Below are 72,089 nucleotides of genomic sequence, written 5' to 3'. Positions count from 1 at the left end.
TGAACTGATACATATTTTGACCCTAGAAAGAGTAACATAGCTGTTTACTGCTTTGAATTAATGTATTCTCTCGGTTTTAGCCTGTTTTCTCGGTTTAAACCTGTTTTGGGATAAAACGGGTTTTAGTGTTATCTAAACACTCGAAATTCATCATAAACTTTTAAAACTAGTCAATGCATTGGATTTTCACACATTCTGACCCTTAGAAATAGTAACAAAGCTGGTTACTGCTTAGAATCAATGATTTCTTGGTTTTAGCCTGTTTCCGGACAAAATGGGTAAAAGTAGTGTCTAAAAACTCCAAATTCAACCTGAACTCTTATAATTAGTCAAATACATTGGATTGATACATATTATGACCCTAGAAACAGTAACATAGCTGTTTACGGCTTTGAATCAATGTTTTCTCACGGTTTTACCATGTTTTCTCGGTTTAAGCCGATTTTGGGATAAAACGGGTTTTAGTGTTGTCTAAACACTCGAAATTCATCATGAACTCTTAGAACTAGTCAATGCATTGGATTTTCACACATTCTGAACCTTAGAAATAGTAACAAAGCTGGTTACTGCTTCGAATCAATGATTTCTCTGTTTTAGCCTGTTTCCGGACAAAATGGGTAAAAGTGGTGTCTAAAAACTCCAAATTCAACCTGAACTCTTATAATTAGTCAAATACATTGGATTGATACATATTATGACCCTAGAAACAGTAACATAGCTGTTTACGGCTTTGAATCAATGTTTTCTCTTGGTTTAAGCCTGTTTTGGGATAAAACGGGTTTTAGTGTTGTTTAAACACTCCAAATTCATCCCGAACTCTTACAACTAGTCAAATGCATTGGATTGTCACACATTCTGCCCCTAGAAACAGTAACAAAGCTGTTTACTGCTTAGAATAAACGTTTTCTCAGTTTTAGGCTGTTTTAGGACAAAATGGGTAAAAGTGGTGTCTAAACAGTCCAAATTCAACCCGAACTCTTATAATTAGTCAAATGCATAGGATTGTTACAGATTTTGACCCTAGAAAGAGTAACATAGCGGTTTACTGCTTCAAATCAATGTTTTCTCTCGGCTTTAGCCTGTTTTCTCGGTCTAAGCCTGTTTTGGGATAAAACGGGTTTAAGTGTTGTCTAAACACTCCAAATTCATCCCGAACTCTTACAACTAGTCAAATGCATTGGATTGTCACACATTCTGACCCTAGAAACAGTAACAAAGCTGTTTACTGCTTAGAATCAACGTTTTCTCGGTTTTAGCCTGTTTCAAGACAAAATGGGTAAAAGTGGTGTCTAAACACTCCAAATTCAACCCGAACTCTTATAATTAGTCAAATGCATTGGATTGTTACATATTTTGACCCTAGAAAGAGTAACATAGCAGTTTACTGCTTCAAATCAATGTTTTCTCTCGGTTTTAGCCAGTTTTCTTGGTCTAAGCCTGTTTTGGGATAAAACAGGTTTAAGTGTTGTCTAAACACTCCAAATTCATCCCGAACTCTTACAACTAGTCAAATGCATTGGATTGTCACACATTCTGACCCTTGAAACAGTAACAAAGCTGTTTACTGCTTAGAATCAACGTTTTCTCGGTTTAAGCCTGTTTTAGGATAAAACGGGTTTAAATGTTCTATAAACACTCCAAATTCAACCTGAACTATTATAATTAGTAAAATGCATTTGATTTTTACATATTTTGACCCTAGAAAGAGTAACATAGCGGTTTACTGCTTCAAATCAATGTTTTCTCTCGGTTTTAGCCTGTTTTCTTGGTCTAACCCTGTTTTGGGATAAAACGGGTTTAAGTGTTGTCTAAACACTCCAAATTCATTCCGAACTCTTACAACTAGTCAAATACATTGGATTTTCATACATTCTGACCCTAGAAACAGAAACAAAGCTGTTTACTGCTTAGAATCAATGTTTTCTCGGTTTTAGCCTGTTTCGGGACAAAATGGGTAAAAGTATTAGAATGTACCAAGGAGGAGAGAGGAGAGGCCGGTAAGGCCGAGCCTTGGAAGAAGAGAAGAAAGGCCGGAAAGGCCATGTAAAGGCCGGTAAGGCCATGTCCGTGTCCGTGAGCGACCATGTACCGTGTCCGGTACCATGTACCGTGTCCGTGAACGGACCCATGTCCGGTGAGCGGCCAGTTAGGCCGTGAACACATTGAAGAGAAGGCCCGTCCGTACAGGCCCGTCCGTACAGGCCCGTCCGTACAGGCCCGTCCGTACGATGAAGAGAAGGCCCGTCCGTACAATGAAGGTTAGGCCCGTCCGTACGGTCTCGGCCCTTAGGCCTGCGCTCGGTCCAGTAGATAGAGAGGCCGAGTTTGAGAGGAGGAAAGCGAGGCCCTACAAGAGAAAGAGGCTTATGGGAAGATCACATGTGCCCTTGGTTGGTGAAGGAAGGAAAGGTCACTCTCACCAACACCAAATCGAGAATGTCACTTTCATCACTCTCTTCTTCTCTCTAACGGTCATATGACCTTGTATTCTCCTATATTAAGCTTTGTATTTCACCTCATATGTAACACAATACAACAATCTAATAGAAGAGAAACCGATTTCCTCTCTACACTTGTGTTCTTGTTTCATATTAACAATGTAGAGAGTTTAGGATTAGCGGTTAGGGGCTGCCCTTAAGGCAGCCTATTCTCTTCTCAAATCCACCTAAACTCTTCTTATTTACTGCTTTACTTAGCCTAGATTACTGATTCTTAATCCTCCTTCTCCTAAGTACACAAACTCTAAGTGTTGTGATACTAGAAGAGGATAAGTCTCAAACTAGTGCTTCTCCTAGTTAGGATCCGCTTACTCTCTAGTATTTGGGTTCTATCTAGCTTGTTTATGGGGAGTTCATCACAAGTTGATGTTCTCTCCTCCCCCTTGAGAATGAGTTAGTTTGTTGTGGGTAAAGGGGGATTCATTCACCAAGTGTTTGTCTACCCTCTCTTGTGAGCTTTGTCTCATAAATCCCAACATGGTATCAGAGCAGGTTCTGTTCTTGGTGTTTTAAACTCATTCTCAAAGTCGCTTTCTTAGGAGTTAGCTTAGTTAAAGTTTTAGACTTTGCTTAGGTGTTAAATCGCTTAGCTTAGTTTCTTTAAAGCTTTAATTTTGCTTTTGTTGATTAAATCGATTCTCTAGCAGCTCATTGTTGAGTAAGCTTGGTCTCTTGTCTTGTTAGAATTTGTAGACCAAGTGTGTGGAAAGAAATCGATTTTACAAGCCCCATCCTTAAGCTTTACCGATTTGGTAATAGCTTTGTTTATTTTGGGATGTGTGGGAAGTGATGAACCATTGAGCAAATTGTGTTGTTCATGGTGAGGATTCACGGTTCTTGTGTGCTTGTATGAGCCACGAAATTCTTAGGATTTAGTTCTCTTAGGATTTAGTTAATTTTCCTCTAAAGGTTTAATTTTGCTTTTGTTAAATTTCCTTTAAAGGCTTAATTACTAAATCGCTACTTCTTCTTCTCAATGTTGAGAAAGCTTTGTTTCTGGCCCTATGGTGTGTCCAGATTCAAGCTTGAAGAAGAGAGAGATCTTAATTTTCGCATCTCATGTCCGCTTGGTCAACTAGACTAAAGCTGTTCAAAGATGCATTCTTTTAACCGTTGGACAATAGGTTGTTCCAAAGGCTTTTGTTGTTTCTTCTTTGCTTGGGACCACGAAAAACATCTTCTATATGTTATTTTCGTGGATCTAAAGCCTTAAGATCTTGGAGAACACTTTGTTTAAGTGATTCTACCATGAGTTAGGTCCAAACCGTTGGAGAAATTAATTTTCCAAACGGTCCATGTGTTTCAGCCATTAAAGCACCAAAGTCTTGTTGAATGTTGGATGCTCTTGGCTGTCAAAGCTTCTGCAAACTCAAGAAAACAGAGTATAACTCTGTCCATAAGAACTCTTGAGCAAATTCTCTATTCTACTCTCCACTCACCTTATACTTCCGCCCATATACTCTACTATACTCTATACTCTTGGTTACTAATTCTCTGGTTACTTATTCTCTAAATTCTATTTTATTTTCAGTAATATTCTATATTCTCTATTCTCTAATCTCTAACAATCTCTTGTTTAGAATCTGTTCCATTGAATTTGGTTTCAGCTTCAGCCTTGAAGATTGTGTGGAGCTCGCCTACTATCTCAAGAAGAAGAAGTGGCGAGGTTGAAGGCTACAAGATAGCCATGAGGAGAGCGCAGCACAATGCCTGGAGTTAGAACCAAGGGCCACCAAGTCTTTGTTAAGCTGGTGGAAGGTGATGAATCAGTCCAAGAGCATGTGTGTTAGTGCCAAGTTGTTGATCGGATGTGCACAATGGTCTTTAGGAAAGGTGATGCACAAGGTTTCAACTGTTGATTGGATGTGCACAAGAACGGTGATGCACAAGGCTTCAACTGAGGTGATGAGGTTTCAGCCCATCATCAAGTAAAGGTTACGGGGGAGATCAAGTGACTTCAGACCGTACCTCACAGATTCTGCTCGGCCACAAGCAAAAGTCTTTACTTAAAGCTCAGCCGAAGCGTCTCAAAGATCGACTCGGACGAAACCCTTCCACTGCGATTCGGCTTCCGCGTTATTCATTAAAGTTCGAGACCACAGAGTCATCTTGCCAGTGGAAGTGGAATCATACCAATCCGAGCAGCCGTTCGAAAGTTATGTCCGATTCAGTGGGCATGTGTCAGTCTGACAAATAAAACTGACCGGGTTTAAAACCATGGTTAGAGGAGCGGTCTCAAGGAGGAATTCCAAACCGCAACAGTGATCAACTCTCTCCCTCCTATCCATCAAAACACCATAAAGGCTGTGCTCTAAACTCTTCTCTATTTTAATTCATAAATTCATTACCTTAGCTTCATTACTAGTCTTTAGTCTTTAATATGATTCTTCTTAAATTGTCACACTTTTAGAAATTTTCTTTGATATTCCTCATAGCAAACACTTATTCTTTTCTTCTTTATCACTTGTTTAAGGGTAAAGGAGACTATGAGAGCCTCAAAGGAATTCTAAAGGAACAAGGATGGAGATCATAAGGAATGTGCTAAAGGCAAGGAGGGCTAAGGAAGTGTAGCGGTTCAAAGGCTTAAAGAGAAAGAGAGCTGGTTCTTGACAAACCAAGATCAATGCGACATCAAGGACCGTGGAGACTACACTCTTTTTACTTAACAAAGTTTTCTCCCAAGTGGTTTTCTTTGTTAAGGTTTTTAATGAGGTAGTCCTCACGTGTCCACGCTTGATCTTTGGTCCCCATGGTGCCCTGCAGATCAAACGTGCGGGGGAGTATTAGAATGTACCAAGGAGGAGAGAGGAGAGGCCGGTAAGGCCGAGCCTTGGAAGAAGAGAAGAAAGGCCGGAAAGGCCATGTAAAGGCCGGTAAGGCCATGTCCGTGTCCGTGAGCGACCATGTACCGTGTCCGGTACCATGTACCGTGTCCGTGAACGGACCCATGTCCGGTGAGCGGCCAGTTAGGCCGTGAACACATTGAAGAGAAGGCCCGTCCGTACAGGCCCGTCCGTACAGGCCCGTCCGTACAGGCCCGTCCGTACGATGAAGAGAAGGCCCGTCCGTACAATGAAGGTTAGGCCCGTCCGTACGGTCTCGGCCCTTAGGCCTGCGCTCGGTCCAGTAGATAGAGAGGCCGAGTTTGAGAGGAGGAAAGCGAGGCCCTACAAGAGAAAGAGGCTTATGGGAAGATCACATGTGCCCTTGGTTGGTGAAGGAAGGAAAGGTCACTCTCACCAACACCAAATCGAGAATGTCACTTTCATCACTCTCTTCTTCTCTCTAACGGTCATATGACCTTGTATTCTCCTATATTAAGCTTTGTATTTCACCTCATATGTAACACAATACAACAATCTAATAGAAGAGAAACCGATTTCCTCTCTACACTTGTGTTCTTGTTTCATATTAACAATGTAGAGAGTTTAGGATTAGCGGTTAGGGGCTGCCCTTAAGGCAGCCTATTCTCTTCTCAAATCCACCTAAACTCTTCTTATTTACTGCTTTACTTAGCCTAGATTACTGATTCTTAATCCTCCTTCTCCTAAGTACACAAACTCTAAGTGTTGTGATACTAGAAGAGGATAAGTCTCAAACTAGTGCTTCTCCTAGTTAGGATCCGCTTACTCTCTAGTATTTGGGTTCTATCTAGCTTGTTTATGGGGAGTTCATCACAAGTTGATGTTCTCTCCTCCCCCTTGAGAATGAGTTAGTTTGTTGTGGGTAAAGGGGGATTCATTCACCAAGTGTTTGTCTACCCTCTCTTGTGAGCTTTGTCTCATAAATCCCAACAAAAAGTGGTGTCTAAACACTCCAAATTCAACCTGAACTCTTATAATTAGTCCAATACATTGAACTGATACATATTTTGACCCTAGAAAGAGTAACATAGCTGTTTACTGCTTTGAATTAATGTATTCTCTCGGTTTTAGCCTGTTTTCTCGGTTTAAACCTGTTTTGGGATAAAACGGGTTTTAGTGTTGTCTAAACACTCGAAATTCATCATAAACTTTTAAAACTAGTCAATGCATTGGATTTTCACACATTCTGACCCTTAGAAATAGTAACAAAGCTGGTTACTGCTTAGAATCAATGATTTCTTGGTTTTAGCCTGTTTCCGGACAAAATGGGTAAAAGTAGTGTCTAAAAACTCCAAATTCAACCTGAACTCTTATAATTAGTCAAATACATTGGATTGATACATATTATGACCCTAGAAACAGTAACATAGCTGTTTACGGCTTTGAATCAATGTTTTCTCACGGTTTTACCATGTTTTCTCGGTTTAAGCCGATTTTGGGATAAAACGGGTTTTAGTGTTGTCTAAACACTCGAAATTCATCATGAACTCTTAGAACTAGTCAATGCATTGGATTTTCACACATTCTGAACCTTAGAAATAGTAACAAAGCTGGTTACTGCTTCGAATCAATGATTTCTCTGTTTTAGCCTGTTTCCGGACAAAATGGGTAAAAGTGGTGTCTAAAAACTCCAAATTCAACCTGAACTCTTATAATTAGTCAAATACATTGGATTGATACATATTATGACCCTAGAAACAGTAACATAGCTGTTTACGGATTTGAATCAATGTTTTCTCTTGGTTTTAGCCTGTTTTGGGATAAAACGGGTTTTAGTGTTGTTTAAACACTCCAAATTCATCCCGAACTCTTACAACTAGTCAAATGCATTGGATTGTCACACATTCTGACCCTAGAAACAGTAACAAAGCTGTTTACTGCTTAGAATCAACGTTTTCTTGGTTTTAGCCTGTTTTAGGACAAAATGGGTAAAAGTGGTGTCTAAACACTCCAAATTCAACCCGAACTCTTATAATTAGTCAAATGCATTGGATTGTTACAGATTTTGACCCTAGAAAGAGTAACATAGCGGATTACTGCTTCAAATCAATGTTTTCTCTCGGTTTTAGCCTGTTTTTTTGGTATAAGCCTGTTTTGGGATAAAACGGGTTTTAGTGTTGTTTAAACACTCCAAATTCATCCCGAACTCTTACAACTAGTCAAATGCATTGGATTGTCACACATTCTGACCCTTGAAACAGTAACAAAGCTGTTTACTGCTTAGAATCAACGTTTTCTTGGTTTTAGCTTGTTTTAGGACAAAATGGGTAAAAGTGGTGTCTAAACACTCCAAATTCAACCCGAAATCTTATAATTAGTCAAATGCATTGGATTGTTACAGATTTTGACCCTAGAAAGAGTAACATAGCGGTTTACTGCTTCAAATCAATGTTTTCTCTCGGTTTTAGTCTGTTTTCTTGGTCTAACCCTGTTTTGCGATAAAACGGGTTTAAGTGTTGTCTAAACACTCCAAATTCATTCCGAACTCTTACAACTAGTCAAATGCATTGGATTGTCATACATTCTGACCCTAAAAACAGAAACAAAGCTGTTTACTGCTTAGAATCAACGTTTTCTTGGTTTTAGCCTGTTTCAGGACAAAATGGGTAAAAGTGGTGTCTAAACACTCCAAATTCAACCTGAACTCTTATAATTAGTCCAATGCATTGAATTGATACATATTTTGACCCTAGAAAGAGTTACATAGCTGTTTACTGCTTTGAATTAATGTATTCTCTCGGTTTTAGCCTGTTTTCTCGGTTTAAACCTGTTTTAGGATAAAACGGGTTTTAGTGTTGTCTAAACACTCGAAATTCATCATGAACTTTTAAAACTAGTCAATGCATTAGATTTTCACACATTCTGACCCTTAGAAATAGTAACAAAGCTGGTTACTGCTTAGAATCAATGATTTCTTTGTTTTAGCCTGTTTTCGGACAAAATGGGTAAAAGTGGTGTCTAAAAACTCCAAATTCAACCTGAACTCTTATAATTAGTCAAATACATTGGATTGATACATATTATGACCCTAGAAACAGTAACATAGCTGTTTACGGCTTTGAATCAATGTTTTCTCACGGTTTTACCATGTTTTCTCGGTTTAAGCCGATTTTGGGATAAAACAGGTTTTAGTGTTGTCTAAACACTCGAAATTCATCATGAACTTTTAATACTAGTCAATGCATTGGATTTTCACACATTCTGACCCTTAGAAATAGTAACAAAGCTGGTTACTGCTTAGAATCAATGATTTCTTGGTTTTAGCCTGTTTCCGGACAAAATGGGTAAAAGTGGTGTCTAAAAACTCCAAATTCAACCTGAAATCTTATAATTAGTCAAATACATTGGATTGATACATATTATGACCCTAGAAACAGTAACATAGCTGTTTACGGCTTTGAATCAATGTTTTCTCTCGGTTTAAGCCTGTTTTGGGATAAAACGGGGTTTAGTGTTGTCTAAACACTCCAAATTCATCCCGAACTCTTACAACTAGTCAAATGCATTGGATTGTCACACATTCTGACCCTAGAAACAGTAACAAAGCTGTTTACTGCTTAGAATCAACGTTTTCTTGGTTTTAGCCTGTTTTAGGATAAAATGGGTAAAAGTGGTGTCTAAACACTCCAAATTCAACCTGAACTCTTATAATTAGTCAAATGCATTGGATTGTTACAGATTTTGACCCTAGAAAGAGTAACATAGCGGTTTACTGCTTCAAATCAATGTTTTCTCTCGGTTTTAGCCTGTTTTCTTGGTCTAAGCCTGTTTTGGGATAAAACGGGTTTAAGTGTTGTCTAAACACTCCAAATTCATCCCGAACTCTTACAACTAGTCAATGCATTGGATTGTCACACATTCTGACCCTAGAAACAGTAACAAAGCTGTTTACTGCTTAGAATCAACGTTTTCTCGGTTTTAGCCTGTTTCAGGACAAAATGGGTAAAAGTGGTGTCTAAACACTCCAAATTCAACCTGAACTCTTATAATTAGTCCAATACATTGAATTGATCCATATTTTGACCCTAGAAAGAGTAACATAGCTGTTTACTGCTTTGAATTAATGTATTCTCTCGGTTTTAGCCTGTTTTCTCGGTTTAAACCTGTTTTGGGATAAAACGGGTTTTAGTGTTGTCTAAACACTCGAAATTCATCCTGAACTTTTAAAACTAGTCAATGCATTGGATTTTCACACATTCTGACCCTTAGAAATAGTAACAAAGCTGGTTACTGCTTAGAATCAATGATTTCTTGGTTTTAGCCTGTTTCAGGACAAAATGGGTAAAAGTGGTGTCTAAAAACTCCAAATTCATCCTGAACTCTTATAATTAGTCAAATACATTGGATTGATACATATTATGACCCTAGAAACAGTAACATAGCTGTTTACGGCTTTGAATCAATACACATTCTGACCCTTAGAAAGAGTAACAAAGCTGGTTACTGCTTAGAATCAATGTTTTCTTGGTTTTAGCCTGTTTCGGGACAAAATGGGTAAAAGTGGTGTCTAAACACTCCAAATTCAACCTGAACTCTTATAATTAGTCCAATACATTGAATTGATACATATTTTGACCCTAGAAAGAGTAATATAGCAGTTCACTGCTTTGAATCAATGTTTTCTCTCGGTTTTAGCCTGTTTTCTCGGTCTAAGCCTGTTTTGGGATAAAATGGGTTTTAGTGTTGTCTAAACACTCCAAATTCATTCTGAACTCTTAGAACTAGTCAATGCATTGGATTTTCACACATTCTGACCCTTAGAAATAGTAACAAATCTGGTTACTGCTTCGAATCAATGATTTCTCGGTTTTAGCCTGTTTCCGGACAAAATGTGTAAAAGTGGTGTCTAAAAACTCCAAATTCAACCTGAACTCTTATAATTAGTCAAATACATTGGATTGATACATATTATGACCCTAGAAAGAGTAATATAGCGGTTCACTGCTTTGAATCAATGTTTTCTCTCGGTTTTAGCCTGTTTTCTCGGTCTAAGCCTGTTTTGGGATAAAACGGGTTTTAGTGTTGTCTAAACACTCCAAATTCATTCTGAACTCTTAGAACTAGTCAATGCATTGGATTTTCACACATTCTGACCCTTAGAAATAGTAACAAAGCTGGTTACTGCTTCGAATCAATGATTTCTCGGTTTTAGCCTGTTTCCGGACAAAATGGGTAAAAGTGGTGTCTAAACACTCCAAATTCAACCCGAACTCTTATAATTAGTCAAATGCATTAGATTGTTACATATTTTGACCCTAGAAAGAGTAACATAGCAGTTTACTGCTTCAAATCTATGTTTTCTCTCGGTTTTAGCCTGTTCTCTTGGTCTAAGCCTGTTTTGGGATAAAACGGGTTTAAGTGTTGTCTAAACACTCCAAATTCATCCCGAACTCTTACAACTAGTCAAATGCATTGGATTGTCACACATTCTAACCCTAGAAACAGTAACACAGCTTTTTACTGCTTAGAATCAACGTTTGCTCGGTTTTAGCCTGTTTCAGGACAAAATGGGTAAAAGTGGTGTCTAAACACTCCAAATTCAACCTGAACTCTTATAATTAGTCCAATACATTGAATTGATACATATTATGACCCTAGAAACAGTAACATAGCTGTTTACTGCTTTGAATCAATGTTTTCTCACGTTTTTTTACCCCGTTTCCTTGGTTTAAGCCTGTTTTGGGATAAAACGGGTTTTAGTGTTGTCTAAACACTCGAAATTCATCCCGAACTCTTAGAACTGGTCAATGCATTGGATTTTCACACATTCTGACCCTTAGAAAGAGTAACAAAGCTGGTTACTGCTTAGAATCAATGATTTATTGGTTTTAGCCTGTTTTGGGACAAAATGGGTAAAAGAGGTGTCTTAAAACTCCAAATTCAACCTGAACTCTTATAATTTGTCAAATACATTGGATTGATACATATTATGACCCTAGAAAGAGTAATATAGCAGTTCACTGCTTTGAATCAATGTTTTCTCTCGGTTTTAGCCTGTTTTCTCGGTCTAAGCCTGTTTTGGGATAAAATGGGTTTTAGTGTTGTCTAAACACTCCAAATTCATTCTGAACTCTTATAACTAGTCAATGCATTGGATTTTCACACATTCTGACCCTTAGAAATAGTAACAAAGCTGGTTACTGCTTCGAATCAATGATTTCTCGGTTTTAGCCTGTTTCCGGACAAAATGTGTAAAAGTGGTGTCTAAAAACTCCAAATTCAACCTGAACTCTTATAATTAGTCAAATACATTGGATTGATACATATTATGACCCTAGAAAGAGTAACATTGCTGTTTACTGCTTTGAATCAATGTTTTCTCTCGGTTTTAGCCTGTTTTTTCGGTTTAAGCCTGTTTTGGGGTAAAACGGGTTTAAGTGTTGTCTAAACACTCCAAATTCATCCCGAACTCTTACAACTAATCAAATGCATTGGATTGTCACACATTCTGACCCTAGAAGCAGTAACAAAGCTTTTTACTGCTTCGAATCAACGTTTTCTCGGTTTTAGCCTGTTTCGGGACAAAATGGGTAAAAGTGGTGTCTAAACACTCCAAATTCAACCCGAACTCTTATAATTAGTCAAATGCATTAGATTGTTACATATTTTGACCCTAGAAAGAGTAACATAGCAGTTTACTGCTTCAAATCTATGTTTTCTCTCGGTTTTAGCCTGTTCTCTTGGTCTAAGCCTGTTTTGGGATAAAACGGGTTTAAGTGTTGTCTAAACACTCCAAATTCATCCCGAACTCTTACAACTAGTCAAATGCATTGGATTGTCACACATTCTAACCCTAGAAACAGTAACACAGCTTTTTACTGCTTAGAATCAACGTTTGCTCGGTTTTAGCCTGTTTCAGGACAAAATGGGTAAAAGTGGTGTCTAAACACTCCAAATTCAACCTGAACTCTTATAATTAGTCAAATACATTGGACTGATACATATTATGACCCTAGATAGAGTAACACAGCTGTTTACTGCTTTGAATCAATGTTTTCTCTCGGTTTTAGCCTGTTTTCTTGGTTTAAGCCTGTTTTGGGATAAAACGGGTTTAAGTGTTGTCTAAACACTCCAAATTCATCCCGAACTCTTAAAACTAGTCAAATGCATTGGATTGTCACACATTCTGTCCATAGAAACAGTAACAACGCTGTTTACTGCGTAGAATCAACATTTTCGCGGTTTTAGCCAGTTTTAGGACAAAATGGGTAAAAGTGGTGTCTAAACACTCCAAATTCAACCTGAACTCTTATAATTAGTCAAATGCATTGGATTGTTACAGATTTTGACCCTAGAAAGAGTAACATAGCGGTTTACTGCTTCAAATCAATGTTTTCTCTCGGTTTTAGCCTGTTTTCTCGGTCTAAGCCTGTTTTGGGATAAAACGGGTTTAAATGTTGTCTAAACACTCCAAATTTATCCCGAACTCTTACAACTAGTCAAATGCATTGGATTGTCACACATTCTGACCCTAGAAACAGTAACAAAGCAGTTTACTGCTTCGAATCAATAATTTCTCGGTTTTAGCCTGTTTCAGGACAAAATGGGTAAAAGTGGTGTCTAAACACTCCAAATTCAACCTGAACTCTTATAATTAGTCAAATGTATTGGATTGATACATATTTTGACCCTAGAAAGAGTAACATTGCTGTTTACTGCTTTGAATCAATGTTTTCTCTCGGTTTTAGCCTGTTTTTTCGGTTTAAGCCTATTTTGGGATAAAACGGGTTTAAGTGTTGTCTAAACACTCCAAATTCATCCCGAACTCTTACAACTAGTCAAATGAATTGGATTGTCACACATTCTGACCCTAGAAACAGTAACACAGCTTTTTACTGCTTAGAATCAACGTTTGCTCGGTTTTAGCCTGTTTCAGGACAAAATGGGTAAAAGTGGTGTCTAAACACTCCAAATTCAACCCAAACTCTTATAATTAGTCAAATGCATTGGATTGTTACATATTTTGACCCTAGAAAAAGTAACATAGCGGTTTACTGCTTCAAATCAATGTTTTCTCTCCGTTTTAGCCTGTTTTCTCGGTCTAAGCCTGTTTTGGGATAAAACGGGTTTAAGTGTTGTCTAAACACTCCAAATTCATCCCAAACTCTTACAACTAGTCAAATGCATTGGATTGTCACACATTCTGACCCTAGAAACAGTAACAAAGCTGTTTACTGCTTAGAATCAATGTTTTCTTGGTTTTAGCCTGTTTCGGGACAAAATGGGTAAAAGTGGTGTCTAAACACTCCAAATTCAACCTGAACTCTTATAATTAGTCCAATACATTGAATTGATACATATTTTGACCCTAGAAAGAGTAACATAGCTGTTTACTGCTTTGAATTAATGTATTCTCTCGGTTTTAGCCTGTTTTCTCGGTTTAAACCTGTTTTGGGATAAAACGGGTTTTAGTGTTGTCTAAACACTCGAAATTCATCATAAACTTTTAAAACTAGTCAATGCATTGGATTTTCACACATTCTGACCCTTAGAAATAGTAACAAAGCTGGTTACTGCTTAGAATCAATGATTTCTTGGTTTTAGCCTGTTTCCGGACAAAATGGGTAAAAGTGGTGTCTAAAAACTCCAAATTCAACCTGAACTCTTATAATTAGTCAAATACATTGGATTGATACATATTATGACCCTAGAAACAGTAACATAGCTGTTTACGGCTTTGAATCAATGTTTTCTCACGGTTTTACCATGTTTTCTCGGTTTAAGCCGATTTTGGGATAAAACGGGTTTTAGTGTTGTCTAAACACTCGAAATTCATCATGAACTCTTAGAACTAGTCAATGCATTGGATTTTCACACATTCTGAACCTTAGAAATAGTAACAAAGCTGGTTACTGCTTCGAATCAATGATTTCTCTGTTTTAGCCTGTTTCCGGACAAAATGGGTAAAAGTGGTGTCTAAAAAATCCAAATTCAACCCGAACTCTTATAATTAGTCAAATGCATTGGATTGTGACATATTTTGACCCTAGAAAGAGTAACATGGCGGTTTACTGCTTCAAATCAATGTTTTCTCTCGGTTTTAGCCTGTTTTCTTGGTCTAAGCCTGTGTTGGGATAAAACGGGTTTAAGTATTATCTAAACACTCCAAATTCATCCCGAACACTTACAACTAGTCAAATGCATTGGATTGTCACACATTCTGACCCTAGTGAAACACATATATTTGGTATGGTGGTGATGAATGGTAAATGGAATGATGTCTTATGAATGAATGGATGGCAGGGTGTTTCAATTCCCCTTATGTTGTTGTAATATAAGAGGTGTCAATCCAATCTGAGTGTTTGTGAAAAATCAAGATGTGCATATGAGTATAAGTCAAGCCAGATGTAAAGGATGTTTGTCACTAACAATCCTATTATGAAATGTAAAGTGCAGAAAGTAAAACTACAAGAGCTAGGAGCTAAATGCAAATGGAACAGAATGATTATGAAAATTATGAAGCTAAAACAGAAATAGAAACTATGGTAATGCAAGTATTGAACTAATGCAAGGTAAGTAATGAACAGGATACTAAATGAATGCAACAGAAATGCAACTAGAATGAAACTGGACAAACACAAATCATAAACACAAGTTCTGGGTTGGAACTCGAGCAAGCACTCGATCGAGTGCACGGTCTAGCTGGACAAATACGCAAAACAGAGCAACACAAGAAAAACAGAACAATACCAAAACGAATCAAACAACGATCAAACAATAGGATTTAAGCTAAGAAATCAATAAACAAGGAAGGTCTTGAGGAGGGATTCATGGGCTGGACTAATGATTGAGGTCATCTAACTTGGTCAACAAATCTCAAACAACTTGAGCTAATCTCTAGACATATATTTCTAAGACATGTTTAATCCACTCTCATGGCAAGAAACAATCAAACTCATGCATCTCTAGACTTGTTCTGACAAAGTAAAGAATCTACACAAGCAAGCATTAAGCAATATGTCAAAAATCAAAAAAGACTTCTAATCTCTTAGCAAGCCTAATGATAGTCTCTAGATCTAGCCTTATCTATGCTCCTTAGACATTGGCGTGATGCTAAGATGCTTGAAATCAGATCCTACCCTCTCAGTTATAGGACCAGCATTAAGAACATCTAGCCTAGAAGAGATCTACAACAATCAAGCTTGACCAAATCAAACAAACCTCAAACACAACCCAGCCTAACCCATCCTCAAGATCCTAAGCAACTACTCACAAGAACACATGATGAACATCAAAGTCGTAAACCCAGAAAATGATGAAACTTGCATGATTAGATAGATAAAGCAAAGATCTACAATATTGAAGAAGGAATCAAACACGAATTCTTAATATCTTGAAAGTTATGAAACCAACAAAATCCAAGAATTCTTTGTTTTTCTCCTTCAAGGAGGTACAAGATCTAAAATATAAAAGTGAAAAAGGAATAATTCCCAAAAAGGTAAAAACTAGGTTATTGACTCTCTAAAAAGCTGGACTCTTTGGTGGCTGCAGGTACAAGCCCTTATATAGAAAAAGTAGTGGAAGCCCTAAAAACGCTAAAAGACAAAATAGCCAGGCGGCTCGACCAACTCGACCTAGTGCTCGGTCGAGTGACCGGTCGAGTTGGCTCCTCTTGTGCTCCTCCCACTCGGTCGAGTCTCTCTCAGCACACGGTCGAGTGTCTGGTCGAGTGGGCTGTCGAGTTGGACTCCGGACCTTGGTTCTTCAGCCTTAGCTCCTTTGCTTTCTCCTCATGATTGCTTCACTTCTCCTCAGCATTGCTTCCATGCTCCTTAGGCTCCAAAATCACCTTTTTATGCAAGAAAAGATGCAAATGCAATGCAACTATACTCTAATGCAAGAACAATCCTAAAACTATGCAATAATGGTCAAAAAGGATAGCAAAGGATGCAAAAGATGTGAATATATTAAGGGAAAACAGGGTGAAATATATGAACATCAACACCCCCAAACTTAGTCTTTTCTTGCCCTCAAGCAAATAATCAAGACATAAGAAGGTAGGTGAGGTTTGAAAGTGGGATCTCAGCTCCTAAAGCTTGCAAATAGACCATCTAGAATCAATGTCCAAGATACTAGTACTATGATGCAAGTGGAATGAGTTGTACTTAAAGATTTTAGACAAGCATATCACAACCTTTACTGATTTGAGCCTTAGATGTCCACATGCATTCAAATCAACTATTTCCTTTAACATTCATTAATCAAGAACATGAATCAATTCTATGCAATGCTTAAACTCATTTGGCTTGGTAGTAAAAGGTTTAGAGACAATGATGGTCTCTCTTTAGAGTGGGGCTTATCAATATCAAGGTTCTCTCATAAAAATGGATTGAGCTTTAGAAGAATGCTAAAGGTAAGAACACTTAGACACATACAAGAACAAAACTTTGTTTACCCAAAGGCACCCAAAGTGTTTATCCTATCAATCTAAACCCAATTTATCCTAGTGCTACCCTTTAACTTCTTCTCTTCTCTTTCACCCTTTTCTCTTTTGATTTTAAAGTCTTAGGAGAGGTTTCTTATAAGATCTTTCTAGTGCGATGGGGGATTCTTACTTATTTGCTATGATTCTCTTTTCTTCTTATTCTTAAGACATATAAGCATTTTGCTAGACTTTTCTTTTCTTTCTTTTCTTTTCTTTAACTAGAACCATCTTCAACAACAATTTTTTTACTTCCCATCCTTTCACTAGATTTTGATTTTACTTAAACACATTCCCCTCCTAAAGACTCTAACCTTTTCTTTCTCTTTTCCTCTTTTCTTTTCTTTCTTTTTTCAAACAACCAAATCCCAAACCCAACAATGAAATCACCTAGTCCTATCTAGTTTGGAAAATGCAAACTAGAACTACACAAGGCATTATTCTTGTCAGTTCAAACCTAACACTTTCTACCAAGCTCAATCCCAAAATAGGCCTTACACACTCAAGAATAAACATGGCTTGAAAGAAGGGTTGGTTAAGGGTATTGGAAACTGATTTAATGATTCAATCAGCTACTTGGATCAACAAGAGTGGTAAAAAGGAGAAAGATGATCCAAATATGTATATGATATCTATGAGTTTAAAGCAATGCACACATTGATATTTAACAGTCAATATTAAGTTCTTATAAATTGGAAATGGCATCAAATCACAACATGCTTCAATTTAGACCAAATGCAATGCAGGAATTCAAGGCTTGGTTCAATCTTATGCTTCTAACTACTCAACTAGCATCAAAGTACTATTAACTTGGGCATTGATCCTAGTTTAGTGAATTAAACAAGCTAACAAGGCAAAACTCATCATAGATCCCTAATGCAAATAATTAACAGTCCTACATGAAACATGCTAAACAAGATGCTATTATGCAATGCAAACTACATGAACACTCTTTTTTTATAAAGATTTTTGCAAATTTTTTAAATTTTTAGGGGTTTTCTATGCCTTAGATGCTATGCAAATACTAACATGATTATGCTAAAAATTTGAAATAAGAAAACAAAACACAACATCAAATGCTATCTCAAACCCTCCCCCAAACTTAAATCACACAGTCCTCTGTGTGAAAGAAATTTGTAAGAGGATTCAAGATCAAAAACAAAACACAATATCAAATGCAGTGGTATTTACAAGGGAAGGTGATTGTGGTACCTTAAGGATTGGAGAAGAAACTGTCCACTTCCTCTTGCATGCTGTCAAAAGTGTAGTTGGGGTCTTGTTGATGACTTGGAGGTGGAGATTGGGGCAGTTCGACGATGGGAATCGACCGGGACTCGGTCGAGTACGTGCTCGAGTGGGGGGGGGTCGAGTTGGACTGCGGATGTCAAAATTCTGACCTTGCTGCTGGTAGAACTGCTGGTAGAGTGCTGGATCCATGAAGTATTGGAGTGGGATGGGAGGGTAACCTGGATATCCTGGATAAACAGCTGGAGGTGGGAAGCTGTAAGGTGATCTGGGCTGGAACTCGGCCGAGTGCATCTGGGGTGCTCGGTCGAGTGGGTGCTCGAGTGACCCGGTCGAGTGCCTCGAAAATTGTTGTTCTCGACTACTTGAACTCCTCTTCCTCTAATTTGGCTCGTACATTGAAGCTCTAGCTGGTACCACAGGGTTTGCAACTCTTGAGAGTGCTCTAGTTGAGCTACTCCTCTTCAAAGGGCTTGAATGGCTTGGAGATGAGTTTGCACTCTTCAGCTCAGCAATCTCCTTTTTTAGGCCCTTGATGGACTTAGCCATATTGGTCACCTTCTTCTTAAGCTTATCAAACCTCTTCCCATGCCACTTGCTCCACTTTTGTAGGAGAGTCAACCTCTTGCTAGTCTCTCTCACTCCTCTACTATCCCTTGGGGTGGGCTCATAATCTTCAAAGTAAAATTGCTCCTCCCCATCAACCATTTGTACATCTCCAGCTTCATCAACTCTAGGTTGAACTATCCCATCAAACAAGAACTCATCAGCTGGCCAAAGGTCAATGTTTGCTCCTTCTTGAATGGTGGTGGCTCTTGGTTAGGTAAGATCAACTGTTTTTTTCCAACTGTTGGAAGCTCAAAGTTGAAGATGTGATTTCCTTGATGCATTTCCTTGGCTAATATGAGAGTAGAGGTGAGGTAACTTGAGTCAATACATCTTGGCAAAACCTTCTCTCCTCTAAGTGGGACCTTGGCAGCTTGTAGTATTGGAGTGATGATGCCTCCAATGGCTAAGGCTCCTCTTGACCCTTTGTTTTGCAACTTGCCTACCCAACTTCTCAAATATATCATGTGGTCAATGAGACCATTGCAAGGTCAGTCTCCACAGTGGTCCCAAGAATGATGGTTCCATTTCTTGCCTCAAGGATGATTCCATTGAGAGCCATGTCAATTATCTTGAGCTCACCCTCATTGAGATTTCCAGTCTCCTTCATAGCAAAGAATGTATTTGCTAAGGCCTTGTGAAAGTACCTTAGGAATGGGCTTCTTATCTTTGAACTCTTGGTCTTGGAGGATGAATAGGTGATGTTGTCTCCAATGGTTTCCCAAATGGCATAGAGCTCCTCTCTTGGTATCATCAAGCTCCTATTACTACCAACTTCAAAACCAAACACATTTGCTATCTTCTTCAATGAAAGCTCATAGTTCTTCCCCTTGATTGTGAAAGCAATATGACCAGCTCCAAACTCATCATCCTTCCTTGCATATGTGTGCAGCTTGACTGTGGCTAGAAACTCACAACTTTCTTCTTTATACCCCTCCATGCAAAGCCCCATGAATTTGGTTAGGTTGCTCTTCTCAAAAAGATACTCCACATCTTCATCAATGGCTAGCTTCTCCATGGTTTCCTTGTGTGGATACCTAGTTCCCAGGAACTCCATTCTCATGAAGGCTTCATAAAGTTGCCTCTTTGTCAATCCACAAGATTCTACTTCTCCATCATCCTCTAACTCTTCTTCTTCACTTTCTTCCTCACTTTCACTTTCAATCTCCTCTTGTTCAACTCCAACTGCTGGCCTCTTCCCCTTGGCCTTGTTTCTCCTCATGAATTCACTAAGAGTTGGCTCCCTTTCTTCTTCACTTTCAGTTCTCTCAGGATCTTCCTCAACTGACTGATTTCTTGAACACAGCATCTGACTCGATCGACCACTCGGACCACCACTCGGTCGAGTGCATGCTCGAGTGGGGCGTCGAGTGGTTCTTCCAGCTTCTCCTCTTGATTGTAGGCGATCATCACAACGTTCCATGGATCTTGCAGCCGCTTGTTGAGACTTCCTAGTAATCCTTGAAGGGAATAGACTCAAAGCTTAAGGTTAATAGGTTAGTGACCCAAAAACTTAAAAGAGATAAGCTTGAGCAAAAAATGAACTTTGAGAGAGATTTTAAAACTTGATTTTAGTTGTTTTGAGCAAATGAGAGAGTGTGAGAGATATAGGATCGTGTAAGGCTCTATTTAAAGAAGCTAAGGGGACAAGGAGACAAGGGTGGAGCGTCCATACCATTCAAATTTGAAATGGGAATCTTTGACCTGCTTTTTGCTGCCACTCGACCCCACACTCGACCAGCACGTGGTCGAGCTCCTTGACCAAAGTTTGAAATTTCAAAATTTTTCTTCTTTTTCTTCCCTCCACTCGATCATTCTAGAGAAATGAGAATCGAGTGGGCCTTACTTCTTTGCCAACTCGGTCGAGTACCTCTCGTGGTCTGGTCGAGTGGGCTTGCGAATCTCCTTCCCCAAGTCCATATCTCTTCATACCCATCTATACTTTCATTAAAAGGCCTGCCCAACACAAACATAAAAGAAAACACATCAAAACTACTAAGAAAATAAAGCATATTTACAAAGGATACCTTAGGGACTTCCTCCCTAGTGAGCTTGTTTAGAGTCACTAAGCTTGACTTTGGTTGCCTTCTTAGGCTTTGTTTAGATACCAAGGAGGTGATGAAATCCTCCCTGGCACTTCTTGATCACTGTGAGTCTGATCCTTGATCACCTCACCCTTAACACACAAACCATATTTCTTTTTGATTTTGAGCCTTGGTCTTGCATTCCTCAAAAAACCTCTTGTTTAGCTTGACTTGGAGATCCTTAACCATACCAGTCAACTCTTGAACTGACCTCTTAAGTTTTTCCACAGAATCTTCTTGAAGAGAGAGATTGTCCTTTGGAGTTGCCACTTCACTTAAACCTTCATGACCACCTTTGTCCTTGATAGTAAAAGGTTGATCATCAATGGTAGGAATGTTGGTTGGGTTATAGATGTTAAACTTCATAGCTATACCCTCAGAAATGTTCAAGGTCACAAGACCTTCCTTAACATCAATAACAGCTCCAACTGTAGCTAAGAATGGCTTCCCAAGGATGATAGGATCTTCAGGTTCCTTGTCCATCTCCAATACCACAAAATCTGTATGAACCCTTGCTCTTCCTATCTTGACTGGAATATTCTCCAACTTGCTAACCACATCTTTGTTTGAACCATCAGCTAGGCATATATGAAGGTTGGTGGACTTGAAGTCAGTGTGCCCAAGCTTTTGTGCTATAGAATAGGGCATCACACTGATAGATGCTCCCAAGTCACATAAGCAATGGTTGTAGTGAAGATAGCTAAGTGTGCAAGGCAGGTAGAATGGACCTGGATCTTTAAGCTTAATTGGGATGATAACTCCTCCAAGGTCTTCAAGATCCTTCTCATCTTGAGCTTGAGCCTTCTTCTTTGATAAATCAAGCAAAAAATCCTTATAGAGAGGATATGGATCATACTGTTCCAAGGCAGGTCCTCTCTCTTCTTCTTGGTAAGCAATGATGATCTCTTGTATGGCCATCACTTCTTCTTGTTTCTCAATCACAACCTCTTCCTTCAAAGCTTTCTCTTCCTCTTGTTGCAAAGCCAACATTTCTTTTTTCTCAATGATTTCCCTTAATTCCTTAAGCTTCTGTGCCTTGAAACGTCCTGGGAATAGTAGAGGCGGTTTGTAAGCAGAAGGGATGTACTTAGCAGGCTTGACAGCTTCTGACTCTTCAGCTCGATCGACCACTCGAACACTCACTCGGTCGAGTGCTTGCTTGAGCACCTGGTCGAGTGCAATACCGGATTCAGTCTGCTTTGCACAAACTTCACTCTGAGCTTCAAGAAATGACCAATCCTCCCCAACTTGAACTTCACTATCCTTAGTGACTTCTTCTTCAAAGATATGAATGGCTTTGGCAGTAAACTCCCTTGGGTTTTGAACTGCTTTTCCTGGGAGTTGGGTGGGTTTTGGAGCTGAAGTAGATGCTATATTGCTCTCCATATACTTCACTCTTGAGTTCAGACCTTCAAACTTCATATTGAGATCATTATACTGTGATGTTAACCTTTGATTCAACTCAGCAAATTGTTTAGCTTCCTCAATCTTTCCATTGGTTTGCCCAATCAACAGCTGTTGAATCATTGCTCTTAGGTCTTGTTCCTGGTCTTGGTTAGTCTGAAACCCTGGTGGGGGACACAATTGGGGCTGGAACACTTGTTGCTGCTGCTTGGGTGCATAGTTGTTCTGTTGTTGAGGCTGAGGAGGTGAATAGACTTGGTCTTGAGGTTTGGCTACATTGGTGCTCCTATAAGAGAGGTTGTTCTGCTTGAATCCTCCACCTTGGTTGTAGCCTTTGTATCCTCCTCTTTGGTTATGCATATAACACAACTCAGCAAACTCCCTATCTCCTTCTTGGACTGGAGCTTCTTCTTCACCAATGAAGTGAATGGTTTTTTATTGGCTTAGTGAAACTGACTATTTTTGTGGTGTGGTGAATGATGATTTATGAATGAATGGATGTCACGGTGTTTCAATTCCTCTTATGCAATTGTAGTATAAGAGGTGTCAATCCAATCTGAGTGTTTGTGAACAATTAAGATGTGCATATGAGACTAAGTCAAGCCAGATGTAAAGGATGTTTGTCACTAACAATCCTATAATGAAAATGCAAAGTGCAGAAAGCAAACTACAAGAACTAAGAACTAAATGCAAATGAAACAGAATGATTATAATAGCAAGAACAGAAATAGAAACTATGTTGATGAAGAACTAATGCAAGATAAGTAATGAACAAAAAGCTAAATGAATGCAACAGGAATAAAACAGGAATTAAACAGGACAATCACAAATCATAAACACAAGTTCTGGGGACGAACTCGAGCGGCACTCGACCGAGTGTAGGTCGAGTACAGGGTCGAGCTAGACTAAACGTGAAAACAGAGCAACACAATAAAAACAGAGCAATGCAAAAACGAATCAAACAACAAGCAAACAATGATATTTAGACTAAGATATTAATAAACAAAGAAGGCCTTGAGGAGGGATTCATGGGCTGAACTAATCATTAAGGTTATCTAACTTGGTCAACAAATCTCAAGCAAACTTTGAGCTAATCTCTAGACATACTATTCTAAGGCATGTTTAATCCACTTTCATGGCAAAAAACAATCAAATCTATGCATTTCTAGACTTGTTCTCACAAAGTAAAGAATCTACACAAGCAGGCATTAAGCAATACATCTCAAACCAAACAAGACTTCTGATCTCTTAGCAAGCCTAATGGTAAGCTCTAGATCTAGCCTTATCTATGCTCCTTAAACATTGGTGTGATGCTAAGATGCTTGAAATCAAACCCTACCTTCTCAGATATAGGATCAGCATTAAGAACATCTAGCCTAGAAGAGATCTACAACAATCAAGCTTGACCAAATCAAATAAACCACAAGATCAACCCAGCCTAACCCATCCTCAAGGTCCTAAGCAAACTACTCACAAGAACACATGGTGAAATAAGTCAAAAACCCAGAAAATATTGAAACTTGCATCATTAGAAAGATGAAACAGAGATCTACAATATTGATGAAGAAATGAAACTCGAAATCTTAATATCTTGAAAGTTATGAAACCAACAAAATATAAGAATCTAGTCTTTCTTTCTTAAACAAGTACAAAATCTAAAAATAAAAGAAAGTGCAAAAGAAATAAATCTAAAAAAGGTAAAAACTAGGTTTTAGACTCTCTAAAAAGCTGCCCTCTTTGGTGGCTGCAGGTACAAGGGCCTTATATAGGAGATGAGGTGGAAGCCCTAAAAATACAAAAAGTCAAAGCAGTCAACGGCTCGGTCAACTCGACCAGTGCTCGGTCGAGTGGCTGGTCGAGCTGGCTTCTCTCGTCTATTCTCCACTCGGTCGAGTCCTTCTCAGCACACGGTCGAGTGTCTGGTCGAGTGTGCGGTCGAGTTGGACTCTGGACCTTGATTCTTCAGCCTTAACTCTCTTGTTTTCTCCTCATGATTGCTTCACTTCACTTCAGCATTGCTTCTGAAACTGACTTTCTTTGTGGTGTGGTGAAAGAAAGATGTATGGAATGATGATGTATGGAATGAATAGAAGTCAGAGTGTTTCAATTCCCCTTATGCAGTTGCAGTATAAGAGGTGTCAATCCTATCTGAGTGATTGTGAACAATTAAGATGTGCATATGAGTCTAAGTCAAGCCAATTGTAAAGATTGTTTGTCACTAACAATCCTAAAATGAGATATGAAATGCAGAAAGTAAAAACAACTAGAACAAGATACTAAATGCAAACAGGACAGACAAATTAAAGCTATAATGAAACTAGAACAGAGATAGACACTATGCTAATGAACTAATGCAAGACAAGTAATGAACAGGAAACTACGTGAATGCAATGGAAATGAAACAGGAATGAAACAAGACAATCACAAATCAAAAACACAAGTTCTGGGGATGAACTCGAGCAGTACTCGACCGAGTGTAGGTCGAGTACGTGGTCGAGCTAGACTTAAACGTGAAAACAGAGCAACACAAGAAAAACAGAGCAATGCTAAAACTAATCAAACAACAAGCAAGCAATGATATTTAGACTAAGATTTCAATAAACAAAGAAGGCCTTGAGGAGGGATTCATGGGCTGAGCTAATCATTGTGGTTATCTAACTTGGTCAACAAATCTCAAGCAAACATTAAGCTGATCTCTAGACATACTATTCTAATACATGTTTAATCCACTCTCATGGCAAGAAACAATCAAACCTATGCATTTCTAGACTTGTTCTCACAAAGTAAAGAATCTACACAAGCAGGCATTAAGCAATACATCTCAAACCAAACAAGACTTCTTATCTCTTAGCAAGCCTAATGGTAAGCTCTAGATCTAGCCTTATCTATGCTCCTTAGATATTGGTGTGATGCTAAGATGCTTGAAATCAAACCCTACCTTCTCAGATATAGGATCAGCATTAAGATCATCTAGCCTAGAAGAGATCTACAACAATCAAGCTTGACCAAATCAAACAAACCACAAGATCAACCCAGCCTAACCCATCCTCAAGGTCCTAAGCAAACTACTCACAAGAACACATGGTGAAATATGTCAAAAACCCAGAAAATAATGAAACTTGCATCATTAGAAAGATGAAACAGAGATCTACAATATTGATGAAGGAATAAAACTCGAAATCTTAATACTTTGAAAGTTATGAAACAAACAAAATATAAGAATCTAGTCTTTCTCTCTCAAACAAGTACAAAATCTAAAAAATAAAAGAAAGTGCAAAAGGAATAATCTAAAAAAGGTAAAAACTAGGTTTTAGACTCTCTAAAAAGCTGGACTCTTTGGTGGCTGCAGGTACAAGGGCCTTATATAGGAGGTGAGGTGGAAGCCCTAAAAATACAAAAAGTCAAAGCAGTCAACGGCTCGGTCAACTCGACCAGTGCTCGGTCGAGTGGCTGGTCAAGCTTGCTTCTCTCGTGCATTCTCCACTCGGTCGAGTCCTTCTCAGTACACGGTCGAGTGGTGGTCGAGTGGTGCGGTCGAGTTGGACTCCGGACCTTGATTCTACAGCCTTAACTCTCTTGTTTTCTCCTCAGGATTGCTTCACATCTCCCCAACATTGCTTCCATGCTCCTTAAGCTCCAAAATCACCTGTTTATGCATGAAAAGATGCAAATGCAATGCAACTATACTCTAATGCATGATTAGTCCTAAAGCTACACAATAATGGCCTAAATAGATAGCAAAAGATGCAAAAGTTGTGAATAAACTAAGGGAAAACAAAGTAAAATATATGAACATCAACACCCCCAAACTTAGTTTTTGCTTGCCTTCAAGCAAATAATCAAGACAAAAGAAGGTAGGTGAGGTTTGAAAGTGGGATCTCAGCTCCTAAAGCTTGCAAATAGACTATCTAGAATCAATGTCCAAGTTACTAGTACTATGATGCAAGTTGAATGAGCTATACTTAAAGACTTTAGACAAGCATATCACAACATTTATTGATTTGAGCCTTAGACATCCACATGCATTCAAATCAACCATTTCCTTTAACATTCATTAATCAAGAACATGAATCAATTCTATGCAATGCTTAAACTCATTTGGCTTGGAAATAAAGGCTTTGAGACAATGATGGTCTCTTTTTAGAGTAGGGCTTATCAATACCAAGGTTCTCTCATGAAAATGGATTGAGCTTTAGAAGAATGCTAAAGGTAAGAACACCTAGACACTTACAAGAATAAAACCTTGTCTACCCAAAGGCTCCCAAAGTGTTTTATCCTAGCAATCTAAACCCAAATGATCCTAGTTCTACCCTTTAACTTCTTCTTTTCTTTTTCACCCTTTTCTCTTTTGGTTTTCAAGTCTTAGGAGATGTTTTTTATTTGATCTTTCTAGAGGGATGGGAGATTCTTACTTATTTGCTATGGTTCTCTTTTCTTCTTATTCTTAAGACATATAAGCACTTTGCTAGACTTTCCTTTTCTTTCTTTTCTTTTCTTTAATTAGAACCATTCTCAACATTTTTTTTTACTTCCCATCCTTTCACTAGACTTTTACTTAAACACATTCTCCTCTTAAAGACTCTACCCTCTTTTCTTTCTCTTTTTCCTCTTTTATTTTCATAACAGCCAAGTCCCAAACCCAACAAGTGAACCACCTAGTCCTATCTAGTTTGAAAAATGCAAACTAGAACTACACAAGGCTTTACTCTTGTCAGTTCAAACCTAACACTTTCTACCAAGCTCAATCCCAAAAATAGGCCTCACACACACAAGAATAAACATGGCTTGAAAGACGGTTTGGTTTAGGGGTAGGGGAACTGATTCCTAATGAGGAAATCAGCTACTTGGATCAACAAGAGTGGTAAAAAGGAAGAAGAAGATCCAAATATGTATATGGTATCCATGAGTTTAAAGCAATGCACACATTGATAATTGAAGGTCAATATTAGGTTCTTATAAATAGGAAATGGTTTCAAATCTCAACATGCTTCAATTTAGACCAAATGCAATGTAGGAATTCAAGACTTGGTTCAATCTTATGCTTCTAACCACTCAACTAGCATCAAAGTACTATTAACTTGGGCATTGATCCTAGTCTAGTGAATAAACAAGCTAACAAGGGAATACTCATCATAGATCCCTAATGCAAATACTATACAATCCTATATGAAACATGCTAAACAAGATCCTAATATGCAATGCAAACTACATGAACACTCTTTTTTTTTTTAATAAAGATTTTTTTCAAAATTTTTCAAATTTTTAGGGTTTTTCTATGCCTTAGATGATATGCAAATACTAATATGATGATGCTAAAAATTTGAAATAAGAATCACAAAACACAATGTCAAATGCTATCTCAAACCCTCCCCCAAACTTAAATCACACAGTCCCTGTGTGAAAGAAATTTGATTGAGGATTCAAGATGAAAAACAAAAAAAAACAAAACACAATGTCAAATGCAATGATATTTACAAGTGAAGGTGATAGTGGTACCTTAGGGATTGTGGAAGTAGTTGTCCACATCCATCTGCATGCTGTCATAGGAGTAGTTGGGGTCTTGTTGATGACTTGGAGGTGGAGATTGGGGCAGCTCGACGATGGGAATCGACCGGGACTCGGTCGAGTACATGCTCGAGTGGGGGGGTCGAGCTGGACCACGAGTCTTCTTTTCCTCTTTTATCTGGTCTCCCTTGCTTCCCTGATCATGAAAATACCAAAACAAAAATCAAATTACCAAAAACCTTAAACAATATGTACATGGATACCTTAGGGACTTCCTCCCTAGTGAGCTTGTTTAAAGTCACTAAGCTTGACTTTTGATGTCCTTTTTAGACTTGGTTTAGATACCAAGGAGGTGATGAAATCCTCCCTGGAACCTCTTGATCACTGTGAAGTTGATCCTTGATCTCCTCACCCTTAACACACAAACCATATTTCTTCTTGATTTTGAGCCTTGGTCTTGCTTTCCTTAAAGACCTCTTGTTCAGCTTAACTTGGAGATCCTCAACCATACTAGTCAACTCTTGAACTGACCTCTTAAGCTTTTCCACAGAATCATCTTGAAAGGAGAGCTTAGCCTTTGGAGTTGCTTCACCACTTAAGCCTTCTTGACCTCCTTTGTCCTTGATAGTAAAAGGTTGATCATTGATGGAGGGCAGATTGGTTGGGTTATAGATGTCAAATTTCATGGTTATATCTTCAGCAATGTTCAAGGTCACAAGACCCTCTTTGACATCAATAACTGCTCCAACAGTGGCTAAGAATGGCCTTCCAATAATGATTGGATCTTCAGGTTCCTTGTTCATCTCCAACACCACAAAATCAGTGTGAACCCTTGCCTTCCCTATCTTGACTGGGACATTCTCCAACCTTCCAACTATCTCCTTGTTTGACCCATCAGCTAGGCATATATGAAGGTTGGTGGATTTGAAATCAGTTCTCCCAAGCTTTTGTGCTATGGAGTATGGCATCACACTTGTTGAAGCTCCCAAATCACAAAGGCATTGGTTGTAGTGGAGGTAACTGATTGTGCAAGGCAGATAAATGGTCCTGGATCCTTAAGCTTGATTGGAATGATAACTCCTCCAAGGTCCTCAAGATCCTTCTCATCTTGAGCTTCAGCCTTCTTCTTTGACAAGTCAAGCAAAAAATCTTTGTAGAGAGGATATGGATCATACTGTTCCAAGGCAGGTCCTCTCTCTTCTTCTTGGTAAGCAATGGTGATCTCTTGTATGGCCATCACTTCTTCTTCTTTCTCAATCACAACCACTTCCTTCAAAACCTTCTCTTCCTCTTGTTGCTTAGCCATCATCTCCTTTCTCTCAATGATTTCCCTAAGCTCCTTAATCTTTTGTGCTTTGAAACGTCCTGGGAATGGAAGAGGTGGCTTATAGGCAGGAGGAATGTACTTAGCAGGCTTGGCAGCTTCTGAGTCTGCAACTCGATCGACCACTCGAGCATGCACTCGGTCGAGTGGCTGTTCGAGTATCTGGTCGAGTGCAATAGTGGACTCCAGTTGCTTTGCACAAACGTCACTTGGGGCTTCAGTAACTAATGAATTCCCCCAAACTTGGACTTCACTGTCCTCAGTGACTTCCTCATCAGAGATATGAATGGCTTTTGCAGTGAACTCCCTTGGATTTTGAACAGCTTTTCCAGGGAGTTGGTTGGGTTTAGGAGCTGAAGTAGAGACAATGTTACTCTCCATATACTTCACTCTGGAGTTGAGACCTTCAAACTTCATGTTCAGATCATTGTACTGTGATGTGAGCCTTTGATTCAATTCAGCAAACTGTTTGGCTTCCTCAATCTTGCCTTGTGTTTGCCCAATTAACAATTGTTGCATCATTGCTCTTAAGTCTTGTTCCTGGCCTTGGTTAGTCTGAAACCCTGGTGGGGGACACAATTGGGGCTGGAACACTTGTTGCTGCTGCTTGGGTGCATAGTTGTGCTGTTGTTGAGGCTGAGGAGGTGGATAGATTTGGTCTTGAGGGTTGGCCACATTGGTGCTCCTATAAGAGAGATTGTTGTTTTTGAAAACTCCTTGGTTGTAGCCTTTGAATCCTCCATGGTTTTGCATGTAGCATAGCTCAGCAAATTCAGGCTCCTTCTCTTGAACTGTAGCTTCTTCTTCACCAATGAAATGAATGGACTTTTGTTGGCTAAGAAGGATCTTGTCAAGCTTCTCATTGATCATCTTCAAGTCCTTCTTGTATTTGTCTTCCTGATCAGTGGAGGGGATCCTCATGGTTCTATCATAATCTTCATTATAATTACCATCTGACTGAGCAAGGTTCTCAACCAATTCCCATCCTTCTTCCACATTCTTGTTGAGGAAGTTGCCATTTGAAGCTGTATCAAGAAGCATTCTTATCTTGGGAAGCAATCCTCTATACAAAGTGATTAGAAGGGACTCATTGCTGAAGCCATGGTGAGGACACTGAGTTTGGAATCCTTTAAACCTCTCCCAAGCTTCACAAAAGCTCTCATTATTCCTTTGAGTAAACCCAGAAATTTCATTCCTCAATCTAGCAGTCCTTGCATTGGAGAAGAACTTGGCCAGAAAAGCTTTCTTGCATGCATCCCATGTGGTAATAGCTCCAGTAGGAAGAGTCTTCTCCCATAGATGAGCTTTGTCTCCAAGGGAAAATGGGAATAGCCTTAACTTGAAGCCATCTTCACTTACTCCATTGATTTTTGTGAGTCCACATATTCTGTCAAACTCATCAAGGTGATCTAGAGGATCCTCCATTGGCAACCCATGAAATTTGTTGGCTTGTATCATGGAGATTAATCCACTCTTGATCTCAAAGTTATTGTTTGCTACTGAAAGGGGGCACAATTCCAGCCCTTTGGTTGTGGATATTGGGTGCATCTCCTGCACCAATGTGCCTTGGTCTCTGCTCATGGATAGCTGGTTGCTCCATGATGTCTTGATCCTGTTGTTGTTGAACTACTCTTCTTTGCTTTTGTCTCAAACCCTTTTGTAGCCTGTGGATGTTGTCAATAGGCTGTTGAAGACTGTCCTTGCCTTTTGACCTTGTGTGCATCAACAAACTCGACTACAGACTCGAACAGGTACACGGTCGAGCGCAGGCTCGAGTGGGTGGTCGAGTCGACTAGGTAGTAGTGGCTATTTGGATCCGGCTTCTGACTCGATCAAGTGCTCGGTCGAGTGGTGGTCGAGTGGGTGGTCGAGTGGGTACCTGAAACTCAAGACAGCCAAGCAAAGGAAGATTCGAGTTCAGTAACTTCACAAGTGTTTAAACGAACTTAATCTTAGACTAATAATGATCCTAAATGTCACAAAACAACATAAAATGGGCAACATCGCCAAATTGAAACTGACTATTTTTGTGGTGTGGTGAATGATGAATGGAATGATGATTTATGAATGAATGGATGTCACGGTGTTTCAATTCCCCTTATGCAATTGTAGTATAAGAGGTGTCAATCCAATCTGAGTGTTTGTGAACAATTAAGATGTGCATATGAGACTAAGTCAAGCCAGATGTAAAGGATGTTTGTCACTAACAATCCTATAATGAAACTGCCAAGTGCAGAAAGCAAACTACAAGAACTAAGAACTAAATGCAAATGAAACAGAATGATTATAATAGCAAGAACAGAAATAGAAACTATGTTGATGAAGAACTAATGCAAGATAAGTAATGAACAGAAAGCTAAATGAATGCAACAGGAATAAAACAGGAATTAAACAGGACAATCACAAATCATAAACACAAGTTCTGGGGACAAACTCGAGCGGCACTCGACCGAGTGTAGGTCGAGTACAGGATCGAGCTAGACTAAACGTGAAAACAGAGCAACACAATAAAAACAGAGCAATGCAAAAACGAATCAAACAACAAGCAAACAATGATATTTAGACTAAGATATTAATAAACAAAGAAGGCCTTGAGGAGGGATTCATGGGCTGAACTAATCATTAAGGTTATCTAACTTGGTCAACAAATCTCAAGCAAACTTTGAGCTAATCTCTAGACATACTATTCTAAGGCATGTTTAATCCACTTTCATGGCAAAAAACAATCAAATCTATGCATTTCTAGACTTGTTCTCACAAAGTAAAGAATCTACACAAGCAGGCATTAAGCAATACATCTCAAACCAAACAAGACTTCTGATCTCTTAGCAAGCCTAATGGTAAGCTCTAGATCTAGCCTTATCTATGCTCCTTAAACATTGGTGTGATGCTAAGATGCTTGAAATCAAACCCTACCTTCTCAGATATAGGATCAGCATTAAGAACATCTAGCCTAGAAGAGATCTACAACAATCAAGCTTGACCAAATCAAATAAACCACAAGATCAACCCAGCCTAACCTATCCTCAAGGTCCTAAGCAAACTACTCACAAGAACACATGGTGAAATAAGTCAAAAACCCAGAAAATATTGAAACTTGCATCATTAGAAAGATGAAACAGAGATCTACAATATTGATGAAGAAATGAAACTCGAAATCTTAATATCTTGAAAGTTATGAAACCAACAAAATATAAGAATCTAGTCTTTCTTTCTTAAACAAGTACAAAATCTAAAAATAAAAGAAAGTGCAAAAGAAATAAATCTAAAAAAGGTAAAAACTAGGTTTTAGACTCTCTAAAAAGCTGCCCTCTTTGGTGGCTGCAGGTACAAGGGCCTTATATAGGAGATGAGGTGGAAGCCCTAAAAATACAAAAAGTCAAAGCAGTCAACGGCTCGGTCAACTCGCCCAGTGCTCGGTCGAGTGGCTGGTCGAGCTGGCTTCTCTCGTCCATTCTCCACTCGGTCGAGTCCTTCTCAGCACACGGTCGAGTGTCTGGTCGAGTGTGCGGTCGAGTTGGACTCTGGACCTTGATTCTTCAGCCTTAACTCTCTTGTTTTCTCCTCATGATTGCTTCACTTCACTTCAGCATTGCTTCTGAAACTGACTTTCTTTGTGGTGTGGTGAAAGAAAGATGTATGGAATGATGATGTATGGAATGAATAGAAGTCAGAGTGTTTCAATTCCCCTTATGCAGTTGCAGTATAAGAGGTGTCAATCCTATCTGAGTGATTGTGAACAATTAAGATGTGCATATGAGTCTAAGTCAAGCCAATTGTAAAGATTGTTTGTCACTAACAATCCTAAAATGAGATATGAAATGCAGAAAGTAAAAACAACTAGAACAAGATACTAAATGCAAACAGGACAGACAAATTAAAGCTATAATGAAACTAGAACAGAGATAGACACTATGCTAATGAACTAATGCAAGACAAGTAATGAACAGGAAACTACGTGAATGCAATGGAAATGAAACAGGAATGAAACAAGACAATCACAAATCAAAAACACAAGTTCTGGGGATGAACTCGAGCAGTACTCGACCGAGTGTAGGTCGAGTACGTGGTCGAGCTAGACTTAAACGTGAAAACAGAGCAACACAAGAAAAACAGAGCAATGCTAAAACTAATCAAACAACAAGCAAGCAATGATATTTAGACTAAGATTTCAATAAACAAAGAAGGCCTTGAGGAGGGATTCATGGGCTGAGCTAATCATTGTGGTTATCTAACTTGGTCAACAAATCTCAAGCAAACATTGAGCTGATCTCTAGACATACTATTCTAATACATGTTTAATCCACTCTCATGGCAAGAAACAATCAAACCTATGCATTTCTAGACTTGTTCTCACAAAGTAAAGAATCTACACAAGCAGGCATTAAGCAATACATCTCAAACCAAACAAGACTTCTTATCTCTTAGCAAGCCTAATGGTAAGCTCTAGATCTAGCCTTATCTATGCTCCTTAGATATTGGTGTGATGCTAAGATGCTTGAAATCAAACCCTACCTTCTCAGATATAGGATCAGCATTAAGATCATCTAGCCTAGAAGAGATCTACAACAATCAAGCTTGACCAAATCAAACAAACCACAAGATCAACCCAGCCTAACCCATCCTCAAGGTCCTAAGCAAACTACTCACAAGAACACATGGTGAAATATGTCAAAAACCCAGAAAATAATGAAACTTGCATCATTAGAAAGATGAAACAGAGATCTACAATATTGATGAAGGAATAAAACTCGAAATCTTAATACTTTGAAAGTTATGAAACAAACAAAATATAAGAATCTAGTCTTTCTCTCTCAAACAAGTACAAAATCTAAAAAATAAAAGAAAGTGCAAAAGGAATAATCTAAAAAAGGTAAAAACTAGGTTTTAGACTCTCTAAAAAGCTGGACTCTTTGGTGGCTGCAGGTACAAGGGCCTTATATAGGAGGTGAGGTGGAAGCCCTAAAAATACAAAAAGTCAAAGCAGTCAACGGCTCGGTCAACTCGACCAGTGCTCGGTCGAGTGGCTGGTCAAGCTTGCTTCTCTCGTGCATTCTCCACTCGGTCGAGTCCTTCTCAGTACACGGTCGAGTGGTGGTCGAGTGGTGCGGTCGAGTTGGACTCCGGACCTTGATTCTACAGCCTTAACTCTCTTGTTTTCTCCTCAGGATTGCTTCACATCTCCCCAACATTGCTTCCATGCTCCTTAAGCTCCAAAATCACCTGTTTATGCATGAAAAGATGCAAATGCAATGCAACTATACTCTAATGCATGATTAGTCCTAAAGCTACACAATAATGGCCTAAATAGATAGCAAAAGATGCAAAAGTTGTGAATAAACTAAGGGAAAACAAAGTAAAATATATGAACATCAACACCCCCAAACTTAGTTTTTGCTTGCCTTCAAGCAAATAATCAAGACAAAAGAAGGTAGGTGAGGTTTGAAAGTGGGATCTCAGCTCCTAAAGCTTGCAAATAGACTATCTAGAATCAATGTCCAAGTTACTAGTACTATGATGCAAGTTGAATGAGCTATACTTAAAGACTTTAGACAAGCATATCACAACATTTATTGATTTGAGCCTTAGACATCCACATGCATTCAAATCAACCATTTCCTTTAACATTCATTAATCAAGAACATGAATCAATTCTATGCAATGCTTAAACTCATTTGGCTTGGAAATAAAGGCTTTGAGACAATGATGGTCTCTTTTTAGAGTAGGGCTTATCAATACCAAGGTTCTCTCATGAAAATGGATTGAGCTTTAGAAGAATGCTAAAGGTAAGAACACCTAGACACTTACAAGAATAAAACCTTGTCTACCCAAAGGCTCCCAAAGTGTTTTATCCTAGCAATCTAAACCCAAATGATCCTAGTTCTACCCTTTAACTTCTTCTTTTCTTTTTCACCCTTTTCTCTTTTGGTTTTCAAGTCTTAGGAGATGTTTTTTATTTGATCTTTCTAGAGGGATGGGAGATTCTTACTTATTTGCTATGGTTCTCTTTTCTTCTTATTCTTAAGACATATAAGCACTTTGCTAGACTTTCCTTTTCTTTCTTTTCTTTTCTTTAATTAGAACCATTCTCAACATTTTTTTTTACTTCCCATCCTTTCACTAGACTTTTACTTAAACACATTCTCCTCTTAAAGACTCTACCCTCTTTTCTTTCTCTTTTTCCTCTTTTCTTTTCATAACAGCCAAGTCCCAAACCCAACAAGTGAACCACCTAGTCCTATCTAGTTTGTATGAACCGGCACACACACTTGTCCGTGTTGGGATTTATGAGACAAAGCTCACAAGAGAGGGTAGACAAACACTTGGTGAATGAATCCCCCTTTACCCACAACAAACTAACTCATTCTCAAGGGGGAGGAGAGAACATCAACTTGTGATGAACTCCCCATAAACAAGCTAGATAGAACCCAAATACTAGAGAGTAAGCGGATCCTAACTAGGAGAAGCACTAGTTTGAGACTTATCCTCTTCTAGTATCACAACACTTAGAGTTTGTGTACTTAGGAGAAGGAGGATTAAGAATCAGTAATCTAGGCTAAGTAAAGCAGTAAATAAGAAGAGTTTAGGTGGATTTGAGAAGAGAATAGGCTGCCTTAAGGGCAGCCCCTAACCGCTAATCCTAAACTCTCTACATTGTTAATATGAAACAAGAACACAAGTATAGAGAGGAAATCGGTTTCTCTTCTATTGAATAATATTGTGATGTTACATATGAGAGAATTACAGCTTAATATAGAGAAAACAAAGGCATAGAGCCGTTAGGCACACAAGGGATTCAAAGGAGAGATGAAAGGGACAGCTCCTTGTCTTTGGTTGACTCGCTATGCTTCCCAACCAAAGCCACACGTGATTTCCTTCCCTTCCATGCCTTGTGACCGTTAGATCTCCTTCCCTTATGGCCATTGGATCCTTCTTCCCTTCCTTGTGAGATATTTCCTTCTTCTTGGGCTTCTTCTTCTTATAAGGCCTTTGTTCTTCTTATATTGCACTTATGGCCTTGCTGACCACTCTCCTTGCTCTCACGGCCCACATGGCCTTATTGGCCACTCTTATTGTGCTCACGGCCTTACTGGCCGCTCCCACACCACTCATGGCCTTACCGGCCACACTTCTTGTACCAGCAGCCTTACCGGCCACTCTCTTCTTCCTTGTGCAGCTCGGCCTCACCGGCCTCACTCTCTCTTCTCCTTCATATATACTAATAGTACGGACGGGCCTGTACGGACGGGCCTGTACGGACGGGCCTGTACGGACGGGCCTGTACGGACGGGCCTGCTCTTCAATGTGTTCACGGCCTAACTGGCCGCTCTCCGGACATGGGTCCGTTCACGGACACGGTACATGGTACCGGACACGGACATGGCCTTACCGGCCTTTACATGGCCTTTCCGGCCTTTCTTCTCTTCTTCCAAGGTTCGGCCTTACCGGCCTCTCCTCTCTCCTCCTTGGTACATTCTAATACTCCCCCGCACGCTTGATCGGTGGGACACCATGGGGACCAAAGATCAAGGGTGGACTAGTGTCATCTACCTCATTAAAAACCTCAACAAAGAAAACCTCTTGGGATAAAACTTTGTTAAGGGAAAAAGAGTATAGACTCCACTATCCATGATGTCCCTTGACCTTGGTTTGCAAAGAACTAGCTCCCTTCTCTTCATGATTTGAACCGCTCCTACTCCTTAGCCCACCTTGCCTTTAGCACATTCCTTATGATCTCCATCCTTGCGCCTTTAGAATTTCTTTGAGGCTCTCATAGTCTCCTTTACCCCTTAAACAAGTGATAAAGAAGAAAAGAATAAGTGTTTGCTATGAGGAATATCAAAGAAAATTTCTAAAAGTGTGACAATTTAAGAGAACATATTAAAGACTAAAGACTAGTAATGAAACTAAGGTAATGAATTTATGAATTAAAATAGAGAAGAGTTTAGAGCACAGCCTTTATGGTGTTTTGATGGATAGGAGGGAGAGAGTTGATCACTGTTGCGGTTTGGAATTCCTCCTTGAGACCGCTCCTACTCTAACCATGGTTTTTAAACCTGGTCAGTTTTATTTGTCAGACTGACACATGCCCACTGAATCGGACATAACTTTCGAACGGCTGCTCGGATTGGTATGATTCCACTTCCACTGGCAAGATGACTCTGTGGTCTCGAACTTTAATGAAGAACGCGGAAGCCGAATCGCAGTGGAAGGGTTTCGTCCGAGTCGATCTTTGAGACGCTTCGGCTGAGCTTTAAGTAAAGACTTTTGCTTGTGGCCGAGCAGAATCTGTGAGGTACGGTCTGAAGTCACTTGATCTCCCCCGTAACCTTTACTTGATGATGGGCTGAAACCTCATCACCTCAGTTGAAGCCTTGTGCATCACCGTTCTTGTGCACATCCAATCAACAGTTGAAACCTTGTGCATCACCTTTCCTAAAGACCATTGTGCACATCCGATCAACAACTTGGCACTAACACACATGCTCTTGGACTGATTCATCACCTTCCACCAGCTTAACAAAGACTTGGTGGCCCTTGGTTCTAACTCCAGGCATTGTGCTGCGCTCTTACATGGCTATCTTGTAGCCTTCAACCTCGCCACTTCTTCTCCTTGAGATAGTGAGCGAGCTCCACACAATCTTCAATGCTGAAACTGAAACCAAAAATCAATGGAACAGATTCTAAACAAGAGATTGTTAGAGATTAGAGTATAGAGAATATTACTGAAATTAAATAGAGAATTTAGAGAATTAATAAGAGTATATATGGAGAATAGAAAGTGAGAGTATAAGGGAGAGTATTGGCGGTAGTATAAGATGAATGGAGAGTAGAATAGAGAATCTGCTCAAGAGTTCTTATGGACAGAGTTTAACTCTGTTTTCTTGAGTTGAACGAAGCTTTGACAGCCAAGAACATCCAAGAAGACAATCTCTTTTGGTGCTTTAATGGCTGAAACACAATGGACCTTATGGAAAATTAGTTTCTCCAAAGGTTTAACAACAAAACTCCTTGTAGAATCACTTAAACAAGTGTTCTTCAAGAGATTAAGGCTTTAGATCCACGAAGATAACATATAGAAGATGTTTTTCGTGGTCCCAAGCAAAGAAGAAACAACAAAAGCCTTTGGAACAGCCTATTGTCCAACGGTTAAAAGAATGCATCTTGGACCAACTTGAATCTATTTGACCAAGCGGGCTCTACATGCTAAAATAAAGTCTCTCTCTTCCTCAAACTCGAACCTGGACACACCATATGACCAGAAACAAAGCTTTCTCAACCTTGAGAAGAAGAAGAAGCGATTTAGTAATTAAGCCTTTAAAGGAAATTTAACAAAAGCAAAATTAAACCTTTAGAGGAAAATTAACTAAATCCTAAGAGAACTAAATCCTAAGAATTTCGTGGCTCATACAAGCACACAAGAACCGTGAATCCTCACCATGAACAACACAATTTGCTCAATGGTTCATCACTTCCCACACATCCCAAAATAAACAAAGCTATTACCAAATCGGTAAAGCTTAAGGATGGGGCTTGTAAAATCGATTTCTTTCCACACACTTGGTCTACAAATTCTAACAAGACAAGAGACCAAGCTTACTCAACAATGAGCTGCTAGAGAATCGATTTAATCAACAAAAGCAAAATTAAAGCTTTAAAGAAACTAAGCTAAGCGATTTAACACCTAAGCAAAGTCTAAAACTTTAACTAAGCTAACTCCTAAGAAAACGACTTTGAGAATGAGTTTAAATCACCAAGAACAGAACCTGCTCTGATACCATGTTGGGATTTATGAGACAAAGCTCACAAGAGAGGGTAGACAAACACTTGGTGAATGAATCCCCCTTTACCCACAACAAACTAACTCATTCTCAAGGGGGAGGAGAGAACATCAACTTGTGATGAACTCCCCATAAACAAGCTAGATAGAACCCAAATACTAGAGAGTAAGCGGATCCTAACTAGGAGAAGCACTAGTTTGAGACTTATCCTCTTCTAGTATCACAACACTTAGAGTTTGTGTACTTAGGAGAAGGAGGATTAAGAATCAGTAATCTAGGCTAAGTAAAGCAGTAAATAAGAAGAGTTTAGGTGGATTTGAGAAGAGAATAGGCTGCCTTAAGGGCAGCCCCTAACCGCTAATCCTAAACTCTCTACATTGTTAATATGAAACAAGAACACAAGTATAGAGAGGAAATCGGTTTCTCTTCTATTGAATAATATTGTGATGTTACATATGAGAGAATTACAGCTTAATATAGAGAAAACAAAGGCATAGAGCCGTTAGGCACACAAGGGATTCAAAGGAGAGATGAAAGGGACAGCTCCTTGTCTTTGGTTGACTCGCTATGCTTCCCAACCAAAGCCACACGTGATTTCCTTCCCTTCCATGCCTTGTGACCGTTAGATCTCCTTCCCTTATGGCCATTGGATCCTTCTTCCCTTCCTTGTGAGATATTTCCTTCTTCTTGGGCTTCTTCTTCTTATAAGGCCTTTGTTCTTCTTATATTGCACTTATGGCCTTGCTGACCACTCTCCTTGCTCTCACGGCCCACATGGCCTTATTGGCCACTCTTATTGTGCTCACGGCCTTACTGGCCGCTCCCACACCACTCATGGCCTTACCGGCCACACTTCTTGTACCAGCAGCCTTACCGGCCACTCTCTTCTTCCTTGTGCAGCTCGGCCTCACCGGCCTCACTCTCTCTTCTCCTTCATATATACTAATAGTACGGACGGGCCTGTACGGACGGGCCTGTACGGACGGGCCTGTACGGACGGGCCTGTACGGACGGGCCTGCTCTTCAATGTGTTCACGGCCTAACTGGCCGCTCTCCGGACATGGGTCCGTTCACGGACACGGTACATGGTACCGGACACGGACATGGCCTTACCGGCCTTTACATGGCCTTTCCGGCCTTTCTTCTCTTCTTCCAAGGTTCGGCCTTACCGGCCTCTCCTCTCTCCTCCTTGGTACATTCTAATAGTCCGTACGACCGTACGGACGTCCGTACGACCAACCAACGGGCCATCCTCAAATAGAAGTCTTCATGAGCCCAATCCACCAAAGAGATCCTCCAACGGTCGCCATTCATCTCGATCCTTCCTTTGTAGCCGTTGGAGCAAGTTGCAAGAGAGAAGAGGAGATCACATGTTAGAATAAGGAGATGTCGCTTTCTCCTCATATTAGTGTGCATAGGATCCTAAGAGAATATCCTATTTGTATATGTCTTTAAATAGTTTGTAAGTATCATACTAATAGAGGTAAGAAAAGAGTTTATTCTCTTTCTCCAACACTCTCTCTCTCAATCGTTCACTCTCCTCACTCCTTACACGATTTCACTCTCTTTCATACTCTCTTCCATAATCTCTTGATTACTCTACTCTCAAACTTACATGGTATCAGAGCAGATTTGATTCTGTTCTTGCCTCAAATCTCCATCACTCCCTTCCGCATTCTCTTTCTTGTTCTTGAAATTTCTTGTTCTTGAATCTTCTTTCTTTAACCGTTGGACAATAGCTTTAACCAACGGTCTCTTCATCCTTTTCCATGGAAACTACCAAAACTCTCATTGTTCCAGTTACTCTCAAGGGAGAGAATTACTTACTGTGGGCTAGAACCACAAAGACAGCCCTATGCGGCCGAGGACTTTGGTCCCATGTTGAGACAAGCGAAGCTCCTAGTGGCGAGACCACCAAAGACGGCAAGGATCTTGTCGATGAGAAGAACAAGTGGTTTCAAGAAGATCAGGGAGTCCTAGCTATCATTCAAAACTCCCTAGATGCACCTATACTTGAAGCTTACTCTTATTGCGAGACAGCAAAAGACTTGTGGGACACTCTCAAGAATGTTTTTGGGAATGTTACAAATGTAAACCGAATTTTTGAGATTAAGAGGGCCATCAACAACCTCAACCAAGAAGACATGGAGTTCACCAAGCACTTTGGGAAGTTTAGGTCCCTTTGGGCTGAACTAGAGATGCTCCGGCCGGCGACTATAGATCCGGCCATTCTGAATGAGAGGCGTGAACAAGATAAGGTGTTCGGCCTTCTCTTGACCTTGAACCCCTCCTACAATGACCTTATCAAGCATATTCTACGGTCGGACAAGCTCCCTAGCCTTGATGATGTCTGTAACCAAATTCAAAAGGAGCATGGCTCCATGGGATTGTTTGGCGGCAAGGGAGAACTTGTGACCGCTAACAAAGCTGAGACGGCATCAGCAAACAAGGGCTACTACAAGCCGGAGGACAAGAACAACCCGCCATTTTGTGAGCATTGTAAGAAGCTTGGTCACTTCAAGAGCCGCTGCTGGATTCTACACCCTCATCTAGCACCACCGCCGGGTACCATCCGAGGTGGACGACCAAACCGCGGAGGACCACCGAGAGCTCATCAAGCAGTAGCCATGGGGGAGTCAATCTCTGAGCAGCCTCAACAAGTGACCAGTGGAACTGCTCTTGCTGCAGCATCGTCCGAGCTGGTAAGGCGGTCCGACCTTGATGCGCTCATCAAAGCCATCAAAGAGGCCACCGGTAAGGCGTTTCTTGCCTCAAACAAAATTAAACCCCTCATAGTTGATTCTGGTGCATCCCATCACATGATTAGTGATTCTAGGCTAATTAGTGATATTAAACCTGCTAATGGTAATGTAATAATAGCAAATGGTGAGAAAGTACCAGTTAAAGGCATAGGAAACTTGAAACTATTTGATAAGGAGACTAAGGCATTTTATATGCCAAACTTTACTTCTAACTTGCTATCAGTTAAGAGAGCCACTACTGATTTAAATTGTTATGCTATATTTGGTCCTAACAATGTTCATTTTCAGGATATTGAGACAAGTAAGGTTCTTGGTCAAGGAGGATCCAAGGATGACCTCTATGTGCTTGAGGACTTGAACTTATCTTCTAATGCATCTTGTTTTAATTCGGTTATTATGAAACCTAGTGATTCTATTTTACATGCTAGGCTAGGACACCCTCACACAAGAGCTTTATCCTTAATATTTCCTAATGTTTCTTTTCAAAATGATGAGTGTGAGGCTTGTATTCTTGGTAAACATTGCAAGGCTGTTTTCCCTAAATCTATTACTATTTATGAAAAATGTTTTGATTTAATTCATTCTGATGTTTGGACATCTCCTTGCTTATCTAGAGATAATCAAAAGTATTTTGTGACTTTTATTGATGAAAAATCAAAATATACTTGGATAACTTTGCTTCCCTCTAAGGATAGAGTCCTTGAGGCCTTTACTAATTTTCAAAATTATGTCACTAACCACTTTCATGCCAAGATTAAAATTTTGAGATCAGATAATGGTGGAGAGTACACAAGCCATGCCTTTAAACAATATCTAGCCAAACATGGAATTCTTCATCAAACTAGCTGTCCTTACACACCACAACAAAATGGAGTGGCTGAGAGAAAGAATAGGCATCTCATGGAAGTAGCAAGGTCTATGATGTTTCACACAAGGGTTCCAAAGAGGTTTTGGGGAGATGCTGTGCTAGCCGCTTGTTATCTTATTAACCGCACACCAACAAAGATCCTAAAGGATGTGTCTCCATTTGAGGTATTAACGAATGACAAACCTACATTTGATCACTTACGAGTGTTTGGTTGTGTGTGCTATGTGTTGCGACCAGGTGAGCTAAGAGACAAGCTTGATGCAAAGAGTACAAAGGCTATGTTTCTTGGCTACTCTACCACACAAAAGGGGTATAAGTGCTATGACCCTACAACAAGGAGGGTTCTAGTATCTCGTGATGTCAAGTTCATGGAGACACAAGGCTTTTACGATGAGAAGAATTGGGATGAGCTCCGTAACCTATCTGATTCACCATCTGATCGGACGCGCAACCTCCGAGTAATCCTTGAGCGACTAGGTCTTGAAAACGATCGGATCACTACTGAGTCAGCCAGACCAGCATCACCAGAACAACCTGAGCCATCTACTGAGCCTGAGCCTGCTACACATGCCGATGACCATACTGAGCAGCATGAGGAAGCACCCGAGTCACTCGCGGACAACACGGCCGAAACAACCGAGGGGACGGCTGAACAGCTTGAGGAGATCATTACTCCAGGACGAGCCAACTCCGAAGCTGGGGCTATAGTTCCTCTTCGGCGCAGCCAACGTATCAAGTATCCTCCTAGTCATTGGAAGAACACCCGTGTGTACTACAACAACATGGCCGTTGCTCATCCGATTCAGGCCGTGTGCACCTTGGCTCATTTTCCGATAGAGCATCAAGTGTTTCTTGGCCATATTGATGAGGATTGGATCCCCAAGACCTATGATGAGGCTAAGCAGCACAAAGTATGGAGAGATGCAGTGGATGCCGAGAATACGGCCATGGTGCAAAATCATACATGGGACGAGGCTGACTTACCCAAGGGCAAGAAGGCTGTCACCTCTCGGTATATCTTCACAATCAAATATAAGAGCAATGGGGAGATTGAACGCCACAAAGCCCGCCTAGTCGCACGAGGTTTCACGCAAACGTATGGGGAGGACTATCTTGATACGTTTGCTCCGGTGGCTAAGCTTCACACGGTTCGAGTTGTACTCTCTCTCGCCACCAACCTCGACTGGGAACTTTGGCAAATGGACGTGAAGAACGCCTTCTTGCAAGGAGAACTGGAGGATGAAGTGTATATGCGACCACCACCGGGTTTGGAGGATACTATTGGTCCGGGAAAGGTCTTGAAACTCAACAAAGCTATCTATGGCTTGAAGCAGTCACCAAGGGCTTGGTATCACAAGCTTAGCACCACACTTCTTGACAAAGGCTTTCGCAAATCCGAAGCTGACCACACCTTGTTCACCTTACCAAGCGCCAAAGGTATAGTAGTCATTCTAGTGTATGTTGATGATATCATCATCACTGGAAGTGACTCGGTAGGTATTCAAGACTCTAAAACATTCTTGAAATCAGTTTTTGATATTAAAGATCTTGGAGAGTTGAAATACTTTCTTGGGATAGAAGTTTATAGATCAAATGAAGGGTTATTGTTATCTCAAAGAAAGTATGCACTAGACTTATTGAGTGAAACAGGAAAACTAGGAGCTAAGGCAGTAACAACGCCCCTAGAAGAGAATTACAAGGATGGAGGACAGGGGGAGCTTGACACCGCTCCATTCGAGGACGGTAGCCTCTACCGGCGGCTAGTCGGTAAGCTCATTTATTTAACTATCACACGGCCTGACATTTGCTTTGCCGTGAACCAGGTAAGCCAGCATATGAAGAACCCCACCGTGCACCATTGGAACATGCTGACACGGATCCTCAAGTACATCAAGGGCTCACCCGGCCAAGGCATATGGATGGGACGCAACAAGAGCACCGAGTTGGTAGGCTACTGCGACGCTGACTATGCCGGAGATCGTGGGGACCGACGCTCAACCACAGGCTATTGCACGTTCCTTGGAGGGAACCTGGTCACATGGAAGAGCAAGAAGCAAAAGGTCGTCTCACTCTCAAGTGCCGAATCCGAGTATAGAGCTATGAGGAAGCTAACGACGGAGCTAATGTGGCTGAAGATGTTACTCAAGGATCTTGGAATAGAATCAACAAAGCCGATCACCATGCACTGTGATAACGAAGCAGCCATTCATATAGCAACCAATTCAGTGTTCCATGAGCGGACCAAGCACATTGAAGTGGATTGCCATAAGGTCCGAGAACAAATCAAGCTTGGAGTTGTCTTACCTTGCCATACCGAAAGCAAAGAACAACTTGCAGACGTCCTGACTAAAGCTGCGAGCCCCCAAGTGTGTGAATACATCCATCCTAAGCTTGGCCTCCTAAACCTCACTCGGCCATGACTTGCTTTGTTTTGGCGCCTACACTCTTTTTCCCTTAAGTATAGTTTTCCCAAGAGGTTTTTCTATACTAAGGTTTTTAATGAGGTGGGTGCCTATGTTGTCAAGCTTGACTAGTTCCCCAAGTCAAGCTTGAGGGGGAGTATGAACCGGCACACACACTTGTCCGTACGACCGTACGGACGTCCGTACGACCAACCAACGGGCCATCCTCAAATAGAAGTCTTCATGAGCCCAATCCACCAAAGAGATCCTCCAACGGTCGCCATTCATCTCGATCCTTCCTTTGTAGCCGTTGGAGCAAGTTGCAAGAGAGAAGAGGAGATCACATGTTAGAATAAGGAGATGTCGCTTTCTCCTCATATTAGTGTGCATAGGATCCTAAGAGAATATCCTATTTGTATATGTCTTTAAATAGTTTGTAAGTATCATACTAATAGAGGTAAGAAAAGAGTTTATTCTCTTTCTCCAACACTCTCTCTCTCAATCGTTCACTCTCCTCACTCCTTACACGATTTCACTCTCTTTCATACTCTCTTCCATAATCTCTTGATTACTCTACTCTCAAACTTACAGTTTGAAAAATGCAAACTAGAACTACACAAGGCTTTACTCTTGTCAGTTCAAACCTAACACTTTCTACCAAGCTCAATCCCAAAAATAGGCCTCACACACACAAGAATAAACATGGCTTGAAAGACGGTTTGGTTTAGGGGTAGGGGAACTGATTCCTAATGAGGAAATCAGCTACTTGGATCAACAAGAGTGGTAAAAAGGAAGAAGAAGATCCAAATATGTATATGGTATCCATGAGTTTAAAGCAATGCACACATTGATAATTGAAGGTCAATATTAGGTTCTTATAAATAGGAAATGGTTTCAAATCTCAACATGCTTCAATTTAGACCAAATGCAATGTAGGAATTCAAGACTTGGTTCAATCTTATGCTTCTAACCACTCAACTAGCATCAAAGTACTATTAACTTGGGCATTGATCCTAGTCTAGTGAATAAACAAGCTAACAAGGGAATACTCATCATAGATCCCTAATGCAAATACTATACAATCCTATATGAAACATGCTAAACAAGATCCTAATATGCAATGCAAACTACATGAACACTCTTTTTTTTTTTAATAAAGATTTTTTTCAAAATTTTTCAAATTTTTAGGGTTTTTCTATGCCTTAGATGATATGCAAATACTAATATGATGATGCTAAAAATTTGAAATAAGAATCACAAAACACAATGTCAAATGCTATCTCAAACCCTCCCCCAAACTTAAATCACACAGTCCCTGTGTGAAAGAAATTTGATTGAGGATTCAAGATGAAAAACAAAAAAAAACAAAACACAATGTCAAATGCAATGATATTTACAAGTGAAGGTGATAGTGGTACCTTAGGGATTGTGGAAGTAGTTGTCCACATCCATCTGCATGCTGTCATAGGAGTAGTTGGGGTCTTGTTGATGACTTGGAGGTGGAGATTGGGGCAGCTCGACGATGGGAATCGACCGGGACTCGGTCGAGTACATGCTCGAGTGGGGGGGTCGAGCTGGACCACGAGTCTTCTTTTCCTCTTTTATCTGGTCTCCCTTCCTTCCCTGATCATGAAAATACCAAAACAAAAATCAAATTACCAAAAACCTTAAACAATATGTACATGGATACCTTAGGGACTTCCTCCCTAGTGAGCTTGTTTAAAGTCACTAAGCTTGACTTTTGATGTCCTTTTTAGACTTGGTTTAGATACCAAGGAGGTGATGAAATCCTCCCTGGAACCTCTTGATCACTGTGAAGTTGATCCTTGATCTCCTCACCCTTAACACACAAACCATATTTCTTCTTGATTTTGAGCCTTGGTCTTGCTTTCCTTAAAGACCTCTTGTTCAGCTTAACTTGGAGATCCTCAACCATACTAGTCAACTCTTGAACTGACCTCTTAAGCTTTTCCACAGAATCATCTTGAAAGGAGAGCTTAGCCTTTGGAGTTGCTTCACCACTTAAGCCTTCTTGACCTCCTTTGTCCTTGATAGTAAAAGGTTGATCATTGATGGAGGGCAGATTGGTTGGGTTATAGATGTCAAATTTCATGGTTATATCTTCAGCAATGTTCAAGGTCACAAGACCCTCTTTGACATCAATAACTGCTCCAACAGTGGCTAAGAATGGCCTTCCAATAATGATTGGATCTTCAGGTTCCTTGTTCATCTCCAACACCACAAAATCAGTGTGAACCCTTGCCTTCCCTATCTTGACTGGGACATTCTCCAACCTTCCAACTATCTCCTTGTTTGACCCATCAGCTAGGCATATATGAAGGTTGGTGGATTTGAAATCAGTTCTCCCAAGCTTTTGTGCTATGGAGTATGGCATCACACTTGTTGAAGCTCCCAAATCACAAAGGCATTGGTTGTAGTGGAGGTAACTGATTGTGCAAGGCAGATAAATGGTCCTGGATCCTTAAGCTTGATTGGAATGATAACTCCTCCAAGGTCCTCAAGATCCTTCTCATCTTGAGCTTCAGCCTTCTTCTTTGACAAGTCAAGCAAAAAATCTTTGTAGAGAGGATATGGATCATACTGTTCCAAGGCAGGTCCTCTCTCTTCTTCTTGGTAAGCAATGGTGATCTCTTGTATGGCCATCACTTCTTCTTCTTTCTCAATCACAACCACTTCCTTCAAAACCTTCTCTTCCTCTTGTTGCTTAGCCATCATCTCCTTTCTCTCAATGATTTCCCTAAGCTCCTTAATCTTTTGTGCTTTGAAACGTCCTGGGAATGGAAGAGGTGGCTTATAGGCAGGAGGAATGTACTTAGCAGGCTTGGCAGCTTCTGAGTCTGCAACTCGATCGACCACTCGAGCATGCACTCGGTCGAGTGGCTGTTCGAGTATCTGGTCGAGTGCAATAGTGGACTCCAGTTGCTTTGCACAAACGTCACTTGGGGCTTCAGTAACTAATGAATTCCCCCAAACTTGGACTTCACTGTCCTCAGTGACTTCCTCATCAGAGATATGAATGGCTTTTGCAGTGAACTCCCTTGGATTTTGAACAGCTTTTCCAGGGAGTTGGTTGGGTTTAGGAGCTGAAGTAGAGACAATGTTACTCTCCATATACTTCACTCTGGAGTTGAGACCTTCAAACTTCATGTTCAGATCATTGTACTGTGATGTGAGCCTTTGATTCAATTCAGCAAACTGTTTGGCTTCCTCAATCTTGCCTTGTGTTTGCCCAATTAACAATTGTTGCATCATTGCTCTTAAGTCTTGTTCCTGGCCTTGGTTAGTCTGAAACCCTGGTGGGGGACACAATTGGGGCTGGAACACTTGTTGCTGCTGCTTGGGTGCATAGTTGTGCTGTTGTTGAGGCTGAGGAGGTGGATAGATTTGGTCTTGAGGGTTGGCCACATTGGTGCTCCTATAAGAGAGATTGTTGTTTTTGAAAACTCCTTGGTTGTAGCCTTTGAATCCTCCATGGTTTTGCATGTAGCATAGCTCAGCAAATTCAGGCTCCTTCTCTTGAACTGTAGCTTCTTCTTCACCAATGAAGTGAATGGACTTTTGTTGGCTAAGAAGGATCTTGTCAAGCTTCTCATTGATCATCTTCAAGTCCTTCTTGTATTTGTCTTCCTGATCAGTGGAGGGGATCCTCATGGTTCTATCATAATCTTCATTATAATTACCATCTGACTGAGCAAGGTTCTCAACCAATTCCCATCCTTCTTCCACATTCTTGTTGAGGAAGTTGCCATTTGAAGCTGTATCAAGAAGCATTCTTATCTTGGGAAGCAATCCTCTATACAAAGTGATTAGAAGGGACTCATTGCTGAAGCCATGGTGAGGACACTGAGTTTGGAATCCTTTAAACCTCTCCCAAGCTTCACAAAAGCTCTCATTATTCCTTTGAGTAAACCCAGAAATTTCATTCCTCAATCTAGCAGTCCTTGCATTGGAGAAGAACTTGGCCAGAAAAGCTTTCTTGCATGCATCCCATGTGGTAATAGCTCCAGTAGGAAGAGTCTTCTCCCATAGATGAGGTTTGTCTCCAAGGGAAAATGGGAATAGCCTTAACTTGAAGCCATCTTCACTTACTCCATTGATTTTTGTGAGTCCACATATTCTGTCAAACTCATCAAGGTGATCTAGAGGATCCTCCATTGGCAACCCATGAAATTTGTTGGCTTGTATCATGGAGATTAATCCACTCTTGATCTCAAAGTTATTGTTTGCTACTGAAAGGGGGCACAATTCCAGCCCTTTGGTTGTGGATATTGGGTGCATCTCCTGCACCAATGTGCCTTGGTCTCTGCTCATGGATAGCTGGTTGCTCCATGATGTCTTGATCCTGTTGTTGTTGAACTACTCTTCTTTGCTTTTGTCTCAAACCCTTTTGTAGCCTGTGGATGTTGTCAATAGGCTGTTGAAGACTGTCCTTGCCTTTTGACCTTGTGTGCATCAACAAACTCGACTACAGACTCGAACAGGTACACGGTCGAGCGCAGGCTCGAGTGGGTGGTCGAGTCGACTAGGTAGTAGTGGCTATTTGGATCCGGCTTCTGACTCGATCAAGTGCTCGGTCGAGTGGTGGTCGAGTGGGTGGTCGAGTGGGTACCTGAAACTCAAGACAGCCAAGCAAAGGAAGATTCGAGTTCAGTAACTTCACAAGTGTTTAAACGAACTTAATCTTAGACTAATAATGATCCTAAATGTCACAAAACAACATAAAATGGGCAACATCGCCAAATTGAAACTGACTATTTTTGTGGTGTGGTGAATGATGAATGGAATGATGATTTATGAATGAATGGATGTCACGGTGTTTCAATTCCCCTTATGCAATTGTAGTATAAGAGGTGTCAATCCAATCTGAGTGTTTGTGAACAATTAAGATGTGCATATGAGACTAAGTCAAGCCAGATGTAAAGGATGTTTGTCACTAACAATCCTATAATGAAACTGCCAAGTGCAGAAAGCAAACTACAAGAACTAAGAACTAAATGCAAATGAAACAGAATGATTATAATAGCAAGAACAGAAATAGAAACTATGTTGATGAAGAACTAATGCAAGATAAGTAATGAACAGAAAGCTAAATGAATGCAACAGGAATAAAACAGGAATTAAACAGGACAATCACAAATCATAAACACAAGTTCTGGGGACGAACTCGAGCGGCACTCGACCGAGTGTAGGTCGAGTACAGGGTCGAGCTAGACTAAACGTGAAAACAGAGCAATGCAAAAACGAATCAAACAACAAGCAAACAATGATATTTAGACTAACATATTAATAAACAAAGAAGGCCTTGAGAAGGGATTCATGGGTTGAACTAATCATTGTGGTTATCTAACTTGCTCAACAAATCTCAAGCAAACTTTGAGCTAATCTCTAGACATACTATTCTAAGACATGTTTAATCCACTCTCATGGCAAGAAACAATCAAACCTATGCATTTCTAGACTTGTTCTCACAAAGTAAAGAATCTACACAAGCAGACATTAAGCAATAAATCTCAAACCAAACAAGACTTCTAATCTCTTAGCAAGCCTAATGGTAAGCTCTAGATCTAGCCTTATCTATGCTCCTTAAACATTGGTGTGATGCTAAGATGCTTGAAATCAAACCCTACCTTCTCAGATATAGGATCAGCATTAAGAACATCTAGCCTAGAAGAGATCTACAACAATCAAGCTTGACCAAATCAAATAAACCACAAGATCAACCCAGCCTAACCCATCCTCAAGGTCCTAAGCAAACTACTCACAAGAACACATGGTGAAATAAGTCAAAAACCCAGAAAATATTGAAACTTGCATCATTAGAAAGATGAAACAGAGATCTACAATATTGATGAAGAAATGAAACTCGAAATCTTAATATCTTGAAAGTTATGAAACCAACAAAATACAAGAATCTAGTCTTTCTTTCTTAAACAAGTACAAAATCTAAAAATAAAAGAAAATGCAAAAGGAATAAATCTAAAAAAGGTAAAAACTAGGTTTTAGACTCTCTAAAAAGCTACCCTCTTTGGTGGCTGCAGGTACAAGGGCCTTATATAGGAGATGAGGTGGAAGCCCTAAAAATACAAAAAGTCAAAGCAGTCAACGGCTCGGTCAACTCGACCAGTGCTCGGTTGAGTGGCTGGTCGAGCTGGCTTCTCTCGTGCATTCTCCACTTGGTCGAGTCCTTCTCAGCACACGGTCGAGTGTCTGGTCGAGTGTGCGGTCGAGTTGGACTCTGGACCTTGATTCTTCAGCCTTAACTCTCTTGTTTTCTCCTCATGATTGCTTCACTTCTCTTCAGCATTGCTTCCATGCTCCTTAAGCTCCAAAATCACCTGTTTATGCATGAAAAGATGCAAATGCAATGCAACTATACTCTAATGCATGATTAGTCCTAAAGCTACACAATAATGGCCTAAATGGATAGCAAAAGATGCAAAAGTTGTGAATAAACTAAGGGAAAACAAGGTAAAATATATGAACATCACTTAGGAGAATCTTGTCAAGCTTCTCATTGACCATCTTTAAATCCTGCTTGTATTTGTCGTCTTGATCAGTGGAGGGGATCCTTATGGTTCTATCATAATCTTCATTATAATTACCATCTGACTGAGCAAAGTTCTCAACCAATTCCCATCCTTCTTCCACATTCTTGTTGAGGAAGTTGCCATTTGAAGCTGTATCAAGAAGCATTCTAATCTTGGGTAGAACTCCTCTGTACAAAGTGCTGAGCAAAGACTCATTGTTGAATCCATGGTGGGGACACTGAGTTTGGAATCCTTTAAACCTCTCCTAAGCTTCACAAAAACTCTCATTATTACTTTGAGCAAACCCAGAAATTTCATTCCTCAACCTAGCAGTCCTTGCATTGGAGAAGAACTTGGCCAGAAAAGCTTTCTTGCATGCATCCCATGTGGTTATTGCTCCACTAGGAAGAGTCTTCTCCCAGAGATGAGCTTTGTCTCCAAGGGAAATGGGAATAGCCTTAACTTAAAGCCATCTTCACTTACTCTATTGATCTTTGTGAGTCCACATATCCTGTCAAACTCATCAAGGTGATCTAGAAGATCCTCCATTGGCAACCCATGAAATTTGTTGGCTTGTATCATGGAGATCAATCCACTCTTGATTTCATTATTATTATTGGCAACTGCAGGAGGCACAATACCAGCTCTTTGGTTGTGTGTGTTAGGTGCATCCCCAGCACCAATGTTTCTAGGTCTATGATCATGGTTATCTTGCTGCTCCATGACTACTTGTTCTTCTTGTTCTTGAACTACTCTTCTTTGCTTATGTCTCAAATCCTTTTGTAGCCTGTGGTTGTTGTCAATAGGCCTTTGAAGATTGTCTTTGCCTTTTGACCTTGTGTGCATCAACAAACTCGAGTATAGACTCGAACATGTACACGGTCGAGCGCAGGCTCGAGTGGGTGGTCGAGTCGACATGGAAGCTATGTCTATTTGTATCCGGCTTCTGACTCGATCAAGTGCTCGATCACTACTCGGTCGAGTGGTGGTCGAGTGGGTACCTGAAACTCAAGACAGCCAAGCAAAAGAAGATTCGAGTTCAGTAACTTCACAAGTGTATAAACGAACTTAATCTTTGATTAATAATGATCCTAAATGTCACAAAATAAACTCAAATGGGCAACGACGCCAAATTGAAACACATATATTTGGTATGGTGGTGATGAATGATGTATGGAATGATGACTTATGAATGAATGGATGGCAGGGTGTTTCAATTCCCCTTATGTTGTTGTAATATAAGAAGTGTCAATCCAATCTGAGTGTTTGTGAATAATCAAGATGTGCATATGAGTCTAAGTCAAGCCAGATGTAAAGGATGTTTGTCACTAACAATCCTATTATGAAATGTTAATTGCAGAAAGTAAAACTACAAGAGCTAGGAGCTAAATGCAAATGGAACAGAATGATTATGACAATTATGAAGCTAAAACAGAAATAGAAACTATGGTAATGCAAGTATTGAACTAATGCAGGTAAGTAATGAACAAGATACTAAATGAATGCAACAGAAATACAACTAGAATGAAACAGGACAAACACAAATCATAAACACAAGTTCTGGGTTGGAACTCGAGCAAGCACTCGATCGAGTGTAGATCGAGTGCAGGGTCGAGCTGGACAAATACGCAAAATAGAGCAACACAAGAAAAACAGAGCAATACCAAAACGAATCAAACAACGATCAAACAACAGGATTTAAGCTAAGAAATCAATAAACAAGGAAGGTCTTGAGGAGGGATTCATGGGCTGGACTAATGATTGAGGTCAACTAACTTGGTCAACAAATCTCAAACAACTTGAGGTAATCTCTAGACATATATTTTTAAGACTTTTTTAATCCACTCTCATGGCAAGAAACAATCAAACTCATGCATCTGTAGACTTTTTCTCACAAAGTAAAGAATCTACACAAGTAGGCATTAACCAATATGTCAAAAATAAAACAAGACTTCTAATCTCTTAGCAAGCCTAATGATAGTCTCTAGATCTAGCCTTATCTATGCTCCTTAGACATTGGTGTGATGCTAAGATGCTTGAAATCAGATTCTACCCTCTCAGTTATAGGCTCCAAAATCACCTTTTTATGCAAGAAAAAATGCAAATGCAATGCAACTATACTCTAATGCAAGAACAATCCTAAAACTATGCAATAATGGTCAAAAAGGATATCAAAGGATGTAAAAGATGTGAATATATTAAGGGAAAACAGGGTGAAATATATGAACATCACCTAGAAACAGTAACAAAGCTGTTTACTGCTTAGAACAACGTTTTCTCGGTTTTAGCCTGTTTTAGGACAAAATAGGTAAAAGTGGTGTCTAAACACTCCAAATTCAACCCGAACTCTTATAATTAGTCAAATGCATTGGATTGTTACATATTTTGACCCTAGAAAGAGTAAAATAGCGGTTTACTGCTTCAAATCAATGTTTTCTCTCGGTTTTAGCCTGTTTTCTCGGTCTAAGCCTGTTTTGGGATAAAACGGGTTTAAGTGTTGTCTAAACACTCCAAATTCATCCTGAACTCTTACAACTAGTCAAATGCATTGGATTGTCACACATTCTGACCCTAGAAACAGAAACAAAGCTGTTTACTGCTTAGAATCAATGTTTTCTCGGTTTTAGCCTGTTTTGGGACAAAATGGCTAAAAGTGGTGTCTAAACACTCCAAATTCAACCTTAACTCTTATAATTAGTCCAATACATTGGATTGATGCATATTATGACCCTAGAAAGAGTAACATAGCTGTTTACGGCTTTGAATCAATGTTTTCTCACAGTTTTACCCTGTTTCCTTGGTTTAAGCCTGTTTTGGGATAAAACGGGTTTTAGTGTTGTCTAAACACTCGAAATTCATCCCGAAATCTTAGAACTAGTCAATGCATTGGATTTTTACACATTCTGACCCTTAGAAATAGTAACAAATCTGGTTACTGCTTAGAATCAATGATTTCTTGGTTTTAGCCTGTTTCGGGACAAAATGGGTAAAAGTGGTGTCTAAAAACTCCAAATTCAACCTGAACTCTTATAATTAGTCAGATACATTGGATTGATACATATTATGACCCTAGAAAGAGTAATATAGCGGTTCAGTGCTTTGAATCAATGTTTCCTCTCGGTTTTAGCTTGTTTTCTCGGTTTATGCCAGTTTTGGGATAAAACGGGTTTAAGTGTTCTCTAAACACTCCAAATTCATCCCGATGATGTGATCATGGACGGAGTTAAGGAGGATGAGCTTGTAGCTGTGCTTGAACATGAGGAAAGTGTAGCTGAGCTTAAACCAGAGGAGCTTGTAGCTGAGGAACCATTGCTTGTACCTGAAAGACCAATGACTAGAGCAAAAGCTAAGAAGCTAGAGGATGCACTAAATGGGCTTATTCAAGATCTTATGGTCAAAGAGAGCTTTGGAAAAGCTATTGGGGATGATACCTATCAAGTCCAGCCCATTTTGAACCTAATTCAAGTCCAAGAAAGCCCAAAATAATCACTTTATTTTGTGGTCAAAGAAGAGTGACGAAAATTGAGATACATGCACCTAAAGTCACTTTGGAGGAAGGGATACATGCACAAGAATTGGGTCTTCGTTCAACCATCTATCTTAATTGTTTTTTTTTTATTTTTAAGACTAGTTAATACTTGGCTTTGTTACCAAGTTTTTTTATCCTATATAAACTCATGTAAGATCATTGAAATAACAATCCAACTTTTTATCAAAACCTTTTCTTTTTGAGAGTGATTCTCTTCTGTTCTTTGTGAACAAAACCGATTGCTTGGTGTGATTCCAACAATCAAAACCGACTACTTGGTGTGATTCCGATAGTCAAAACCCCGATTTCCTTGGTGCGAGGCTGAGAGATCCGATCTTTTTGGTGCGATCCTGAAAGATCAAACCGGTATATCAAGAGTCTTTCCGCAACTCTTGTGCGACCATTCATTCCACCATCCTTATTCTTGAGGCTTCGTCGTCTTTAGAATCAAGGTGTCTCTATCAGCCAACTCGAAGGTACCGAATCCTTGGGAGGATCATATCACCCGAACTCTTATAATTAGTCAAATGTATTGGATTGATACATATTTTAACCCTAGAAAGAGTAACATAGCTGTTTAATACTTTGAATAAATGTTTTCTCTCGGTTTTACCCCGTTTTCTAGAACTAGTCAATGCATTGGATTTTCACACATTCTGACCCTTAGAAATAGTAACAAAACTGGTTATTGCTTCGAATCAATGATTTCTCAGTTTTAGCCTGTTTCGGGACAAAATGGGTAAAAGTGGTGTCTAAAAACTCCAAATTCAACCTGAACTCTTATAATTAGTTAAACATTGGATTGATACATATTATGACCCTAGAAAGAGTAATATAGCGGTTTACTGCTTTGAATCAATGTTTTTTTTCTCGGTTTTAGCCTGTTTTCTCGGTTTAAGCCGGTTTTGGGATAAAACGGGTTTAAGTGTTGTCTAAACACTCCAAAATCATCCCGAACTCTTAGAACTAGTCAATGCATTGGATTGTCACACATTCTGACGCTAGAAATAGTAACAAACCTGTTTACTGCTTCGAATCAATGATTTCTCGGTCTTAGCCTGTTTCAGGACAAAATGGGTAAACGTGGTGTCTAAACACTCCAAATTCAACCTGAACTCTTATAATTAGTCAAATGTATTGGATTGATACATATTTTGACCCTACAAAGAGTAACATAGCTGTTTACTGCTTTGAATCAATGTATTCTCTCGGTTTTAGCCTGTTTTCTCGGTTTAAGCCTGTTTTGGGATAAAACGGGTTTTAGTGTTGTCTAAACACTTGAAATTCATCATGAACTCTTAGAACTAGTAAATGCATTGGATTTTCACACATTCTAACCTTTAGAAATAGTAAAGAAGCTGGTTACTGCTTCGAATCAATGATTTCTCGGTTTTAGCCTATTTCAGGACAAAATGGGTAAAAGTGGTGTCTAAAAACTCCAAATTCAACCTGAACACTTATAATTAATCAAATACATTGGATTAATACATATTATGACCCTAGAAAGAGTAACATAGCTGTTTACGGCTTTGAATCAATGTTTTCTCACGGTTTTACCCCGTTTTCTCGGTTTAAGCCTGTTTTGGGATAAAACGAGTTTTAGTGTTGTCTAAACACTCCAAATTCATCCCGAACTCTTACAACTAGTCAAATGCATTGGTTTGTCACACATTCTGACCCTAGAAACAGTAATAAATCTGTTTACTGCTTAGAATCAACGTTTTCTCGGTTTTAGCCTGTTTCAGGACAAAATGGGTAAAAGTGGTGTCTAAACACTCCAAATTCAACCCGAACTCTTATAATTAGTCAAATGCATTGGATTGTTACATATTTTGACCCTAGAAAAAGTAATATAGCGGTTTACTGCTTCAAATCAATGTTTTCTCTCGGTTTTAGCCTGTTTTCTCGGTCTAAGCCTGTTTTGGGATAAAACGGGTTTAAGTGTTGTCTAAACACTCCAAATTCATCCCGAACTCTTAGAACTAGTAAAATGCATTGGATTGTCACACATTCTGACCCTAGAAACAGAAACAAAGCTGTTTACTGCTTAGAATCAATGTTTTCTCGGTTTTAGCCTGTTTCGGGACAAAATGGCTAAAATGGTGTCTAAAAACTCCAAATTCAACCTGAACTCTTATAATTAGTCAAATACATTGGATTGATACATATTATGACCCTAGAAAGAATAATATAGCGGTTTACTGTTTTGATTCAATGTTTTCTCTCGGTTTTAGCCTGTTTTCTCGGTTTAAGCCTGTTTTAGGATAAAACGGGTTTAAGTGTTCTCTAAACACTCCAAATTCATCCCGAACTCTTATAATTAGTCAAATGTATTGGATTGATACATATTTTGACCCAAGAAAGAGTAACATAGCTGTTTACTGCTTTGAATCAATGTTTTCTCTCGATTTTACCCCGTTTTCTCGGTTCAAGCATGTTTTGGGATAAAACGGGTTTAAGTGCTGTCTAAACACTCCAAATTCATTCCGAACTCTTACAACTAGTCAAATGCATTGGATTGTCACACATTCTGACCCTAGAAGCAGTAACAAAGCTGTTACTGCTTAGAATCAACGTTTTCTCGGTTTTAGCCTGTTTCGGGACAAAATGGGTAAAAGTGGTGTCTCAACACTCCGAATTCAACCCGAGCTCTTATAACTAGTCAAACGCATTGGGTTTTTACATATTTTGACCCTAGAAAGAGTAATATAGCGGTTTACTGCTTTGAATAAATGTTTTCTCTCGGTTTTAGCCTGTTTTCTCAGTTTAAGCCTGTTTTGCAATAAAACGGGTTTTAGTGTTGTCTAAACACTCAAAATTCATCCCGAACTCTTAGAACTAGTCAATGCATTGTATTTTCACACATTCTGACACTTAGAAATAGTAACAAAGCTGGATACTGCTTCGAATCAATGATTTCTCGGTTTTAGCCTGTTTCGGGACAAAATTTGTAAAAATGGTGTCTAAACACTCCAAATTCAACCCGAACTCTTTTAATTAGTCAAATGCAATGAATTATTACATATTTTGACCCTAGAAAGAGTAACATAGCGGTTTACTGCTTAGAATCAATGTTTTCTCGGTTTTAGCCTCTTTCGGGACAAAATGGCTAAAATGGTGTCTAAAAACTCCAAATTCAACCTGAACTCTTATAATTAGTCAAATACATTGGATTGATACATATTATGACCCTAGAAAGAATAATATAGCGGTTTACTGTTTTGATTCAATGTTTTCTCTCGGTTTTAGCCTGTTTTCTCGGTTTAAGCCTGTTTTAGGATAAAACGGGTTTAAGTGTTCTCTAAACACTCCAAATTCATCCCGAACTCTTATAATTAGTCAAATGTATTGGATTGATACATATTTTGACCCAAGAAAGAGTAACATAGCTGTTTACTGCTTTGAATCAATGTTTTCTCTCGGTTTTACCCCGTTTTCTCGGTTCAAGCATGTTTTGGGATAAAACGGGTTTAAGTGCTGTCTAAACACTCCAAATTCATTCCAAACTCTTACAACTAGTCAAATGCATTGGATTGTCACACATTCTGACCCTAGAAGCAGTAACAAAGCTGTTACTGCTTAGAATCAACGTTTTCTCGGTTTTAGCCTGTTTCGGGACAAAATGGGTAAAAGTGGTGTCTCAACACTCCGAATTCAACCCGAACTCTTATAACTAGTCAAACGCATTGGGTTTTTACATATTTTGACCCTAGAAAGAGTAATATAGCGGTTTACTGCTTTGAATAAATGTTTTCTCTCGGTTTTAGCCTGTTTTCTCAGTTTAAGCCTGTTTTGCAATAAAACGGGTTTTAGTGTTGTCTAAACACTCAAAATTCATCCCAAACTCTTAGAACTAGTCAATGCATTGTATTTTCACACATTCTGACACTTAGAAATAGTAACAAAGCTGGATACTGCTTCGAATCAATGATTTCTCGGTTTTAGCCTGTTTCGGGACAAAATTTGTAAAAGTGGTGTCTAAAAACTCCAAATTCAACCTGAACTCTTATAATTAGTTAAATACATTGGATTGATACATATTATGACCCTAGAAAGAGTAATATAGCGGTTTACTACTTTGAATCAATGTTGTCTCTCGGTTTTAGCATGTTTTCTCGGTTTAAGCCTGTTTTGGGATAAAACGGGTTTAAGTGTTGTCTAAACACTCCAAATTCATCTCGAACTCTTAGAACTAGTCAATGCATTAGATTGTCACAAATTCTGACCCTAGAAATAGTAAAAAAGCTGTTTACTGCTTCGAATCAACGATTTCTCGGTTTTAGCCTGTTTCAGGATAAAACGGGTAAAAGTGGTGTCTAAACACTCCAAATTCAACCTGAGCTCTTATAATTAGTTAAATGTATTGGATTGATACATATTTTGACCCTAGAAAGAGTAACATAGCTGTTTACTGCTTTGAATCAATGTTTTCTCTCGGTTTTACCCCGTTTTCTCGGTTCAAGCATGTTTTGGGATAAAACGGGTTTAAGTGCTGTCTAAACACTCCAAATTCATTCCGAACTCTTACAACTAGTCAAATGCATTGGATTGTCACACATTCTGACCCTAGAAGCAGTAACAAAGCTGTTACTGCTTAGAATCAACGTTTTCTCGGTTTTAGCCTGTTTCGGGACAAAATGGGTAAAAGTGGTGTCTCAACACTCCGAATTCAACCCGAGCTCTTATAACTAGTTAAACGCATTGGGTTTTTACATATTTTGACCCTAGAAAGAGTAATATAGCGGTTTACTGCTTTGAATAAATGTTTTCTCTCGGTTTTAGCCTGTTTTCTCAGTTTAAGCCTGTTTTGCAATAAAACGGGTTTTAGTGTTGTCTAAACACTCAAAATTCATCCCGAACTCTTAGAACTAATCAATGCATTGTATTTTCACACATTCTGACACTTAGAAATAGTAACAAAGCTGGATACTGCTTCGAATCAATGATTTCTCGGTTTTAGCCTGTTTCGGGACAAAATTTGTAAAAATGGTGTCTAAACACTCCAAATTCAACCCGAACTCTTTTAATTAGTCAAATGCAATGAATTATTACATATTTTGACCCTAGAAAGAGTAACATAGCGGTTTACTGCTTAGAATCAATGTTTTCTCGGTTTTAGCCTGTTTCGGGACAAAATGGCTAAAATGGTGTCTAAAAACTCCAAATTCAACCTGAACTCTTATAATTAGTCAAATACATTGGATTGATACATATTATGACCCTAGAAAGAATAATATAGCGGTTTACTGTTTTGATTCAATGTTTTCTCTCGGTTTTAGCCTGTTTTCTCGGTTTAAGCCTGTTTTAGGATAAAACGGGTTTAAGTGTTCTCTAAACACTCCAAATTCATCCCGAACTCTTATAATTAGTCAAATGTATTGGATTGATACATATTTTGACCCAAGAAAGAGTAACATAGCTGTTTACTGCTTTGAATCAATGTTTTCTCTCGGTTTTACCCCGTTTTCTCGGTTCAAGCATGTTTTGGGATAAAACGGGTTTAAGTGCTGTCTAAACACTCCAAATTCATTCCGAACTCTTACAACTAGTCAAATGCATTGGATTGTCACACATTCTGACCCTAGAAGCAGTAACAAAGCTGTTACTGCTTAGAATCAACGTTTTCTCGGTTTTAGCCTGTTTCGGGACAAAATGGGTAAAAGTGGTGTCTCAACACTCCGAATTCAACCCGAACTCTTATAACTAGTCAAACGCATTGGGTTTTTATATATTTTGACCCTAGAAAGAGTAATATAGCGGTTTACTGCTTTGAATAAATGTTTTCTCTCGGTTTTAGCCTGTTTTCTCAGTTTAAGCCTGTTTTGCAATAAAACGGGTTTTAGTGTTGTCTAAACACTCAAAATTCATCCCAAACTCTTAGAACTAGTCAATGCATTGTATTTTCACACATTCTGACACTTAGAAATAGTAACAAAACTGGATACTGCTTCGAATCAATGATTTCTCGGTTTTAGCCTGTTTCGGGACAAAATTTGTAAAAGTGGTGTCTAAAAACTCCAAATTCAACCTGAACTCTTATAATTAGTTAAATACATTGGATTGATACATATTATGACCCTAGAAAGAGTAATATAGCGGTTTACTACTTTGAATCAATGTTGTCTCTCGGTTTTAGCATGTTTTCTCGGTTTAAGCCTGTTTTGGGATAAAACGGGTTTAAGTGTTGTCTAAACACTCCAAATTCATCCCGAACTCTTAGAACTAGTCAATGCATTAGATTGTCACAAATTCTGACCCTAGAAATAGTAAAAAAGCTGTTTACTGCTTCGAATCAACGATTTCTCGGTTTTAGCCTGTTTCAGGATAAAATGGGTAAAAGTGGTGTCTAAACACTCCAAATTCAACCTGAGCTCTTATAATTAGTTAAATGTATTGGATTGATACATATTTTGACCCTAGAAAGAGTAACATAGCTGTTTACTGCTTTGAATCAATGTATTCTCTCTGTTTTAGCCTGTTTTCTCGGTTTAAGCCTGTTTTGGGATAAAACGGGTTAAATGTTGCCTAAACACTCCAAATTCATCCCGAACTCTTAAAACTAGTCAATGCATTGGATTGTTACACATTCTGACCCTAGAAATAGTAACAAAGCTGTTTACTGCTTCGAATCAACGTTTTCTCGGTTTTAGCCTGTTTCAAAACAAAATGGGTAAAAGTGGTGTCTAAACACTCCAAATTCAACCAGAACTCTTATAATTAGTCAAATGCATTGGATTGTTACATATTTTGACCCTAGAAAAAGTAATATAGCGGTTTACTGCTTCAAATCAATGTTTTCTCTCGGGTTTAGCCTGTTTTCTCGGTCTAAGCCTGTTTTGGGATAAAACGGGTTTAAGTGTTGTCTAAACACTCCAAATGTTAGAATTAGTGGAAGTAAAGATAGGCTTAAGGAAGTTTAGAGAGTGAAGAGAGATTCGGTAGACAAAGAGAATAAGAAGGAGATAAGATTAGTTTTTCATTCCATAAGTATGTGTCTTACAATGTAGGTTAAAGCCTATATATAACAAGGAAACTTAGGGCTACACCCTTTACAAACCGATCGTCTAAGTGATAGGGACAGGGAGAGAGAGAAGACTAATCCCAAGGCTGATAGCGACCTGTCCTAGCCTCCTTAAACCCAACATTACCCGTGACTCGACTTGCTCTTCCTCTCTAACGGCTACAAAGGAGATTCTAGAGCCTTCTCATGGGCCTAAGACATGTAGGCCTCCTCACTATCCACACACACATAGATAACTCGGCCTTATTGCCTAGGCGTACGGACGGTCCCGGTTGCCTTAGGCTGTACGGACGGTCACGGTTGCCTTAGGCTTATTCTTGGTCAATACTCCCCCTCAAGCTTAGCCGAATGCAATGGTTAAGCTTGGAACCCGTGAAGCAGCACCTCATTAAAAACCTTGACTTAGAAAACCTCATGGGACAAAACTAAGCCAAGGGAAAAAGAATGTGCTGTCCACGGATTAGAGAAGTATGATCAAGGTCTTGTAAGGTCTACAAGTCCAAGTTTGTTATGAATGTAATCACAAACCTTGGAACTTGCAGACTTTGTGAATATGTCGGCCAACTGATCTTGACTTCGAGTGTGACAAGGTAGTATCACTCCCTCTTCAATCTTTTCCCTAACTTTATGGCAATCACTTTCAATGTGCTTGGTTCGCTCATGGAAGACAGAGTTGGTGGCTATGTGAATTGCAGCCTCATTGTCACAATGCATAGTGATATGTTGTTGTGAGTCGATACCAAGATCCTTGAGCAGCCCCTTTAACCAAGTTAATTCGTTTGTCAATTTCCTCATTGCTCGATACTCGGCCTCCGCACTTGAACACGATACCACTTTTTGCTTCTTTGACTTCCAAGTCACTAGGTTTCCTCCTACGAAGGTGTAATATCCAGTGGTTGACCTCCTATCTAAGGTGTCTCCATTGTAGTCCGCATCACAATAGCCCACAATCTCAGTGTTATCGTTCTTGCCCATCCAAATGCCTTGGCCCGGGCTGCCTTTGAGGTAGCTTAGAATCCGCTCGACCTGACTCCATTGATATTTGCTTGGGGCCTTCATGTGTTGACTAACCTGATTCACAGCATAACATATGTCAGGTCTGGTAATGGTAAGGTAGATTAACTTACCTACAAGCTGGCGGTATCGCGTGACGTCCGGGAACGGCTCATCCATCGGTTCGTTCGGTCGGCCCTCTTGTGCCCGAATGCTCTCCCCCTTTCGCTTGAGCTGGTAGTCCTCATCAAGCGGCGTAGAGGCTGGAGACACTCCAAGCTTGCCGGTCTCCTCTAACAAGTCAAGAGTGTACTTTCGTTGGGAGAGAAAGAGACCTTCCGGTGAGCGACAAATCTCAATACCAAGGAAGTATTTGAGTTAAGAGATGCTTTGGTGTCATGAATTCCAGCCAAATCATCACCGGTCACGATGATGTCGTCAATGTAGATAAGGACCACCACCCGGCCAAGGTAGGTTTGACGCGTGAAAAGAGTGTGATCAGCCTCCGACCACCGAAAACCATGAGTCTTGAGGGTGGAGCTCAGTTTATGATACCAGGCGCGCGGAGACTGCTTGAGACCATAGATAGCTTTACGCAGCCGCAAGACTTTGCCGGGAGGAACTAAGTCTTCAAGGCCAGGAGGAGGCGTCATATATACTTCGTCATCGAGTTCACCTTGAAGGAAGGCATTTTTAACGTCCATCTGCCATAAGTCCCATGAGAGGTTGACGGCAAGGGACAGCACAACCCGAACCGTATGGAGTTTGGCTACTGGTGCAAAAGTGTCCGTGTAGTCCGCGCCATATGTTTGGGTGAAGCCACGAGCCACTAACCGGGCTTTATGACGTTCAATGGCACCAGTGCTCAAATACTTGATGGTGAACACCCATTTAGAGCTTACTGCCTTCTTGCCTTTAGGAAGGTCCGATTCATCCCATGTATGGTTCCGGATCATGGCACCTGTTTCGTCTTTGATCGCGTCTAACCATACTTGATGATCCTTGGCATCTTCATAGGTTTGTGGGACCCAACTGGCGTCAACTTGGCCGAAGAACGCTTGGTGGTCGGCCGGTAACAGCTCAAGGGAACAAACGGACTGAATGGGATGAGCGACGGCTTGACTGTTGTAGTAGACACGCTTGTTTGTCCAAGTGGAGGGATCAGATCGAGGTCGGGTACTCCGGCGTAAGACTGGTGGAGGAGGTGGCTCCACGGTGGGCAACTCGATGGAAGTACCGGCCGTAGTGACCGCCTCCTCTTATTGCTTGGTAGGAGCCGCAGCCGGGGCAGACGCGGCTGTTGTAGGGCCAGGGATAGGGACATTGGCCACGGGCAGGGCAGCCTCGGTGAAAACATTCTCTTGGGTTAAGACATTGTCTTGTGTGTCCCCTTGGTCAGGCCCACCCTCGGTAGGTGTTGGACTGAGCGCTGGCCGTACAGTACCCGTCGGTGGAGGCAGGTTACCAAGATGATCAAGAAGGAACCTTAGACTGGAGGCTCGGTCGCTAGGTGAGGTGGGGAGGTCTTTGAGACTGTTCCAATCCTTTTTGTCGTAGTAGCCAACATTTTCCAGGAACCGAACATCTCTAGAGACATATAGCCGACTTGTGGCCGGATCGTAACACTTGTACCCCTTTTGCGTTGTAGAGTAGCCAATGAACATGCATTTCGTACTCTTGGCGTCCAGCTTACTCCGTTGTTCTCCAGGTACTAACACAAAACAAACACACCCAAAGACACGTAAGTGATCAAGAGATGGTTTAAATTTGTTTAATACCTCAAATGGGGATAAGTCATGAAGGACTTTGGTTGGTGTCCGGTTGATCAAATAACATGCTGTCATCACAGCATCACCCCAAAATCTCTTGGTAACATTCGAATGGAACATCATTGACCGCGCAACCTCCATGAGGTGCCGGTTCTTTCTCTCGGCCACACCATTTTGTTGGGGCGTGTAGGGACAACTAGTTTGATGGAGAATGCCATGCTTAGAGAGATGTTCTTTGAACTTGCAACTCGTGTATTCTCCACCATTATCCGACCTTAGTACCTTAAGTTTAGCATTGAAATGATTAGTCACATAATTCTGAAAATTGACAAAGGCATCAAATACTCTATCTTTAGAAGGTAACAAAGTGACCCAAGTATATTTTGATTTTTCATCAATAAAGGTCACAAAATACTTGTTATTGTCCCTAGATAGACATGGTGATGTCCAAACATCTGAATGAACTAGATCAAAGCAATTTTCATAAATAGTAGTTGATTTAGGAAAGATAGACTTGCAATGTTTTCCAAGGATACAAGGCTCACAAGTAGAGTTATCAAAAGAAATATTAGGAAACATTAGCCCAAGAGCACGAGAATGTGGGTGGCCTAGTCTAGCATGCCACACCATATCCGAATTAACAACAAAACAAGAGTTAATAGAAGAAGATAAGTTGGGATCGGTTTTCTCTAGGACATAGAGATCTCCACTCCCTTGCCCTTCACCAAGAACTTTTCCAGTTTCAATATCCTGAAAATGAACACTGTTAGGACCAAAGATTGCATAACAGTTCAAATCATTTGTGGCCCTTTTAACCGATAGAAGATTAGAGGTGAAGGTAGGCATAAAGAAAGCTTTTGAGGTTTTATCAAATAGTTTCAAGTCTCCTATTCTTTTTACTGGTATTTGTTCTCCATTAGCAATAATAACATTTCCTAAAGCCGGTTTTATATTGTTAATTAGACTAGGGTTACTAATCATGTGGTGAGAGGCACCCGAGTCAATAACAAGTGATTTACTAGGCTTAGAGGTAAAGAAGGAGATACCAGACTCCTTGAGTGAAGCAATGGAGCGAATGAGGGCCTCTATGTCAGACTTCCTTACCACCTCTCCATAGGATGCAGTCATGGCCACCTCCTCTCCTTGTCTCGCCGAACCTGCCCCTTTTTCACCTACCGCTTCCTTAGAGAGATTCGCTTTGAACTTTGCTGGCTTAAGATGAGGGTGGAGGATCCAGCATTTGTCCTTCATATGGCCTCTCTTCTTGCAATGATCACACACCCAGACCTTCCTATCTTCCTGCTTGTACACACCTTTGTTGGCCGTGACTAGCTCCCCCTTACCGCTAAAGAGATCGAGTGAGCCTTGTTCCTTTTGAACTTGAGAACACACTTCTTCAAAGCTGGGTAGCTTGTCTCCTCTTAGGATGTGTTTCATTAGGTCCTTAAAGGCTGGGTTGAGCGTGAGTAGGAGGCCAAAGACCTTGTCCTGCTCTTTTCTCTCATTAAGGACCGTTGGATCTAGTGAGCTTGGTCGTAAGGCCTCGAGCTCCGACCAAAGGGCTCTATACTTACCAAGATGCTTAGTAAACTCTAAGTCATCTTGGCTCAGGCTATTGATGGCTCTCTTGACTTCAAAGACTCGGGTCAAGTTAGAGACATTCCCATAGACGCTCTTAAGCGTTCCCCAAAGTTCCTTGGCCGTTTCACAATATGAGTAGGCCTCAAGGATTGGCGTGTCAAGAGAGTTTTGGAGAACAGATAGGACAACCTGGTCTTCTTGGAACCACTTGGCCTTCCTCTCGCTCTCTTCCTCTTCTTCCACCTCGGAAGCTTCTTCTCCTTTAAGGTTTTGCTTTGGTACATAGTCGGTTTCGACATGACTCCAAAGGCCGCGACCTCCAAGGGCGGTTCTTGTGGTTCTTGTCCACAGCAAGTAGTTGGTTCCCTTTAGAACAATTGGTGTAACAATGGGCTTGGTGTTTTCCATGGTTTGATTTCTATGGACCGATGGATAAAGTGTTTACCCGGAGAATAAAAGAGAGATGCTAGTGGGAGGGATGGAAGAGAAGGAGGCTAGAGTATAGAAACAAGTAGAATGATGAGATTAAACTGCAAAGAATCGAAGAACATGCTCTGATACCATGTTAGAATTAGTGGAAGTAAAGATAGGCTTAAGGAAGTTTAGAGAGTGAAGAGAGATTCGGTAGACAAAGAGAATAAGAAGGAGATAAGATTAGTTTTTCATTCCATAAGTATGTGTCTTACAATGTAGGTTAAAGCCTATATATAACAAGGAAACTTAGGGCTACACCCTTTACAAACCGATCGTCTAAGTGATAGGGACAGGGAGAGAGAGAAGACTAATCCCAAGGCTGATAGCGACCTGTCCTAGCCTCCTTAAACCCAACATTACCCGTGACTCCACTTGCTCTTCCTCTCTAACGGCTACAAAGGAGATTCTAGAGCCTTCTCATGGGCCTAAGACATGTAGGCCTCCTCACTATCCACACACACATAGATAACTCGGCCTTATTGCCTAGGCGTACGGACGGTCCCGGTTGCCTTAGGCTGTACGGACGGTCACGGTTGCCTTAGGCTTATTCTTGGTCAATACCAAATTCATCCCGAACTCTTAGAACTAGTCAATGCATTGAATTGTCCACATTCTGACCCTAAAAATAGTAACAAAGCTGTTTACTGCTTCGAATCAATGATTTCTCGTTTTTAGCCTGTTTAAGGACAAAATGTGTAAAAGTGGTGTCTAAACACTCCAAATTCAACCTGAGCTCTTATAATTAGTCAAATGTATTGGATTGATACATATTTTGACCCTACAAAGAGTAACATAGCTGTTTACTGCTTTGAATCAATGTATTCTCTCGGTTTTAGCATGTTTTCTCGGTTTAAGCCTGTTTTGGGATAAAACGGGTTTTAGTGTTGTCTAAACACTTGAAATTCATCATGAACTCTTAGAACTAGTAAATGCATTGGATTTTCACACATTCTAACCTTTAGAAATAGTAAAGAAGCTGGTTACTGCTTCGAATCAATGATTTCTCGGTTTTAGCCTGTTTCAGGACAAAATGGGTAAAAATGGTGTCTAAACACTCCAAATTCAACCCGAACTCTTATAATTAGTCAAATGCATTGGATTGTTACATATTTTGACCCTAGAAAAAGTAATATAGCGGTTTACTGCTTCAAATCAATGTTTTCTCTCGGTTTTAGCCTGTTTTCTCGGTCTAAGCCTGTTTTGGGATAAAACGGGTTTAAGTGTTGTCTAAACACTCCAAATTCATCCCGAACTCTTACAACTAGTAAAATGTATTGATCAAGAGAATAAGCCTAAGGCAGCCATGGCCGTCCGTACAATTATGGGGCCGTCCGTACAACCAAGCAATAAGGCCGAGTCATGTAAGTGTGTAAAGACAATGAGGAGGCCTGCTCTCCTTAGGCCCATGAGAAGGATCTAGAATGTCGCTTGTAGCCGTTAGAGAGGAGGAACAAGTGGAGTCACGGGTTATGTTGTGTTTAAGGAGACTAGGACGGGTCACTATCACCGTTGGGATTAGTTCTATCTCTCTCCTTGTCCCTATCACTTATACGATCGGTTGGTAGAGGGTGTAGCCCTAATTTTCCCTTGATATATATAGGCTTTAGCCTACATTGTAATATGTATTCTTATGGAACAATAACCTAATCTTTTCTTCTTCCTCATTCTCTTTGTCTACCGATATCTCTCATCAATCTCTTGATTCTCTTCTTTATTCTACAAAGTCTAACATGGTATCAGAGCGAGTTCTTCGATTCTCTACAGTCTAATCTCATTCTCCTACTCATTTCTACACTCTAGTCTCCTTATCTTCGTTTCTTCTCACTCGCATCTCTTTTATTCTCCGGGTAAAAGCTTTACCCATCGGTCCATAGAAATCCGACCATGGAAAACGCCAAGCCCATTGTTTCACCGGTTGTCCTAAAGGGGACAAACTACTTGCTGTGGACAAGAACCACAAGAACCGCCCTTGGAGGTCGTGGCCTTTGGAGTCATGTCGAGTCCGACTATGTCCCAAAGAAAAACCCCAAAGGAGAGGACGCTTCCGAGGCGGAAGCGGAGGAAGAGAGCGAGAGGAAGGCCAAATGGTTCCAAGAAGACCAAGTTGTCCTATCTGTTCTCCAAAACTCTCTGGACACGCCTATCCTTGAGGCCTACTCATATTGCGAGACGGCCAAGGAACTGTGGGAAACACTTAAAGGCGTGTATGGTAATGTCTCTAACATGACTAGAGTCTTTGAGGTCAAGAAGGCCATAAATGATCTTAACCAAGATGATGTGGAGTTCACTAAGCATCTTGGTAAGTTCCGTGCACTATGGTCCGAGCTTGACATGTTGCGGCCAAGTACACTTGAGGCAAGTGTGCTAAACGAAAGAAAGGAGCAAGACAAAGTCTTCGGACTCCTACTTACCTTGAACCCGTCCTTCAACGACCTCTTGAAGCACATCCTAAGGGCAGAGAAGCTCCCCTCCTTTGAAGATATTTGCTCCCAAATTCAGAAAGAGCAAGGATCCCTTGATTTGTTTAGCGGTAAGGGGGAGCTTGCTTCGGCCAACAAAGGAACGTACAAGCAAGAGGAGAGGAAGTGGTTGGTGTGCGACCACTGCAAGAAGCGGGGTCATCTGAAAGACAAGTGCTGGGTTCTCCATCCTCATCTCAAGCCGGCCAAGTTCAAAGCCAACCTCTCAAAGGAAGCGGTTAGCGATAAAGGAGCCGGATCATCAAAGCAGGGAGATGAGGTGGCCATGACCGCAGCCTACGGAGATGTGGTGAGGAAGTCAGACCTTGAGGCTCTCATCCGCTCCATTGCTTCACTCAAGGAGTCTGGTATCTCTTTCTTTACTTCTAGGCCTAGCAAATCGCTTGTTATTGACTCGGGAGCCTCACATCATATGATTAGTAATCCTAGTTTAATTGACAACATAAAACCGGCCTTAGGAAGTGTTGTTATTGCAAATGGAGAACAAATACCAGTAAAGGGAATAGGGGACTTGAAACTATTTGATAAAACCTCAAAAGCTTTCTTTATGCCTACCTTTACCTCCAATTTACTATCGGTTAAGAGGGCCACAAATGATTTGAATTGTTATGCAATCTTTGGTCCTAACAATGTTTATTTTCAGGATATTGAGACTGGAAAGGTTCTTGGAGAAGGGCAAGGGAGTGGAGATCTCTATGTCCTAGAGAAAACCGATCCAAATTTATCCTCTACTAAGTCTTGTTTTGTTGTTGATTCGAATATGGTGTGGCATTCTAGGCTAGGCCACCCACATTCACGTGCTTTAGGGTTGATGTTTCCTAATATTTCTTTTGATAATTCTACTTGTGAACCTTGTATTCTTGGAAAACATTGCAAGTCTATCTTTCCTAAGTCAACTACTATTTATGAGAATTGTTTTGATTTAGTTCACTCAGATGTTTGGACATCACCATGCCTATCTAGAGATAATAACAAGTATTTTGTGACCTTTATTGATGAAAAATCAAAATACACTTGGATTACCTTGTTGCCATCTAAAGATAGAGTATTTGATGCCTTTATCAATTTTCAAAATTATGTGACTAATCACTTCAATGCTAAACTTAAGGTACTTAGGTCTGATAATGGGGGGGAATACACAAATTGCAAGTTCAAAGAACATCTCTCCAAGCATGGCATTCTCCATCAAACGAGTTGTCCCTACACGCCACAACAAAATGGTGTGGCCGAGAGGAAGAACCGGCACCTCATGGAAGTGGCGCGGGCAATCATGTTCCATTCGAGTGTTCCTAAACGATATTGGGGTGATGCCGTGATGACTGCATGCTACCTAATCAACCGAACACCAACTAGAGTTCTTCATGACTTATCTCCATTTGAAGTACTAAACAAATTTAAACCATCTCTTGATCACTTACGAGTTTTCGGCTGTGTTTGTTTTGTGTTAGTACCAGGAGAACAAAGGAGTAAGCTGGATGCCAAAAGTACAAAGTGTATGTTCATTGGCTACTCTACCACACAAAAGGGGTACAAATGTTATGATCCGGCCACAAGTCGACTATATGTCTCTCGAGATGTCCGGTTTCTAGAACATGTGGGCTACCATGACAAGAGGGATTGGAACAGCCTTAAAGATCTCTCTCACTCACCTAATGACCGAGCTTCGAGTCTACGGTTCCTTCTTGATCACCTTGGCAACCCATCTCCACCAACGGGTGCCGTGCGGCCAACACTAAGTCAAATTTCTACCGATGGTGGGTCTGACCAAGGAGATGCAAATGACAATGGTTCAGCCCAAGATGGTGAATCTCTCGAGTCTGGCCTACCCATAACCGGTGTTCCCGTCCCTGGCCCTACAACGGACACGCATGCTCCGGCGGCGGCCTCTACCGAGGAAAACACGGAGACGGCTCCTACGGACGGTACGTCCACCGTGTTGCCTAGCGTGGATCCACTTCCAGCACCAGTCCTGCGTCGGAGCACCAGACCTCGGTCGGATCCCTCCACTTGGAAGAACAAGCGTGTCTATTACAACAGCCAAGCTGTCGCTCATCCCATTCAGTCCGTTTGTTCCCTTGAGCTGTTACCTGCTGATCACCAAGCTTTCTTCGGCCAAGTGGACGCCAATTGGATCCCGCAGACATATGATGAAGCCAAGGAACATCAAGTTTGGTTAGATGCGGTCAAGGATGAAACTGGCGCCATGATCCGGAATCATACGTGGGACGAATCGGATCTTCCTCAAGGCAAGCGGGCAGTTAGCTCCAAATGGGTGTTTACCATAAAGTATTTGAGCAATGGTGACATTGAACGGCATAAAGCCAGGTTAGTGGCCCGTGGCTTCACCCAAACCTATGGCGCGGACTACACGGACACCTTTGCACCCGTGGCCAAGCTCCATACGGTTCGGGTTGTGCTGTCTCTTGCTGTCAACCTCTCATGGGACTTATGGCAGATGGATGTGAAGAACGCCTTCCTTCAAGGTGAACTTGATGAAGAAGTGTACATGACGCCTCCTCCCGGCCTTGAAGACATGGTTACACCCGGAAAAGTCTTGAGGCTACGTAAGGCCATCTATGGCCTTAAGCAGTCCCCACGAGCGTGGTACCACAAACTAAGCTCCACTCTCAAGACTGATGGTTTTACGCGATCGGAGGCTGATCATACTCTCTTCACGCGTCGCACCTCTATTGGTTGGGTGGTGGTGCTCATATACGTCGACGACATCATCGTGACTGGTGATGATAAGGCGGCCATTCAGGACACCAAGGACTCTCTCAAGTCGGTATTTGACATCAAGGACCTTGGGGAACTCAAATACTTTCTTGGTATTGAGATTTGTCGCTCACCGGAAGGACTCTTCCTCTCACAACGCAAGTATACTCTTGACTTGTTAGAGGAGACTGGCAAGCTTGGTGTGTCTCCGGT

The 72,089-nt window shown here is 40.3% G+C and overlaps 3 non-coding genes across 3 annotated transcripts; all 3 read left to right on the top strand.

Annotated features, from left to right (window-relative positions):
* Window positions 1-30,048: 30,048 nt before the first annotated feature.
* On the top strand, window positions 30,049-30,155 carry LOC147936255 (small nucleolar RNA R71). Its single transcript, XR_015569729.1, has one exon. It is a non-coding gene; the product is annotated as a small nucleolar RNA R71 (small nucleolar RNA).
* Window positions 30,156-48,613: 18,458 nt separating this feature from the next.
* LOC147936254 (small nucleolar RNA R71) lies at window positions 48,614-48,720 on the top strand. The gene has a single exon (XR_015569728.1). It is a non-coding gene; the product is annotated as a small nucleolar RNA R71 (small nucleolar RNA).
* A 2,815-nt stretch (window positions 48,721-51,535) lies between these two features.
* Window positions 51,536-51,642, top strand: LOC147936253 (small nucleolar RNA R71). The gene has a single exon (XR_015569763.1). It is a non-coding gene; the product is annotated as a small nucleolar RNA R71 (small nucleolar RNA).
* The last annotated feature ends 20,447 nt before the right edge of the window (window positions 51,643-72,089 follow it).

The sequence above is a fragment of the Camelina sativa genome, chromosome 10 (genome assembly GCF_030686135.1).
Source record: "Camelina sativa cultivar CO46 ecotype springtype chromosome 10, ASM3068613v1".
Taxonomy (NCBI): Eukaryota; Viridiplantae; Streptophyta; class Magnoliopsida; order Brassicales; family Brassicaceae; genus Camelina; species Camelina sativa.
Note: the sequence above shows the minus strand (reverse complement) of the source record. Positions and strands in the feature narration are given on the sequence as shown.